The 72,089-nt window shown below is 46.3% G+C and overlaps 1 protein-coding gene and 1 long non-coding RNA gene across 2 annotated transcripts; one reads left to right on the top strand and one right to left on the bottom strand.

The window, feature by feature from the left end:
* Positions 1–11,529: 11,529 nt before the first annotated feature.
* On the top strand, positions 11,530–45,080 carry LOC129810955 (procollagen galactosyltransferase 2-like). The gene is made up of 12 exons (XM_055861987.1): positions 11,530–12,111; positions 22,313–22,423; positions 22,988–23,105; positions 23,612–23,746; positions 24,312–24,516; positions 24,769–24,888; positions 25,019–25,095; positions 25,742–25,848; positions 26,032–26,164; positions 26,383–26,510; positions 41,545–41,748; positions 43,474–45,080. The coding sequence occupies exons 1-12, from the start codon at positions 11,909–11,911 to the stop codon at positions 43,703–43,705; spliced, it is 1,773 nt and encodes a 590-aa protein (XP_055717962.1). The 5' UTR covers positions 11,530–11,908; the 3' UTR covers positions 43,706–45,080.
* A 5,240-nt stretch (positions 45,081–50,320) lies between these two features.
* LOC129810952 (uncharacterized) lies at positions 50,321–57,629 on the bottom strand. Its single transcript, XR_008752819.1, has 4 exons — positions 56,317–57,629; positions 56,195–56,228; positions 55,924–55,988; positions 50,321–52,345 (listed from the first exon to the last, which is right to left on the bottom strand). It is a non-coding gene; the product is annotated as an uncharacterized LOC129810952 (long non-coding RNA).
* Between the last annotated feature and the right edge of the window lie 14,460 nt (positions 57,630–72,089).

Here is a 72,089-nt window from a genome sequence, read left to right as displayed (position 1 = left end):
ACTAGACACCCCCCCAAACACACACATACACACATACGTCATAGGGTACATGCGCGGCATGAGCACGCAGCCAGGGATCGGATTGGGAACCGAATGGCTGGTTATTAAGTTTTACATATTTCTCTATTTAAAAAAAAAAATACAAAAAAATACTTGAGGGGGCTTAACTGGGGCTACGCAGACTAGTGACGTGGCTATAGCCCCCCGTAGCACCGTGCCTGTCCAGCCCCATCCCTCAGCTTTTTACCGTAACAGGGGCCGGGACAATCCTTTGTTATTGTTTAAACTGCTGATTGCTGCTTTAAAGTAAAAACCTTTTCCTGTTTCATCTGTCTCAAGGGGAGGAGTTAAGCGCTCCTGATCAGCTCGGCTGGGTCTCCTCACACACACGCACGCGCACGCACACACACACACACACACACACACACACACACACACACACACACACACACACACACACACACACACACACACACACACACACACACACACACACACACACACACACACACACATTCTCTCTCTCTCTCGTCACACACTCCCACTGCTCTATTCATTGCTCATTTGGATCTTGGAGAGCAATCCCTCTCCACCGCCTTTTTATGTTCTGACTAGAGGGAAGGAATCCTGAGAGGAAGTAGGCAAGCAGTGGAGCCTTCTCATGCGTAGCCTGGTCCCAGATCTGTGTGCTGTCTTCAGTTAGCAAGACAACACAAACAGATCTGGGACCAGGCTACCTCAGGCTTTGTTTATCATAACCATCTATCGATCCTGTTTTAGAGAGTTTGTAGTATATAAATGTGATATTTCCCACAATTCTCTGTTTTTACTGAGAGGATGATTTGGTGGGTGTACTGGTTAACTTTTAATATCCCCAAAAAGATTAAATAAAGTAGGCCGATATGTGGGAGGACAGCTTCTGTCTGCTATGAGGAGGTTAAATACAGAATAACTGTGTTATCTAGGTAATCCTGTTTTAAACATGAGTGTTTCCAGGATTAATTTCCCCCTCTCATTGTTAAGGCCTCAGCAGGCCTCAGTTCGACTGGCGCCTAGCCAAACGGACCCAACGAGTGTGCTCGCATACTCCCTTAAAAGACCTTCACTTGAAAAACAAAACAAAAAAAGTGGCAATAGTACTGTTTTGAGACGAAGTAGCCCAAAAAACGTTCGTTCATTTGGATGTTTTTGCAGAGTCACGCATGTTTGGTGCAGTATTGAATGAAAATGATTTGTCTCTCATTGAATGACAGCAAACACTTAATTCTCGAATCCCTACTGTTGACCAATCATCGACGAAGGGATGTCGACTTTAGCTTCAAACTTTGGCTTGTCTCGAGAATTTTCTTTGTGTGCAGGAACAGCCGAAAAAGTAGACTAAAACATAGACTACGGGCAATCTATTTCATGGTTGTGAATTTCCTTTAGATAATAAAATAAAATACCTTAAGGTGCTAGTTTCCTGTACATAGATTAAGCCTAGTCTTGAACTAAAAAGCACTGTAAGGAGGGTCTCAATTGACCATGGAGTTTGTCTGGGAAATCTGCCTAAAAATGCACAAGAGCCAGTCAAGAATGTGAGTTGTTGAAGCCAGCCAGCCAGCCAGCCAGCCAGCCATTCAGCCAGCCAGCCAGCCTGGACAGCACAGCAGAAGCAGTTAGCTTTTATGTTAGTTGGTGGTTCTACACAGAAACAGTGGAGGGGGGGTGGGGGGGGCATTCTTTCCTCAATGCCATTGTGCTCTTCTCCATTCTGTCTCCATTCACAAATAAATGTTTAACTCACTGGCTAAAAGGAGCAGTGGGGGGGAGGAGCCTGAAGCCACAGGGTGTGGTCAATGAACCCGTCCCTGAAGTAGTTAGAGAAGGAGGAAGTTAACAATCGAGGAGAGGAATCAGAAGAATCCACCAATAAGCCTCCTTAGATGAAAGCATCTCTACCCTGCTGCTAGGGCAATGAGCAGCTAGTGCTATGTAAATAGGGGAGACGGCCGTTTGAAACTGCTCTGCTGTGTTACTGAGCTGGTAGTAACTAGTAGTGGCACCCTTCTCGGCCACTAGTGCAATGTGTCGCTATAGTGCTATGGCCATGGGGGAGAAGGACAGCAGTGCTGTGTTGGTGGAATCCTTATCGGCTGAACAGAAAAACAGAGTCCTAAACATGTTGTGTATGCTTGTATGTGTGAGCGTGTCGGACATATTTGAACTGTCAGTGTCTTTGGACACAGCGTTAGTGTTTGACTGCAAGACTGTCTTGGTTTGGTTTTGCTCTGTGCGCTCTAGAAGGATCTGAAAGACACCCGTAGTCGTGACTTATAAGAATGTTTTGGGGACCCTTCCTGCACTCCTATTGGTCCCCCCCCTAACCATGCCACTGCCTAAATGTCTCTGGCAATTCTTTGACGTGACTGCATAGTTGCCTGGCAACAGGGAGAGAGACAGACAGAAGCAGCAGTGGATGTGGTTAAAGAGCCTGTAGGACGGAATGAGGTAGTATCTATAAGACTATAACCATCACCCACTATAACCACCTCCTATTATAACCACCTCCTATTATAACCACCTCCCATTATAACCACCTCCCATTATAACCACCTCCCACTATAACCATCTCCCATTATAACCACCTTCTATTATAACCACCTCCCACTATAACCACCTCCTTTTATAACCACCTCCCATTATAACCATCTCCTATTATAAGCACCTCCTATTATAACCACCTCCCACAATAACCACCTCCCACTATAACCAACTCCTATTATAACCACCTCCCATTATAACCACCTCCCACTATAACCACCTCCTTTTATAACCACCTCCCATTATAACCACCTCCTATTATAAGCACCTCCTATTATAACCACCTCCCATTATAACCACCTCCCACTATAACCACCTCCCATTATAACCACCTCCCACTATAACCTCCTCCCATTATAACCACCTCCTATTATAACCACCTCCCACTATAACCTCCTCCCATTATAACCACCTCCTATTATAACCACCTCCCACTATAACCACCTCCCATTATAACCACCTCCCATTATAACCACCTCCCACTATAACCACCTCCTATTATAACCAACTCCTATTATAACCACCTCCCACTATAACCACCTCCCACTATAACCTCCTCCTATTATAACCACCTCCTATTATAACCACCTCCCACTATAACCACCTCCTATTATAACCACCTCCCATTATACGCACCTCCCATTATAACCACCTCCTATTATAACCACCTCCTATTATAACCCCCTCCCACTATAACCACCTCCCACTATAACCTCCTCCTATTATAACCACCTCCCACTATAACCATCTCCCATTATAACCACCTCCTATTATAAGCACCTCCCATTATAACCACCTCCTATTATAACCACCTCCCATTATAACCACCTCTTATTATAACCACCTCCCACTATAACCACCTCCCACTATAACCTCCTCCCATTATAACCACCTCCTATTATAACCACCTCCTACTATAACCACCTCCCATTATAACCACCTCCTTTTATAACCACCTCCCATTATAACCACCTCCTATTATAACCACCTCCCATTATAACCACCTCCTATTATAACCACCTCCTATTATAACCACCTCCTATTATAACCACCTCCCATTATAACCACCTCCTATTATAACCACCTCCTATTATAACCGCCTCCTTTTATAACCACCTCCCACTATAACCCTCTCCTATTATAACCACCTCCCACTATAACCACCTCCTATTATAACCACCTCCTATTATAACCACCTCCCACTATAACCACCTCCCACTATAACCTCCTCCTATTATAACCACCTCCCATTATACGCACCTCCCATTATAACCACCTCCTATTATAACCACCTCCCACTATAACCACCTCCCACTATAACCTCCTCCTGTTATAACCACCTCCCACTATAACCATCTCCCATTATAACCACCTCCTATTATAAGCACCTCCCATTATAACCACCTCCCATTATAACCACCTCCTATTATAACCACCTCCCATTATACGCACCTCCCATTATAACCACCTCCTATTATAACCACCTCTTATTATAACCACCTCCCACTATAACCACCTCCCACTATAACCTCCTCCCATTATAACCACCTCCTATTATAACCACCTCCTACTATAACCACCTCCCATTATAACCACCTCCTTTTATAACCACCTCCCATTATAACAACCTCCTATTATAACCACCTCCCATTATAACCACCTCCCACTATAACCATCTCCCATTATAACCACCTCCCATTATAACCACCTCCCATTATAACCGCCTCCTTTTATAACCACCTCCCACTATAACCCTCTCCCATTATAACCGCCTCCTATTATAACCACCTCCCACTATAACCCTCTCCTATTATAACCACCTCCTATTATAACCACCTCCCATTATAACCATCTCCAATTATAACCAACTCCCATTATAACCACCTCTTATTATAACCACCTCCCACTATAACCACCTCCTATTATAACCACCTTCCATTATAACCACCTCCCACTATAACCACCTCCCACTATAACCACCTCCTATTATAGTCACCTTCTACTATTACCGACTCTGACTATAACCAACTCCCACTATAACCACCTCCCATTATAACCACCTCTTATTATAACCACCTCCCATTATAACCACCTCTTATTATAACCACCTCCCATTATAACCACCTCCTATTATAATCACCTCCCATTATAACCACCTCCTATTATAATCACCTCCTATGATAAGCGCCTCCTATTATAACCACCTCCCATTATAACCACCTCCCATTATAACCATCTCCCATTATAACCACCTCCCATTATAACCACCTCCTATTATAATCACCTCCCATTATAACCACCTCCTATTATAATCACCTCCCATTATAACCACCTCCCATTATAACCACCTCCCATTATAACCACCTCATATTATAACCACCTCCCATTATAACCACCTCCTATTATAACCATCTCCCATTATAACCATCTCCTATTATAACCACCTCCTATTATTACCACCTCCCATTATAACCACCTCCCATTATAACCACCTCCCATTATAACCACCTCATATTATAACCACCTCATATTATAACCACCTCCCATTATAACCACCTCCCATTATAACCACCTCCCATTATAACCACCTCATATTTTAACCACCTCCCATTATAACCACCTCCTATTATAACCACCTCCTATTATAACCACCTCCCATTATAACCACCTCCCATTATAACAACCTCCTATTATAACCACCTCCTATTATAACCATCTCCCATTATAACCATCTCCTATTATAACCACCTCCTATTATAACCACCTCCCATTATAACCACCTCCCATTATAACCACCTCCCATTATAACCACCTCCCATTATAACCACCTCATATTATAACCACCTCCCATTATAACCACCTCATATTATAACCACCTCCCATTATAACCACCTCCTATTATAACCACCTCCCATTATAACCACCTCCCATTATAACAACCTCCTATTATATCCATCTCCTATTATAACCACCTCCCATTATAACCACCTCCCATTATAACCACCTCATATAATAACCACCTCCCATTATAACCAACTCCTATTATAACCACCTCCCATTATAACCACCTCCTATTATAACCACCTCCTATTATAACCACCTCCCATTATAACCACCTCCCATTATAACCACCTCCCATTATAACCACCTCCTATTATAACCACCTCCTATTATAACCACCTCCTATTATAACCACCTCCTATTATAACCACCTCCTATTATAACCATCTCCCATTATAACCACCTCCTATTATAACAACCTCCTATTATAACCTTCTCCTATTATTACCACCTCCTATTATATTTACCTCCTATTATAACCACCTCCCACTATAACCGCCTCCTATTATAACCGCCTCCTATTATAACCAACCCCTATTATAACCACCTCCTATTATAACCACCTCCTATTATAACCAACTCCCATTATAACCACCTCCCATTATAACCATCTCCTATTATAATCACCTCCTACTATTACCGACTCCCACTATAACCACCTCCTATTATAACCACCTCCTATTATAACCACCTCCCATTATAACCACCTCCCATTATAACCACCTCCTATTATAACCACCTCCGATTATAACCATCTCCTATTATACAGCAACCTTCCTCATGAGGGGTTTGACCAGTGGAGTCTGAAGAAAAGCAATGAACAATGGAACTGCCTTTGTTTAGTGCAGGTGTTAATGTGTTTTTAGGTGCTTGGGAGGACCAATCAAAACTAGTTAAATCCTCAAATGTCTGAAGTACCACTACTTACATCTTGCAATACACACATGTGGTCTGCTTGGCATTATAAAATCCAATTCTGAATCTGTATAAAACAGTAATTTTATTACTTTTCCTTGTGTAGCCTATACAAAGCCATTCAATAGAAATGTGACTTTGCAAGAGCAGGGCGAGAGCTTCCTTTCTAGGTAAAACATAGTATACTACAATAGATTTACATAATTCTTACAGAGCGAAAACATCCTCAAGCTGACCAAGAAGTGCCATGGCTCGGACTCTGGGCTTGCTTGAGTCATTTTTCACTAAAGCAATTCTGTTTAAGTGCTTTAGTCAAACAGCAGTATTGGCCACTTGGGATAAAACCTTCAAGCTTTTGCTCACCAGTCAATTTATCTATACTGCCACCCAAACATTCCTTCCCACTGCCGATTCCTCCTTCCTGAGCAACCTGGTCTCAGAGCATTTCGTATTAAAATGGTCAGATGAAGCAGATGCTAAACTACGGGAACTGTTTAACTAGCACAGACTGAAATATGTTCTGGGATTCTTCCAATGGCATTGAGGAGTACATCACATCCGTCACTGGCTTCATCAATAAGTGCATTGATGACGTCGTCCACACAGTAACTGTATGTACATACCCCAACCGGAAGCCATGGATTACATGCAACATCCGCACTGAGCTTAATGTTAGAGCTGCCGCTTTCAAGGAGAGGGACTCTAACCCGGAAGCTTATAAGAAATCCCGCTATGCCCTCCGACGAACCATCAAACAGGCAAAGCATCAATACAGGACTAAGATCGAATCGTCCTACACCGGCTCCGACGCTCGTCGAATGTGTCAGGGCTTGCAAACTATGACAGACCACAAAGGGAAGCACATCCGAGTGACACGAGCCTACCGGACAAGCTAAATAACTTATATGCTCGCTTCGAGGCAAGTAACACTGAAACATGCAGGAGAGCATCAGCTGTTCTGGACGACTGTGTGATCATGCTCTCCGCAGCCGATCTGAGAAAGACCTTTAAACAGGTCAACATTCACAAGGCCGCAGGGCCAGACGGACGTGTACTCTGAGCATGAGCTGACAAACTGGCAAGTGTCTTCACTGACATTTTCAACATCTCCATATCTGAGTCTGTAATACCAACATGTTTCAAGCAGACCACCATAGTCCCTGTGCCCATGAACACTAAAGTAACCTGCCTAAATGACTACCGACCCTTAGCACTCACATCTGTAGCCATGAAGTGCTTTGAAAGGCTGGTCATGACTCACATGAACACCATTATCCCATAAACCCTAGAACCACTCCAATTTGCATACCATACCGCCCCAACAGATCCACAGATGATGCAATCTCTATTGCACTCCACACTGCCCTTTCACACCTGGACAAAAGGAACACCTACGTGAGAATGCTATTCATTGACTACAGCTCAGTGTTCAACACCATAGTGCCCTCAAAGCTCATCACTAAGCTAAGGACCCTGGGACTAAACACCTTCCTCTGCAACTGGATCCTGGACTTCCTAACAGGCCACCCACAGGTGGTAAGGGTAGGCAACAAAACATCTGCCACGCTGATCCTCAACACTGGAGCCCCTCAGGGGTGCATGCTCAGTCCCCTCCTGTACTCCCTGTTTACACATAACTGCATGGCCAGGCACGACTCCAACACCATCATTAAGTTTGCCGATGACACAACAGTGGTAGGCCTGATCACCGACAAACACGAGACAACCTATAGGGAGGAGGTCAGAGACCTGGCCGTTTGGTGCCAGGACAACAACCTCTCCCTCAACGTGATCAAGACAAAGGAGACGATTGTGGACAACAGGAAAAGGAGGACCGAGCACTCCCCTATTCTCATCGACGGGGCTGTAGTGGAGCAGGTTGAGAGCTTCAAGTTCCTTGGTGTCCACATCACCAACAAACTAACATGGTCCAAATGCACAGAGACAGTCGTGAATAAGGCACGACAAAACCTATTCCCCCCCCAGGAGACTGAAAAGATTTGGCATGGGTCCTCAGATCCTCAAAAGGTTCCACAACTGCACCTTAGAGAGCATCCTGACGGATTGCATCACCGCCTGGTATGGCAACTGCTCGGCCTCCGACCGCAAGGCACTACAGAGGGTAATGCATACGGCCCAGTACCTCATCGGGGCCAAGCTTCCTGCCATCCACGACGTCTATACCAGGCGGTGTCAGAGGAAGGCCCTAAAAAGTATCAAAGACTCCAGCCACCATAGTCATAGACTGTTCTCTCTGCTACCGCACGTCAAGCGGTACCGGAGAGCCAAGTCTAGGTCCAAGAGGCTTCTAAACAGCTTCTACCCCCAAGCCATAAGACTCCTGAACATCTAATCAAATGGCTACCCAGAATTTTTGCATCCCCCTTCCCTCTTCTACACTGCTGCTACTCTCTGTTATTATCTATGCATAGTCACTTCAATAACTCTACCTACATGTACATATTACCTTATTTACCTCGACTAACCGGTGCCCCCGCACATTGACTCTGTACCAGTACCCCCTCTATTTAGCCTCGCTATTGTTATTTTACTGCTGCTCTTTAATTATTTGTTACTTTTATTACTTACTTTTTAAAATGTATTTTCATAAAACTGCATTGTTGGTTAAGGGCTTGTTAAGGGCTTGCTAGTAAGCATTTCACTATAAGGTTGTACCTGTTGTATTCGGCGCATGTGATGAATAAAATTATATATGATTATTCTGTACATAAATCCCAGACACCCCATTTAGTATGATATGTAGCATTTCATATGGTATGTATTCATTTGTCGATGTCCTTCACCCATTCGTATGATATGTTACAAATTTGTAAACGTACAATACGTTACGTATTTGCAAAACGTTAGCTATCTGGCTTATGTTAGCCTGGCTAGGGGTTAGGGTCAGGGGTCAGGGTTAAGGTTAGGGTTAAGTTTAGGTGTTAGGTTAAAGGGTTACGGTTAGTGTTAGCTAACAGGCTACGTAGTCGCAAAGTAGCTAAGATGCTAAAGTTGTCCGTGATGAGATTCAAACTCGCAACCTTTGGGTTGCTAGATGTTTGCATTATATGCCCACGCATCCACCCCGACCAACCACCCTACGTTTCGTTTTTGCCTTTATTAACCATCTGTCTTACAGCATGTAACCACACCATACGTAACATCATACTAATTAGATTTTCCCAGAATTATGTTTACTATGTTATGTCTAGTCTATGAGACCAGGCTGTCCTGAAGTGTGTGTGTGTGTGTGTGTGTGTGTGTGTGTGTGTGTGTGTGTGTGTGTGTGTGTGTGTGTGTGTGTGTGTGTGTGTGTGTGTGTGTGTGTGTGTGTTTTGCATGTGACTCCTGGGTGTGGTAAAGCATCTTCTCCATTAACTCTTTAGTGACTTCCATTGTTGTGGAGGTAAAGATTGATCTCTATGGTCATGAAGTGGGCAAGCTGTTGTGTGTGCATGTGTGAGAGAGAGGGGGAGAGAGAGAGAGAAACAAAAGAACTAGGTGTTGTCTGGTGTTTGTGTTCTCCAATAAAACCATATGCCTTCCAAATACAACAAGCAAGCAGAGTGGGGGAAAGGTGGAGCTGTGATGGGGAGAGAACTAGACAAATGAGCATTTCTACGCTCTCCTCTCCTCTCTCTCACACACACACACACACACACACACACACACACACACACACACACACACACACACACACACACACACACACACACACACACACACACACACACACACACACACACACACTACTCTGGCCTCTGCTAAAAGGCTGCTGAGTAAGAATGTAAGTGCCAACCGTGGGAGTGTGAGCGACAGTTATTGACCCAGCAGGCTCTGAGACGTCAGTGTGGGAACGCGGTTATTGATTATCGCCACGGCAATAAAGGTTCCGCAGGATTTTCAGAGTGTCACGACTGGGGCCCCCGGAGGGATTGTGACTTGGGGAACAAAAGAGAGAGAAGGAGATTGGTGGTGGTAGATAGATAGACAGTGACCGCTTCCGGGGGAGGGGGGGTATGTGTCAGTGGGGCCCCTGGCTGTCAGACCCCCCACTATGTGTCACGTGTGTGTATGTGTGAGAGAGCACGTTTGTCTGTGTCCATTCACTGAATAAATATTTAGTCTCTCTCTAAAGTCTCCATCTAGCTCGGCTGTGAACCTGTTGGCCCTCTCTGCACACCCTGCCACCCCACCACGCCACTGACCCTTCACCTCTCACCTTTAACCCAGCCTGTAAAAGTTATTGAACTCTCCCAGACCTGCAGCTGCAGAGGGTGCTGGGAAACTGGCCAGCAGGGTCATGGGGGTCAGGGGGTGTGACAGGGTGTCATGAATAGATGTCCCTTTACCCTTCTTGATCCCCTGTCCAGAGAGCAAGGCAAAAACTGATTGTCCCCCTGACATTGCTGTGGCTGGCTCATTGATTGAATCGAGACCCTCCAAAAGCTCCCTGAATTCTGTTTGGATTCCTGTCATATTTATACTTCTCTTCTTCTCCTCTGACCTGTGCCATGCCAATCTCTCTTTCTCTTTCTTTCTGTCTCTCTTTCACTCTCTGGCTCTGTTTTCTTTCCTGATTATACCCTATTTCAGTGCTGCTTGTGGTCTCTCTTCCTGCCCTTGAATAACTAACTGTTCATTGAATAACTGCGTTTGGAATGTAAACTCAATGCCTCCCTCTTCAGGCAATAGGTTGATATTGACGGGAAGCAAATATTGTTTGAAGTTTGTAAACTTAATTTCTCCCTCATAGACTATCAGAAGTGTGTATTGTTTAGGTTATGACCACTATTTGGTTGTTAAATATTTAATTTTCAAACATTGTGTGTTGAGTAGCCGTAGCCAAGCTTTAATACGGTTGTTAGAATCCCAGTAAGCAACGTTGACATCGGGTGCATTTATGTGCTGAATGAAAGGTGAAAATATGTATTTTGCGGATGTTAAAAATACGTTATTTATAGAGGTTCAAAATATATATTTTTCAGTCATTGATTTTATGGCCAAATTTCAGTTGCGCATACATTCTCAATGAAATAAACATTATATCTCAATAATACCTTTTCAAGCCACTTAATATAGGAAAGAGGAGCCAACTGAAGATTGTCCCTAACCAAAAATCTATGTCCTTGGACTTGAAATCAAGGTTGGTCCTGACTGCACACCAAAAAGACAACCGGTCTTGATAGGACCAGAAAAAAATGTCGCCGTCGATAACTGGGATGACACTAATCGCTCATAAACCAAAACTACTTTTTCTACATGTTTAAATGCACACCAGCAAGCAGTAGGTTATCAATTCCTTTAAAGGCCCGTTAAAATGTGCGCAAATAGTAGCCTACTATGAGCAAATAATTACATTGTAACATGCCGGTGATACAATTTTCTCACACGGCTTTTGGTGCGGAAGTTGTAATTTAAAACCTTCCACCGACACTCGTCGGATTTTGCCAAGGAAAGAGATTCATCTTGAGGGGGGTTTAAAATTGAGGAAAACCCCTTTTTCCTTATTGCTGACGCGGACTGGGAGCTGTAGCTACGTGCAGTAGCTTGGACTGCTACATCCACCATGTTTCTTTGGGTTTTAGTTTTAGGGGCCTTCGTTTCTAGATCAGAATGTTACTTTTCGGAGGAGAAATATCCAGAAGAATCGAAAATGCAGTCGCCAACGGTTGTTATTGCGATCATTGCTCGGAACGCGGCGCATTCCTTGCCGTACTACCTCGGAGCATTGGAGAGACTGAACTATCCCAAAGCACGCATTTCTGTTTGGTAGGTGGCAGACGTCCTGCCAGCGCTCTTTCCCTGGCCGCTATTTGTTAAAATGTCATTTTTATCAAACTCGTGGGCGATCAATCGCATTTGGATTAGATTAAGAAAAGCTCTCCTACCCAATCCCGTTAGAACCATTGACCTCCCAACAAAATAAAATCCTTCAGCTTCTATAGGGTACTCTAATTATGCTTTCTTATTTTTTCTCCAATGCAGAGTTAATGAAGTAACATTTTAGGCCATTGTATTATGCAATTATATGATTTTCACAGTAACATGTACTTTACGCCAGGCTTTCCTTGCTGGATATATGTTTTCCAGTTTCTTGAAGTACTTTGGAAATTCAATTTATTTCTATGTTGAAACTGAACTAGTATTTTCATTCCTTTTTCCATAGACGCTCTTATCCAGGGCAATTTTCAGTACTGAGTTCATACTGTACTGGTCCCATGTGGGAATTGAACCCACAACCCTAGCATTGCAAGTACCATGCGCTACCAACTGAGCCACATCATCACATACCACTTGATGTCTCAATGTACTCAATACTGTATTGGTCATTGTTTTTTGTCACGGTGATAGAAAGTCTACAGGTACACACCTAGATGACCAGCCTATGTACAATACAGTCATGTACATTTACATTAAGTGGTTTGTAAGGATGGTAAATTAATACTGCACAAAAAGTGGTTGTTTTCCATGTTATTTGATCAAGAAAAATATTTAATTTGGTGTGGATGTTTTGTGTCTTTGCTGATAAGCTAAATGTTTGAGGACAGGGGTTTGTTCTTTCTGGATTCTATTAGAATGACAGTCACAGAGAAAAGGACAGGGGATTGTTCTTTCTGGATTCCATTAGAATGACAGTCACAGAGAAAAGGACAGGGGTTTGTTCTTTCTGGATTCCATTAGAATGACAGTCACAGAGAAAAGGACAGGGCATTGTTCTTTCTGGATTCCATTAGAATGACAGTCACAGAGAAAAGGACAGGGCATTGTTCTTTCTGGATTCCATTAGAATGACAGTCACAGAGAAATGGACAGGGCATTGTTCTTTCTGGATTCCATTAGAATGACAGTCACAGAGAAATGGACAGGGGATTGTTCTTTCTGGATTCCATTAGAATGACAGTCACAGAGAAAAGGACAGGGCATTGTTTTTTCTGGATTCCATTAGAATGACAGTCACAGAGAAAAGGACAGGGCATTGTTCTTTCTGGATTCCATTAGAATGACAGTCACAGAGAAAAGGACAGGGTATTGTTCTTTCTGGATTCCATTAGAATGACAGTCACAGAGAAAAGGACAGGACATTGTTCTTTCTGGATTCCATTAGAATGACAGTCACAGAGAAATGGACAGGGGATTGTTCTTTCTGGATTCCATTAGAATGACAGTCACAGAGAAAAGGACAGGGGATTGTTCTTTCTGGATTCCATTAGAATGACAGTCACAGAGAAAAGGACAGGGCATTGTTCTTTCTGGATTCCATTAGAATGACAGTCACAGAGAAATGGACAGGGGATTGTTCTTTCTGGATTCCATTAGAATGACAGTCACAGAGAAATGGACAGGGGATTGTTCTTTCTGATTCCATTAGAATGACAGTCACAGAGAAATGGACAGGGGATTGTTCTTTCTGATTCCATTAGAATGACAGTCACAGAGAAATGGACAGGGGATTGTTCTTTCTGGATTCCATTAGAATGACAGTCACAGAGAAATGGACAGGGGATTGTTCTTTCTGGATTCCATTAGAATGACAGTCACAGAGAAATGGACAGGGGATTGTTCTTTCTGGATTCCATTAGAATGACAGTCACAGAGAAATGGACAGGGGATTGTTCTTTCTGATTCCATTAGAATGACAGTCACAGAGAAAAGGTACAGGACAACAACTCTTACAAGATCAACTATTGAATCCTGCCAGATACTGTTCTTAATTATACATCTACCTTTTTGCCAAAGCAGAGATGCTGAAAAAAGTAATTTTTCCCGCTACAAATGTCTCTCGGTCCGCTAATCCTAGTAAAGACTCAGTGCATTACTTTTGTGACTTTTTTATATTTTATAAACAGTACCAGTCAAAAGTTTGGACACACCGACTCATTCAATGTCTTCACTATTATTCTACAATGTAGAAAATAGCCAAAATGAAGAAAAACCTTGGAATGAGTAGGTGTGTCCAAACTTTTGGCAGGTACAGTATATATATATATATATATATATATCTATATATATATATATATACAGTTTGATTTCACAGAAGTGTGATTGACTTGGAGGTACATTGTGTTGTTTAAGTGTTCCCTTTATTTTTTTGAGCAGTATATATATATATATATATATATATATAAATCAAACTGTCCACTTAGGAAGCAACACTGATTGACAATAAATTTCACATGCTGTTGTGCAAATGGAATAGACAAAAGGTGGAAATTATAGGCAATTAGCAAGACACCCCCCAAAACAGGAGTGATTCTGCAGGTGGTGACCACAGACCACTTTTCAGTTCCTATGTTTCCTGGCTGATGTTTTGGTCACTTTTGAATGCTGGCGGTGCTCTCACTCTAGTGGTAGCATGAGATGGAGTCTACAACCCACACAAAGGGCTCTGGTAGTGCAACTCCTTGCACAAAGGCGGAGGTAGCGGTCCTGCTGCTGGGTTGTTGCCCTCCTACGGCCTCCTCCATGTCTCCTGATGTACTGGCCTGTCTCCTGGTAGCTTCTGCATGCTCTGGACACTACGCTGACAGACACAGCAAACCTTTTTGCCACAGTTCGCATTGATGTGCCATCCTGGATGAACTGCACTACCTGAGCCACTTGTGTGGGTTGTAGACTCCGTCTCATGCTACCACTAGAGTGAGAGCACCGCCAGCATTCAAAAGTGACCAAAACATCAGCCAGGAAACATAGGAACTGAGAAGTGGTCTGTGGTCACCACCTGCAGAATCACTCCTGTTTTGCGGGGTGTCTTGCTAATTGCCTATAATTTCCACCTTTTGTCTATTCCATTTGCACAACAGCATGTGAAATTTATTGTCAATCAGTGTTGCTTCCTAAGTGGACAGTTTGATTTCACATAAGTGTGATTGACTTGGAGTTACATTGTGTTGTTGAAGTGTTCCCTTTATTTTTTTGAGCAGTGTATATATATATATATTTTTTTAAACAAAACAAATTTTCAGGGGGTGCTGCAGCAGCCTCAGAACCCCTACCTCCCTTGGCAATGGGCACACCTGATTAAATTAGTCAAAGGCTTGATTATTAGTTGCCTAATTGAATCAGGTATGCCAGTTTAGGGTTAAAACCAAAAAATGTGAAAAGTCCTGGGGCCAAGGAGTGGGTTGGGACACCCTGCTTTATGCTACAGTCTGCATGTTAGGCTACTGGATGCTTTACACAGAGAATAGGCTTATTTCCACGGATTCCACTTGTGATTTCCGGTTCTGCATTTCATAGGGAGTCCTTACTTATTAGGGATCTCCTCTGCATATTGATTATTGTATTATTTTCTCCATTGCATGTGTAACATGTAGGACCAATTTGGTTGGTCTGATTTGCAGTGTCTTGCAAATTATTTCATTTCCTAGTTGTGGTGTGGTTGCCTGCACGTAAGTCAGACCAAGTGGTTCATACGTTATACCGACTATATGCTAGTGCCTGACAGTGTGTCTATGTCCCCATGTCAGACAGTGTGTCTATGTCCCCATGTCAGACAGTGTGTCTATGTCCCCATGTCAGACAGTGTCTCTATGTCCCCATGTCAGACAGTGTCTCTATGTCCCCATGTCAGACAGTGTCTCTATGTCCCCATGTCAGACAGTGTCTATGTCCCCATGTCAGACAGTGTCTCTATGTCCCCATGTCAGACAGTGTCTCTATGTCCCCATGTCAGACAGTGTCTCTATGTCCCCATGTCAGACAGTGTCTCTATGTCCCCATGTCAGACAGTGTCTCTGTCCCCATGTCAGACAGTGTCTCTGTCCCCATGTCAGACAGTGTCTCTGTCCCCATGTCAGACAGTGTCTCTATGTCCCCATGTCAGACAGTGTCTCTATGTCCCCATGTCAGACAGTGTCTCTATGTCCCCATGTCAGACAGTGTCTCTGTCCCCATGTCAGACAGTGTCTCTGTCCCCATGTCAGACAGTGTCTCTATGTCCCCATGTCAGACAGTGTCTCTATGTCCCCATGTCAGACAGTGTCTCTATGTCCCCGTGTCAGACAGTGTGTCTATGTCCCCATGTCAGACAGTGTGTCTATGTCCCCATGTCAGACAGTGTCTCTATGTCCCCATGTCAGACAGTGTCTCTATGTCCCCATGTCAGACAGTGTCTCTGTCCCCATGTCAGACAGTGTCTCTGTCCCCATGTCAGACAGTGTCTCTGTCCCCATGTCAGACAGTGTCTCTATGTCCCCATGTCAGACAGTGTCTCTATGTCCCCATGTCAGACAGTGTCTCTATGTCCCCATGTCAGACAGTGTCTCTATGTCCCCATGTCAGACAGTGTCTCTATGTCCCCATGTCAGACAGTGTCTCTATGTCCCCATGTCAGACAGTGTCTCTGTCCCCATGTCAGACAGTGTCTCTATGTCCCCATGTCAGACAGTGTCTCTATGTCCCCATGTCAGACAGTGTCTCTGTCCCCATGTCAGACAGTGTGTCTATGTCCCCATGTCAGACAGTGTGTCTATGTCCCCATGTCAGACAGTGTGTCTATGTCCCCATGTCAGACAGTGTGTCTATGTCCCCATGTCAGACAGTGTCTCTATGTCCCCATGTCAGACAGTGTCTCTATGTCCCCATGTCAGACAGTGTCTCTATGTCCCCATGTCAGACAGTGTCTCTATGTCCCCATGTCAGACAGTGTCTCTCTGTCCCCATGTCAGACAGTGTCTCTGTCCCCATGTCAGACAGTGTCTCTGTCCCCATGTCAGACAGTGTCTCTGTCCCCATGTCAGACAGTGTGCCTATGTCCCCATGTCAGACAGTGTGCCTATGTCCCCATGTCAGACAGTGTGCCTATGTCCCCATGTCAGACAGTGTGTCTATGTCCCCATGTCAGACAGTGTCTCTGTCCCCATGTCAGACAGTGTCTCTGTCCCCATGTCAGACAGTGTCTCTGTCCCCATGTCAGACAGTGTCTCTGTCCCCATGTCAGACAGTGTGTCTATGTCCCCATGTCAGACAGTGTGTCTATGTCCCCATGTCAGACAGTGTCTCTATGTCCCCATGTCAGACAGTGTCTCTATGTCCCCATGTCAGACAGTGTCTCTATGTCCCCACGTCAGACAGTGTCTCTATGTCCCCACGTCAGACAGTGTCTCTATGTCCCCACGTCAGACAGTGTCTCTATGTCCCCACGTCAGGCAGTGTGTCTATGTCCCCACGTCAGACAGTGTCTCTATGTCCCCATGTCAGACAGTGTCTCTATGTCCCCACGTCAGACAGTGTCTCTATGTCCCCACGTCAGACAGTGTCTCTATGTCCCCACGTCAGACAGTGTCTCTATGTCCCCACGTCAGGCAGTGTGTCTATGTCCCCACATCAGACAGTGTCTCTATGTCCCCATATCAGACAGTGTCTCTATGTCCCCGTGTCAGACAGTGTCTCTATGTCCCCGTGTCAGACAGTGTCTCTGTCCCCGTGTCAGACAGTGTCTCTATGTCCCCGTGTCAGACAGTGTCTCTATGTCCCCGTGTCAGACAGTGTCTCTATGTCCCCGTGTCAGACAGTGTGTCTATGTCCCCGTGTCAGACAGTGTGTCTATGTCCCCGTGTCAGACAGTGTCTCTATGTCCCCGTGTCAGACAGTGTGTCTATGTCCCCGTGTCAGACAGTGTCTCTATGTCCCCGTGTCAGACAGTGTCTCTATGTCCCCGTGTCAGACAGTGTCTCTATGTCCCCGTGTCAGACAGTTTGTCTATGTCCCCGTGTCAGACAGTGTGTCTATGTCCCCGTGTCAGACAGTGTCTCTATGTCCCCGTGTCAGACAGTGTCTCTATGTCCCCGTGTCAGACAGTGTCTCTATGTCCCCATGTCAGACAGTGTCTCTATGTCCCCGTGTCAGACAGTGTCTCTATGTCCCCGTGTCAGACAGTGTCTCTATGTCCCCGTGTCAGACAGTTTGTCTATGTCCCCATGTCAGACAGTGTGTCTATGTCCCCGTGTCAGACAGTGTGTCTATGTCCCCGTGTCAGACAGTGTCTCTATGTCCCCGTGTCAGACAGTGTCTCTATGTCCCCGTGTCAGACAGTGTCTCTATGTCCCCGTGTCAGACAGTGTCTCTATGTCCCCGTGTCAGACAGTGTCTCTATATCCCCGTGTCAGACAGTGTCTCTATGTCCCCATGTCAGACAGTGTGTCTCTATGTCCCCATGTCAGACAGTGTGTCTCTATGTCCCCATGTCAGACAGTGTCTCTATGTCCCCATGTCAGACAGTGTCTCTATGTCCCCATGTCAGACAGTCTGTCAATAACCCCGTGTCAGACAGTGTGTCTATGTCCCCGTGTCAGACAGTGTCTCTATGTCCCCGTGTCAGACAGTGTGTCTATGTCCCCGTGTCAGACAGTGTGTCTATGTCCCCGTGTCAGACAGTGTGTCTATGTCCCCGTGTCAGACAGTGTGTCTATGTCCCCGTGTCAGACAGTGTCTCTATGTCCCCGTGTCAGACAGTGTCTCTATGTCCCTGTGTCAGACAGTGTCTCTATGTCCCCGTGTCAGACAGTGTCTCTATGTCCCCGTGTCAGACAGTGTCTCTATGTCCTCATATCAGACAGTGTCTCTATGTCCCCATGTCAGACAGTGTCTCTATGTCCCCATGTCAGACAGTGTCTCTATGTCCCCATGTCAGACAGTCTGTCAATAACCCCGTGTCAGACAGTGTGTCTGTGTCCCCGTGTCAGACAGTGTCTCTATGTCCCCGTGTCAGACAGTGTCTCTATGTCCCCGTGTCAGACAGTGTCTCTATGTCCCTGTGTCAGACAGTGTCTCTATGTCCCCGTGTCAGACAGTGTGTCTATGTCCCCGTGTCAGACAGTGTCTCTATGTCCCCGTGTCAGACAGTGTCTCTATGTCCCCGTGTCAGACAGTGTCTCTATGTCCCCGTGTCAGACAGTGTCTCTATGTCCCCGTGTCAGACAGTGTGTCTATGTCCCCGTGTCAGACAATGTCTCTATGTCCCCGTGTCAGACAGTGTGTCTATGTCCCCGTGTCAGACAGTGTCTCTATGTCCCTGTGTCAGACAGTGTCTCTATGTCCCCGTGTCAGACAGTGTGTCTATGTCCCCGTGTCAGACAGTGTCTCTATGTCCCCGTGTCAGACAGTGTGTCTATGTCCCCGTGTCAGACAGTGTGTCTATGTCCCCGTGTCAGACAGTGTCTCTATGTCCCCGTGTCAGACAGTGTCTCTATGTCCCCGTGTCAGACAGTGTGTCTATGTCCCCGTGTCAGACAGTGTCTCTATGTCCCCGTGTCAGACAGTGTGTCTATGTCCCCGTGTCAGACAGTGTGTCTATGTCCCCGTGTCAGACAGTGTCTCTATGTCCCCGTGTCAGACAGTGTCTCTATGTCCCCGTGTCAGTGTCTCTATGTCCCAGTGTCAGACAGTGTCTCTATGTCCCCATGTCAGACAGTGTCTCTATGTCCCCATGTCAGACAGTCTGTCAATAACCCCGTGTCAGACAGTGTGTCTGTGTCCCCGTGTCAGACAGTGTCTCTATGTCCCCGTGTCAGACAGTGTCTCTATGTCCCCGTGTCAGACAGTGTCTCTATGTCCCTGTGTCAGACAGTGTCTCTATGTCCCCGTGTCAGACAGTGTGTCTATGTCCCCGTGTCAGACAGTGTGTCTATGTCCCCGTGTCAGACAGTGTCTCTATGTCCCCGTGTCAGACAGTGTCTCTATGTCCCCGTGTCAGACAGTGTCTCTATGTCCCCGTGTCAGACAGTGTCTCTATGTCCCCGTGTCAGACAGTGTGTCTATGTCCCCGTGTCAGACAATGTCTCTATGTCCCCGTGTCAGACAGTGTGTCTATGTCCCCGTGTCAGACAGTGTCTCTATGTCCCTGTGTCAGACAGTGTCTCTATGTCCCTGTGTCAGACAGTGTCTCTATGTCCCCGTGTCAGACAGTGTGTCTATGTCCCCGTGTCAGACAGTGTGTCTATGTCCCCGTGTCAGACAGTGTGTCTATGTCCCCGTGTCAGACAGTGTCTCTATGTCCCCGTGTCAGACAGTGTCTCTATGTCCCTGTGTCAGACAGTGTCTCTATGTCCCCGTGTCAGACAGTGTGTCTATGTCCCCGTGTCAGACAGTGTGTCTATGTCCCCGTGTCAGACAGTGTGTCTATGTCCCCGTGTCAGACAGTGTGTCTATGTCCCCGTGTCAGACAGTGTCTCTATGTCCCCGTGTCAGACAGTGTGTCTATGTCCCCGTGTCAGACAGTGTCTCTATGTCCCCGTGTCAGACAGTGTGTCTATGTCCCCGTGTCAGACAGTGTGTCTATGTCCCCGTGTCAGACAGTGTGTCTATGTCCCCGTGTCAGACAGTGTGTCTATGTCCCCGTGTCAGACAGTGTGTCTATGTCCCCGTGTCAGACAGTGTGTCTATGTCCCGGTGTCAGACAGTGTCTCTGTCCCCGTGTCAGACAGTGTCTCTGTCCCCGTGTCAGACAGTGTGTCTCTGTCCCCGTGTCAGACAGTGTGTCTATGTCCCCGTGTCAGACAGTGTGTCTATGTCCCCGTGTCAGACAGTGTCTCTATGTCCCCGTGTCAGACAGTGTCTCTATGTCCCCGTGTCAGTGTCTCTATGTCCCAGTGTCAGACAGTGTCTCTATGTCCCCGTGTCAGACAGTGTGTCTATGTCCCCGTGTCAGACAGTGTGTCTATGTCCCCGTGTCAGACAGTGTCTCTATGTCCCCGTGTCAGACAGTGTGTCTATGTCCCCGTGTCAGACAGTGTCTCTATGTCCCCGTGTCAGACAGTGTGTCTATGTCCCCGTGTCAGACAGTGTGTCTATGTCCCCGTGTCAGACAGTGTGTCTATGTCCCCGTGTCAGACAGTGTGTCTATGTCCCCGTGTCAGACAGTGTGTCTATGTCCCCGTGTCAGACAGTGTGTCTATGTCCCCGTGTCAGACAGTGTCTCTGTCCCCGTGTCAGACAGTGTCTCTGTCCCCGTGTCAGACAGTGTGTCTCTGTCCCCGTGTCAGACAGTGTGTCTCTGTCCCCGTGTCAGACAGTGTGTCTCTGTCCCCATGTCAGACAGTGTGTCTCTGTCCCCATGTCAGACAGTGTCTCTATGTCCCCATGTCAGACAGTGTCTCTATGTCCCCATGTCAGACAGTGTGTCTCTGTCCCCATGTCAGACAGTGTCTCTATGTCCCCATGTCAGACAGTGTCTCTATGTCCCCATGTCAGACAGTGTCTCTATGTCCCCATGTCAGACAGTGTCTCTATGTCCCCATGTCAGACAGTGTCTCTATGTCCCCATGTCAGACAGTGTGTCTCTGTCCCCATGTCAGACAGTGTGTCTCTGTCCCCATGTCAGACAGTGTCTCTATGTCCCCATGTCAGACAGTGTCTCTATGTCCCCATGTCAGACAGTGTCTCTATGTCCCCATGTCAGACAGTGTCTCTATGTCCCCATGTCAGACAGTGTCTCTATGTCCCCATGTCAGACAGTGTCTCTATGTCCCCATGTCAGACAGTGTGTCTCTGTCCCCATGTCAGACAGTGTGTCTATGTCCCCATGTCAGACAGTGTGTCTATGTTCCCGTGTTAGACAGTGTCTCTATGTCCCCGTGTCAGACAGTGTGTCTATGTTCCCGTGTCAGACAGTGTGTCTATGTTCCCGTGTCAGACAGTGTGTCTATGTCCCCGTGTCAGACAGTGTGTCTATGTCCCCGTGTCAGACAGTGTGTCTATGTCCCCGTGTCAGACAGTGTGTCTATGTCCCCGTGTCAGACAGTGTGTCTCTGTCCCCGTGTCAGACAGTGTCTCTGTCCCCATGTCAGACAGTGTGTCTCTGTCCCCGTGTCAGACAGTGTGTCTATGTCCCCGTGTCAGACAGTGTGTCTATGTCCCCATGTCAGACAGTGTGTCTATGTTCCCGTGTCAGACAGTGTGTCTCTGTCCCCGTGTCAGACAGTGTCTCTATGTCCCCGTGTCAGACAGTGTCTCTATGTCCCCATGTCCGCAGGGCAGCGACAGATCACAATGCTGACAACACTACAGCTGTTCTGAGAGAATGGCTGACAGTCATGCAACAGTTTTATCACTACGTGGAATGGAGGCCCATGGAGCATCCTACGTAAGTTTGAGTTGTGTTCAGAATGATGATGTTTTCTTCTAGAAGTATGCATGCCTGTACGTGTGTGTTGACACAGTTGATTACCTCTGAAAAACCCCTGAACATCAGCTCATTTGTATAAACTCTATTAGCTTACCTGAACATCCAGACAGTAGTAGCAGTAGCCTACAGCTGTGCCTCAACTATTATTTTTGACACAATGTAACTTTAAAGCACATGGTGAATAGAAAAGAGAGCCTTAAATAAATGTTTGGTGTTTACAGACCCTGCTGATACACAGTACTACCGGACCTGAGGTCATTTTCTCTAAGTACCTCAAAGCAATGCAGGAATGATACTGTAGCATGCCTCTGCTTGTGTGTCTGTTGGTCTGTGTCTGTTGGTCTGTGTGTGTGTCGGTTGGTGTGTGTCGGTTGGTGTGTGTCGGTTGGTGTGTGTTGATTGGTGTGTGTGTGTACGTGTCGGTTGGTGTGTGTTGGTTGGTGTGTGTGCTTGTCTGTGTGTGTGTACGTGTCGGTTGGTGTGTGTGTGTGTCTCGTTCTGACTCCCTCCATTGCTCTACAGGTCCTACCCAGGAGAGATGGGGCCTAAATACTGGAGCAACGGCAGATATGAATACCTGATGAAACTTAAACAGGCTGCTCTCAACTTCGCCAAGACACGCTGGGCTGACTACATACTGGTACAGTCACATGTCTACTCTGTCCTCTGGCCTACAAGTAGCATCATGTCTACTCTGGCCTACAAGTAGCATCATGTCTACTCTGTCCTCTGGCCTACAAGTAGCATCATGTCTACTCTGTCCTCTGGCCTACAAGTAGAATCATGTCTACTCTGTCCTCTGGCCTACAAGTAGCATCATATCTACTCTGTCCTCTGGCCTACAAGTAGCATCATATCTACTCTGTCCTCTGGCCTACAAGTAGCATCATGTCTACTCTGTCCTCTGGCCTACAAGTAGCATCATGTCTACTCTGTCCTCTGGCCTACAAGTAGAATCATATCTACTCTGTCCTCTGGCCTACAAGTAACATCAGATCTACCCACTAAACACACCGTGTCATCCGTCGACCATCTCTGTCTGTGCCCTTGATCTCCACTAAACACTCTCAACAATCACACACTCTGTCCAGAGCCATAGCATGAAATATCTAATGAGTAATATTATTACAACTCTGTCTCCTCCAGTATGCTGACACAGACAACATCCTGACCAACCCAGAGACGCTGAACCTTCTGATAGCAGAGAACAAGTCTGTTGTGGCCCCCATGCTGGACTCTCAGGGAGCCTACTCCAACTACTGGTGCGGGATCACTCCCCAAGTAAGACAGTAAAGATCCACGCCAGCACGGTGGCTTTTGGGTAGGCACGATGGGTAGGCCCAGTGGGTTTTGGGTAGGCACGATGGGTAGGCACAGTGGGTAGGTGGGTAGGCACAGTGGGTTTTGGGTAGGCACGATGGGTGGGCACAGTGGGTTTTGGGTAGGCGCGATGGGTAGGCACGATGGGTTTTGGGTAGGCACGATGGGTAGGCACAGTGGGTTTTGGGTAGGCACAGTGGGTTTTGGGTAGGCACGATGGGTTTTGGGTGGCACGATGGGTAGGCACAGTGGGTTTTGGGTAGGCACAGTGGGTTTTGGGTAGGCACGATGGGTTTTGGGTGGCACGATGGGTAGGCACAGTGGGGTTTGGCACGATTGTGTGAAATGGAAAGTTGGTTTGTATAAGTGCGGTAAAATACCATATTGTTTTCATTTCAATCATTCATTTACACGGGGACAGATGCAATTAAAACACTGACACATATAATGTACAAACAGTCAGATACGTTGCGGCATCGCACCTTAGCTTCTGCTAATTTCCAGTACCTTGTGTGTCTGTTCCCAGGGTTACTACCGGCGTACAGCTGAGTATTTCCCCACCAGACAGCGCCACCGGCTGGGCTGCTACCCGGTGCCCATGGTCCACTCTACCTTCCTGCTGGACATGAGGAAGACGGGCATGAAGAAGCTGGCCTTCCACCCCCCTCACCAGGACTACTCCTGGCCCTTCGATGACATCATCGTCTTCGCCTTCTCCTGCCGCGTCTCAGGTAGGGGTCTACAGTACAGCATGTACATTATAATGCACACACATTCAGTCACGTGCACACACATTCAGTCACGTGCACACACACTTAGTCTAATAACGTGTTATCGTAAACATCCACATCCCTAATTGCTGCAGGGGTGCAATCAATGTGTTCCTTGTATAAAAGGCTAGCTGATTACGTTCACATGTTGCTGGCACGTCGAGGCCATGTAGACTGTTTAATAACAGAGTTGATTGTTCTGTGTGTTTCCAGAGGTGCAGATGTACCTGTGTAACAAGGTGAGGTATGGTTACCTGAACGCCCCAGCCAAGCCTCACCACACCATAGAGGACGACAGCATCAGCTTCAGCCATCTCATCCTGGAGGCCACCAGTAAGAAACCTTATTTGGTCGTTTTTTACATAATTCTAAAGTTATTTAAGAGTCGGTGTCTAACAGTAATAGATGTGTAATAACTAGGTAATAACGGTAACAATACCACGTCTCTATGTTCTTCCCCCAGTCGATGGCCCCCCCATGGCCCCCTCCAAATACGTGAGCCTTTTCCCCAAACAGAGAGACCTCATGGGCTTCGATGAGGTGAGACAAAGGCCAGGAGCCCAAACTCCTGATAACATACCTGAATAGATGAAATAAGTAGCAGTGGCTTGGAACACTGCTGTCGGCTATTTAAATCAAATCAAATCACATTTTATTTGTCACATGCGCTGAGAACAGGTGTAGACCTTACCGTGAAGTGATTACTTACAAGCCCTTTACCAATAATGCAGTTCAAAAAATAGAGTTAATAAAATATTTACTAAATAAACTAGTAAAAAATGTAATAAATAGTTAAATAATAAAATAACAATAATGCGGATATATACAGGGTGTACCGGTACCAAGTCAATGTGCGGGGGTACAGATTAGTTGGGGTAAATTGTACATGTACAGTAGGTAGTGGTAAAATTATTATACATAGATGACGCCCGACGGGGTGTGGTATACGGTCTGCTATAACACGGCTGTCAGCCAATCAGCACCCAGGGCTCGAACCACCCAGTTTATAATGGTATTATGATCTCTTACACTCAATATAAGATAAGATATACTTTATTAGTTCATACAGGATAGACATTTGTCTTCTGCTTTTGACCCAACCCCTCTGATATGCATACACAATCTATGGATCACTGTGTCTCTGAGTTGACCCCTGACCTCTGACCCTGGCTGTCCCGTGCTGTAGGTGTACCTGATCAACCTGCGTCGTCGTCAGGACCGTAGAGACAGGATGCTGTATTCTCTCAATGAGCTGGAGATAGATGTCAAGGTGGTGGACGCCATAGATGGAGGGTGAGAATTAGCCTGCGAATCCTGACTCAATTATGCAACGTTTCACTAAACAGAGTTGAATTCAGTCTGGATATCCAGGCTAGGTGAGGATGCAAAGCTTGGCATAGCGATGGCTCTGAGGGAGGTTTAGAGAGAGTTGGCATAAGCGAAAGCTGGAGACTATGATGTCTGTGTGTCCTGCAGAGCTCTGAACAGCAGTGATATAAAGATCCTAGGAGTGGACATTCTGCCTGGTTACTATGACCCGTTCTCTCGCCGTACCCTGACAAAAGGAGAGGTGGGATGCTTCCTGAGTCATTACTACATCTGGAAGGAGGTGAGGAACACACACACACACACACACACACACACACACACACACACACACACACACACACACACACACACACACACACACACACACATCTTGGGACATGGGTCCTGGAGGGCCATGTCAGTAGGAGCCTAATTGGCTCGTTCAGTAAAGTAGAAATTCCTCTGTGGTCTGTAATTAGAGCTTATTTAAACTAGATGTTCTCTCACTCCCCCTCTTAGATGGTAGACCAGCAGATGGACAAGGCGCTGATCTTCGAGGATGACGTGCGGTTCCAGGCCAACTTCAAGCGGCGCGTGCTGCGCCTGATGGAGGAGGTGGAGATGGTGGAACTGGACTGGGACATCATGTGAGTCACTGTACTCTGTGACTCACATAGAGTACAGTACTGTCTGACATGGGGACATAGTACTCTGACTTAACCCTCTCTCTCTCTCTCCCCTGTCCAGTACTCTGACTAACCCTGTCTCTCTCTCCCCCCTGTCCAGTACTCTGACTAACCCTGTCTCTCTCTCCTCTGTCTAGTACTCTGACTAACGCTGTCTCTCTCTCTCCCCTGTCCAGTACTCTGACTAACGCTGTCTCTCTCTCCTCTGTCCAGTACTCTGACTAACGCTGTCTCTCTCTCTCCTCTGTCCAGTACTCTGACTAACGCTGTCTCTCTCTCTCCCCTGTCCAGTACTCTGACTAACCCTGTCTCTCTCTCTCCCCTGTCCAGTACTCTGACTAACCCTGTCTCTCACTCCCCTGTCCAGTACTCTGACTAACACTGTCTCTCTCTCCTCTGTCCAGTACTCTGACTAACCCTGTCTCTCTCTCCTCTGTCCAGTACTCTGACTAACGCTGTCTCTCTCTCCTCTGTCCAGTACTTTGACTAACGCTGTCTCTCTCTCTCCCCTGTCCAGTACTCTGACTAACGCTGTCTCTCTCTCCCCTGTCCAGTACTCTGACTAACCCTGTCTCTCTCTCTCCTCTGTCCAGTACTCTGACTAATGCTGTCTCTCTCTCCCCTGTCCAGTACTCTGACTAATGCTGTCTCTCTCTCCTCTGTCCAGTACTCTGACTAACGCTGTCTCTCTCTCTCCCCTGTCCAGTACTCTGACTAACCCTGTCTCTCTCTCTCCCCTGTCCAGTACTCTGACTAACCCTGTCTCTCTCTCCCCTGTCCAGTACTCTGACTAACGCTGTCTCTCTCTCTCCCCTGTCCAGTACTCTGACTAACCCTGTCTCTCTCTCTCCCCTTTCCAGTACTCTGACTAACCCTGTCTCTCTCTCCCCTGTCCAGTACTCTGACTAACGCTGTCTCTCTCTCCCCTGTCCAGTACTCTGACTAACGCTGTCTCTCTCTCTCCCCTGTCCAGTACTCTGACTAACCCTGTCTCTCTCTCCCCTGTCCAGTACTCTGACTAACCCTGTCTCTCTCTCCCCTGTCCAGTACTCTGACTAACGCTGTCTCTCTCTCTCCCCTGTCCAGTACTCTGACTAACCCTGTCTCTCTCTCCCCTGTCTAGTACTCTGACTAACGCTGTCTCTCTCTCCCCTGTCCAGTACTCTGACTAACGCTGTCTCTCTCTCCTCTGTCCAGTACTCTGACTAACGCTGTCTCTCTCTCCTCTGTCCAGTACTCTGACTAACGCTGTCTCTCTCTCTCCCCTGTCCAGTACTCTGACTAACGCTGTCTCTCTCTCCCCAGTCCAGTACTCTGACTAACGCTGTCTCTCTCTCTCCCCTGTCCAGTACTCTGACTAACCCTGTCTCTCTCTCCCCTGTCCAGTACTCTGACTAATGCTGTCTCTCTCTCCTCTGTCCAGTACTCTGACTAACGCTGTCTCTCTCTCTCCCCTGTCCAGTACTCTGACTAACGCTGTCTCTCTCTCCTCTGTCCAGTACTCTGACTAACCCTGTCTCTCTCTCCTCTGTCCAGTACTCTGACTAACGCTGTCTCTCTCTCTCCCCTGTCCAGTACTCTGACTAACGCTGTCTCTCTCTCCTCTGTCCAGTACTCTGACTAACGCTGTCTCTCTCTCTCCCCTGTCCAGTACTCTGACTAACCCTGTCTCTCTCTCCTCTGTCCAGTACTCTGACTAACGCTGTCTCTCTCTCTCCTCTGTCCAGTACTCTGACTAACCCTGTCTCTCTCTCCCCTGTCCAGTACTCTGACTAACGCTGTCTCTCTCTCCTCTGTCCAGTACTCTGACTAACGCTGTCTCTCTCTCCCCTGTCCAGTACTCTGACTAACGCTGTCTCTCTCTCCTCTGTCCAGTACTCTGACTAACCCTGTCTCTCTCTCCTCTGTCCAGTACTCTGACTAACGCTGTCTCTCTCTCTCCCCTGTCCAGTACTCTGACTAACGCTGTCTCTCTCTCTCCCCTGTCCAGTACTCTGACTAACGCTGTCTCTCTCTCTCCTCTGTCCAGTACTCTGACTAACGCTGTCTCTCTCTCCCCTGTCCAGTACTCTGACTAACCCTGTCTCTCTCTCTCCCCTGTCCAGTACTCTGACTAACGCTGTCTCTCTCTCCCCTGTCCAGTACTCTGACTAACCCTGTCTCTCTCTCCCCTGTCCAGTACTCTGACTAACGCTGTCTCTCTCTCCTCTGTCCAGTACTCTGACTAACGCTGTCTCTCTCTCTCCTCTGTCCAGTACTCTGACTAACCCTGTCTCTCTCTCCCCTGTCCAGTACTCTGACTAACGCTGTCTCTCTCTCCTCTGTCCAGTACTCTGACTAACGCTGTCTCTCTCTCTCCTCTGTCCAGTACTCTGACTAACGCTATCTCTCTCTCCTCTGTCCAGTACTCTGACTAACGCTGTCTCTCTCTCCTCTGTCCAGTACTCTGACTAACGCTGTCTCTCTCTCCTCTGTCCAGTACTCTGACTAACGCTGTCTCTCTCTCTCCCCTGTCCAGTACTCTGACTAACGCTGTCTCTCTCTCCCCAGTCCAGTACTCTGACTAACGCTGTCTCTCTCTCTCCCTTGTCCAGTACTCTGACTAATGCTGTCTCTCTCTCCCCTGTCCAGTACTCTGACTAATGCTGTCTCTCTCTCCCCTGTCCAGTACTCTGACTAACGCTGTCTCTCTCTCCCCAGTCCAGTACTCTGACTAACGCTGTCTCTCTCTCCCCTGTCCAGTACTCTGACTAACCCTGTCTCTCTCTCTCCCCTGTCCAGTACTCTGACTAACCCTGTCTCTCTCTCCCCTGTCCAGTACTCTGACTAACCCTGTCTCTCTCTCCCCTGTCCAGTACTCTGACTAACCCTGTCTCTCTCTCCCCTGTCCAGTACTCTGACTAACGCTGTCTCTCTCTCTCCCCTGTCCAGTACTCTGACTAACGCTGTCTCTCTCTCTCCCCTGTCCAGTACTCTGACTAACCCTGTCTCTCTCTCTCCTGTCCAGTACTCTGACTAACCCTGTCTCTCTCTCTCCTCTGTCCAGTACTCTGACTAACGCTGTCTCTCTCTCTCCCCTGTCCAGTACTCTGACTAACGCTGTCTCTCTCTCTCCCCAGTCCAGTACTCTGACTAACCCTGTCTCTCTCTCCCCTGTCCAGTACTCTGACTAACGCTGTCTCTCTCTCTCCCCTGTCCAGTACTCTGACTAACGCTGTCTCTCTCTCTCCTCTGTCCAGTACTCTGACTAACGCTGTCTCTCTCTCTCCTCTGTCCAGTACTCTGACTAACCCTGTCTCTCTCTCCCCTGTCCAGTAGTCTGACTAACGCTGTCTCTCTCTCTCCCCTGTCCAGTACTCTGACTAACGCTGTCTCTCTCTCTCCTCTGTCCAGTACTCTGACTAACGCTGTCTCTCTCTCTCCTGTCCAGTACTCTGACTAACCCTGTCTCTCTCTCCCCTGTCCAGTACTCTGACTAACGCTGTCTCTCTCTCTCCTCTGTCCAGTACTCTGACTAACCCTGTCTCTCTCTCCCCTTTCCAGTACTCTGACTAACCCTGTCTCTCTCTCCTCTGTCCAGTACTCTGACTAACGCTGTCTCTCTCTCTCCCCTGTCCAGTACTCCGACTAACCCTGTCTCTCTCTCCCCTGTCCAGTACTCTGACTAACGCTGTCTCTCTCTCCTCTGTCCAGTACTCTGACTAACCCTGTCTCTCTCTCTCCCCTGTCCAGTACTCTGACTAACGCTGTCTATCTCTCCCCTGTCCAGTACTCTGACTAACCCTGTCTCTCTCTCTCCCCTGTCCAGTACTCTGACTAACGCTGTCTCTCTCTCCTCTGTCCAGTACTCTGACTAACGCTGTCTGTCTCTCCTCTGTCCAGTACTCTGACTAACGCTGTCTCTCTCTCCTCTGTCCAGTACTCTGACTAACCCTGTCTCTCTCTCTCCCCTGTCCAGTACTCTTACTAACGCTGTCTCTCTCTCCCCTGTCCAGTACTCTGACTAACCCTGTCTCTCTCTCCCCTGTCCAGTACTCTGACTAACCCTGTCTCTCTCTCCTCTGTCCAGTACTCTGACTAACGCTGTCTCTCTCTCCCCTGTCCAGTACTCTGACTAACCCTGTCTCTCTCTCTCCCCTGTCCAGTACTCTAACTAACCCTGTCTCTCTCTCCTCTGTCCAGTACTCTGACTAACCCTGTCTCTCTCTCTCCCCTGTCCAGTACTCTGACTAACGCTGTCTCTCTCTCCTCTGTCCAGTACTCTGACTAACCCTGTCTCTCTCTCCCCTGTCCAGTACTCTGACTAACGCTGTCTCTCTCTCCCCTGTCCAGTACTCTGACTAACGCTGTCTCTCTCTCCCCTGTCCAGTACTCTGACTAACGCTGTCTCTCTCTCCTCTGTCCAGTACTCTGACTAACGCTGTCTCTCTCTCCTCTGTCCAGTACTCTGACTAACGCTGTCTCTCTCTCCCCTGTCCAGTACTCTGGTCTAACGCTGTCTCTCTCTCTCCCCTGTCCAGTACTCTGACTAACGCTGTCTCTCTCTCTCCCCTGTCCAGTACTCTGACTAACGCTGTCTCTCTCTCTCCTCTGTCCAGTACTCTGACTAACGCTGTCTCTCTCTCTCCTCTGTCCAGTACTCTGACTAACGCTGTCTCTCTCTCCTCTGTCCAGTACTCTGACTAACGCTGTCTCTCTCTCCTCTGTCCAGTACTCTGACTAACGCTGTCTCTCTCTCCTCTGTCCAGTACTCTGACTAACGCTGTCTCTCTCTCCTCTGTCCAGTACTCTGACTAACCCTGTCTCTCTCTCCTCTGTCCAGTACTCTGACTAACACTGTCTCTCTCTCTCCCCTGTCCTTTACTCTGACTAACGCTGTCTCTCTCTCCCCTGTCCAGTACTCTGACTAACCCTGTCTCTCTCTCCTCTGTCCAGTACTCTGACTAACGCTGTCTGTCTCTCCTCTGTCCAGTACTCTGACTAACCCTGTCTCTCTCTCCTCTGTCCAGTACTCTGACTAACCCTGTCTCTCTCTCCCCTGTCCAGTACTCTGACTAACCCTGTCTCTCTCTCTCCTCTGTCCAGTACTCTGACTAACGCTGTCTCTCTCTCTCCTGTCCAGTACTCTGACTAACGCTGTCTCTCTCTCTCCCCTGTCCAGTACTCTGACTAACCCTGTCTCTCTCTCTCCTCTGTCCAGTACTCTGACTAACCCTGTCTCTCTCTCTCCTCTGTCCAGTACTCTGACTAACCCTGTCTCTCTCTCCCCTGTCCAGTACTCTGACTAACCCTGTCTCTCTCTCTCCTCTGTCCAGTACTCTGACTAACGCTGTCTCTCTCTCTCCTGTCCAGTACTCTGACTAACGCTGTCTCTCTCTCTCCCCTGTCCAGTACTCTGACTAACCCTGTCTCTCTCTCTCCTCTGTCCAGTACTCTGACTAACCCTGTCTCTCTCTCTCCTCTGTCCAGTACTCTGACTAACCCTGTCTCTCTCTCCCCTGTCCAGTACTCTGACTAACGCTGTCTCTCTCTCTCCCCTGTCCAGTACTCTGACTAACCCTGTCTCTCTCTCTCCTGTCCAGTACTCTGACTAACGCTGTCTCTCTCTCTCCTCTGTCTAGTACTCTGACTAACGCTGTCTCTCTCTCCCCTGTCCAGTACTCTGACTAACGCTGTCTCTCTCTCCTGTCCAGTACTCTGACTAACCCTGTCTCTCTCTCCTCTGTCCAGTACTCTGACTAATCCTGTCTCTCTCTCTCCCCTGTCCAGTACTCTGACTAACCCTGTCTCTCTCTCCTCTGTCTAGTACTCTGACTAACGCTGTCTCTCTCTCTCCTCTGTCTAGTACTCTGACTAACGCTGTCTCTCTCTCTCCCCTGTCCAGTACTCGGACTAACCCTGTCTCTCTCTCCCGGGTCCAGTACTCTGACTAACCCCGTCTCTCTCTCCCCTGTCCAGTACTCTGACTAACCCTGTCTCTCTCTCTCCCCTGTCCAGTACTCTGACTAACCCTGTCTCTCTCTCCCCTGTCCAGTACTCTGACTAACCCCGTCTCTCTCTCCCCTGTCCAGTACTCTGACTAACCCTGTCTCTCTCTCCCCTGTCCAGTACTCTGACTAACCCTGTCTCTCTCTCCCCTGTCCAGTACTCTGACTAACGCTGTCTCTCTCTCTCCCCTGTCCAGTACTCTGACTAACCCTGTCTCTCTCTCCCCTGTCCAGTACTCTGACTAACACTGTCTCTCTCTCTCCCCTGTCCTTTACTCTGACTAACGCTGTCTCTCTCTCCCCTGTCCAGTACTCTGACTAACCCTGTCTCTCTCTCCTCTGTCCAGTACTCTGACTAACGCTGTCTGTCTCTCCTCTGTCCAGTACTCTGACTAACCCTGTCTCTCTCTCCTCTGTCCAGTACTCTGACTAACCCTGTCTCTCTCTCCCCTGTCCAGTACTCTGACTAACCCTGTCTCTCTCTCTCCTCTGTCCAGTACTCTGACTAACGCTGTCTCTCTCTCTCCTGTCCAGTACTCTGACTAACGCTGTCTCTCTCTCTCCCCTGTCCAGTACTCTGACTAACCCTGTCTCTCTCTCTCCTCTGTCCAGTACTCTGACTAACCCTGTCTCTCTCTCTCCTCTGTCCAGTACTCTGACTAACCCTGTCTCTCTCTCCCCTGTCCAGTACTCTGACTAACGCTGTCTCTCTCTCTCCCCTGTCCAGTACTCTGACTAACCCTGTCTCTCTCTCTCCTGTCCAGTACTCTGACTAACGCTGTCTCTCTCTCTCCTCTGTCTAGTACTCTGACTAACGCTGTCTCTCTCTCCCCTGTCCAGTACTCTGACTAACGCTGTCTCTCTCTCCCCTGTCCAGTACTCTGACTAACGCTGTCTCTCTCTCTCCCCTGTCCAGTACTCTGACTAACGCTGTCTCTCTCTCCTCTGTCCAGTACTCTGACTAACGCTGTCTCTCTCTCCTCTGTCCAGTACTCTGACTAACCCTGTCTCTCTCTCCCCTGTCCAGTACTCTGACTAACCCTGTCTCTCTCTCTCCTCTGTCCAGTACTCTGACTAACGCTGTCTCTCTCTCTCCTCTGTCCAGTACTCTGACTAACCCTGTCTCTCCTCTCCTCTGTCCAGTACTCTGACTAACCCTGTCTCTCTCTCCCCTGTCCAGTACTCTGACTAACCCTGTCTCTCTCTCTCCTCTGTCCAGTACTCTGACTAACGCTGTCTCTCTCTCTCCTGTCCAGTACTCTGACTAACGCTGTCTCTCTCTCTCCCCTGTCCAGTACTCTGACTAACCCTGTCTCTCTCTCTCCTCTGTCCAGTACTCTGACTAACCCTGTCTCTCTCTCTCCTCTGTCCAGTACTCTGACTAACCCTGTCTCTCTCTCCCCTGTCCAGTACTCTGACTAACGCTGTCTCTCTCTCTCCCCTGTCCAGTACTCTGACTAACCCTGTCTCTCTCTCTCCTGTCCAGTACTCTGACTAACGCTGTCTCTCTCTCTCCTCTGTCTAGTACTCTGACTAACGCTGTCTCTCTCTCCCCTGTCCAGTACTCTGACTAACGCTGTCTCTCTCTCCTGTCCAGTACTCTGACTAACCCTGTCTCTCTCTCCTCTGTCCAGTACTCTGACTAATCCTGTCTCTCTCTCTCCCCTGTCCAGTACTCTGACTAACGCTGTCTCTCTCTCCTCTGTCCAGTACTCTGACTAACCCTGTCTCTCTCTCCCCTGTCCAGTACTCTGACTAACGCTGTCTCTCTCTCCCCTGTCCAGTACTCTGACTAACCCTGTCTCTCTCTCCCCTGTCCAGTACTCTGACTAACGCTGTCTCTCTCTCCTCTGTCCAGTACTCTGACTAACCCTGTCTCTCTCTCCTCTGTCTAGTACTCTGACTAACGCTGTCTCTCTCTCTCCTCTGTCTAGTACTCTGACTAACGCTGTCTCTCTCTCTCCCCTGTCCAGTACTCGGACTAACCCTGTCTCTCTCTCCCCTGTCCAGTACTCTGACTAACGCTGTCTCTCTCTCCTCTGTCCAGTACTCTGACTAACCCTGTCTCTCTCTCCCCTGTCCAGTACTCTGACTAACGCTGTCTCTCTCTCCCCTGTCCAGTACTCTGACTAACCCTGTCTCTCTCTCCCCTGTCCAGTACTCTGACTAACGCTGTCTCTCTCTCCTCTGTCCAGTACTCTGACTAACCCTGTCTCTCTCTCCCCTGTCTAGTACTCTGACTAACGCTGTCTCTCTCTCTCCCCTGTCCAGTACTCTGACTAACGCTGTCTCTCTCTCTCCTCTGTCCAGTACTCTGACTAACGCTGTCTCTCTCTCTCCCCTGTCCAGTACTCTGACTAACCCTGTCTCTCTCTCCTCTGTCCAGTACTCTGACTAACGCTGTCTCTCTCTCTCCCCTGTCCAGTACTCTGACTAACGCTGTCTCTCTCTCTCCCCTGTCCAGTACTCTGACTAACGCTGTCTCTCTCTCTCCCCTGTCCAGTACTCTGACTAACGCTGTCTCTCTCTCTCCCCTGTCTAGTACTCTGACTAACGCTGTCTCTCTCTCTCCCCTGTCCAGTACTCTGACTAACGCTGTCTCTCTCTCTCCTCTGTCCAGTACTCTGACTAACGCTGTCTCTCTCTCTCCCCTGTCCAGTACTCTGACTAACCCTGTCTCTCTCTCCTCTGTCCAGTACTCTGACTAACGCTGTCTCTCTCTCTCCCCTGTCCAGTACTCTGACTAACGCTGTCTCTCTCTCTCCCCTGTCCAGTACTCTGACTAACGCTGTCTCTCTCTCTCCCCTGTCCAGTACTCTGACTAACGCTGTCTCTCTCTCTCCCCTGTCTAGTACTCTGACTAACGCTGTCTCTCTCTCTGCTCTGTCCAGTACTCTGACTAACGCTGTCTCTCTCTCTCCCCTGTCCAGTACTCTGACTAACGCTGTCTCTCTCTCTCCCCTGTCTAGTACTCTGACTAACCCTGTCTCTCTCTCCTCTGTCCAGTACTCTGACTAACCCTGTCTGTCTCTCTCCTGTCCAGTACTCTGACTAACGCTGTCTCTCTCTCTCCCCTGTCCAGTACTCTGACTAACCCTGTCTCTCTCTCTCCTCTGTCCAGTACTCTGACTAACCCTGTCTCTCTCTCTCCTCTGTCCAGTACTCTGACTAACCCTGTCTCTCTCTCCCCTGTCCAGTACTCTGACTAACACTGTCTCTCTCTCTCCCCTGTCCAGTACTCTGACTAACCCTGTCTCTCTCTCTCCTGTCCAGTACTCTGACTAACGCTGTCTCTCTCTCTCCTCTGTCTAGTACTCTGACTAACGCTGTCTCTCTCTCCCCTGTCCAGTACTCTGACTAACGCTGTCTCTCTCTCCTGTCCAGTACTCTGACTAACCCTGTCTCTCTCTCCTCTGTCCAGTACTCTGACTAATCCTGTCTCTCTCTCTCCCCTGTCCAGTACTCTGACTAACCCTGTCTCTCTCTCCTCTGTCTAGTACTCTGACTAACGCTGTCTCTCTCTCTCCTCTGTCTAGTACTCTGACTAACGCTGTCTCTCTCTCTCCCCTGTCCAGTACTCGGACTAACCCTGTCTCTCTCTCCCCTGTCCAGTACTCTGACTAACGCTGTCTCTCTCTCCTCTGTCCAGTACTCTGACTAACCCTGTCTCTCTCTCCCCTGTCCAGTACTCTGACTAAACGCTGTCTCTCTCTCCCCTGTCCAGTACTCTGACTAACCCTGTCTCTCTCTCCCCTGTCCAGTACTCTGACTAACCCTGTCTCTCTCTCCCGGGTCCAGTACTCTGACTAACCCCGTCTCTCTCTCCCCTGTCCAGTACTCTGACTAACCCTGTCTCTCTCTCTCCCCTGTCCAGTACTCTGACTAACCCCGTCTCTCTCTCCCCTGTCCAGTACTCTGACTAACCCTGTCTCTCTCTCCCCTGTCCAGTACTCTGACTAACCCTGTCTCTCTCTCCCCTGTCCAGTACTCTGACTAATGCTGTCTCTCTCTCTCCCCTGTCCAGTACTCTGACTAACCCTGTCTCTCTCTCCCCTGTCCAGTACTCTGACTAACCCTGTCTCTCTCTCCCCTGTCCAGTACTCTGACTAACCCTGTCTCTCTCTCCCCTGTCCAGTACTCTGACTTAACCCTGTCTCTCTCTCCCCTGTCCAGTACTCTGACTAACCCTGTCTCTCTCTCCCCTGTCCAGTACTCTGACTAACGCTGTCTCTCTCTCTCCCCTGTCCAGTACTCTGACTAACCCTGTCTCTCTCTCTCCCCTGTCCAGTACTCTGACTAACCCTGTCTCTCTCCCCTGTCCAGTACTCTGACTAACCCTGTCTCTCTCCCCTGTCCAGTACTCTGACTAACGCTGTCTCTCTCTCCCCTGTCCAGTACTCTGACTAACCCTGTCTCTCTCTCTCCCCTGTCCAGTACTCTGACTAATGCTGTCTCTCTCTCTCCCCTGTCCAGTACTCTGACTAACCCTGTCTCTCTCTCTCCCCTGTCCAGTACTCTGACTAACGCTGTCTCTCTCTCTCCTCTGTCCAGTACTCTGACTAACGCTGTCTCTCTCTCTCCCCTGTCCAGTACTCTGACTAACCCTGTCTCTCTCTCCCCTGTCCAGTACTCTGACTAACGCTGTCTCTCTCTCCTCTGTCCAGTACTCTGACTAACGCTGTCTCTCTCTCCCCTGTCCAGTACTCTGACTAACCCTGTCTCTCTCTCCCCTGTCCAGTACTCTGACTAACCCTGTCTCTCTCTCCCCTGTCCAGTACTCTGACTAACCCTGTCTCTCTCTCCCCTGTCCAGTACTCTGACTAACGCTGTCTCTCTCTCTCTCCCCTGTCCAGTACTCTGACTAACGCTGTCTCTCTCTCTCCCCTGTCCAGTACTCTGACTAACCCTGTCTCTCTCTCCCCTGTCCAGTACTCTGACTAACGCTGTCTCTCTCTCTCCCCTGTCCAGTACTCTGACTAACCCTGTCTCTCTCTCCCCTGTCCAGTACTCTGACTAACGCTGTCTCTCTCTCCCCTGTCCAGTACTCTGACTAACGCTGTCTCTCTCTCCCCTGTCCAGTACTCTGACTAACCCTGTCTCTCTCTCCCCTGTCCAGTACTCTGACTAACCCTGTCTCTCTCTCCCCTGTCCAGTACTCTGACTAACCCTGTCTCTCTCTCCTCTGTCCAGTACTCTGACTAACGCTGTCTCTCTCTCTCTCCTGTCCAGTACTCTGACTAACGCTGTCTCTCTCTCCTCTGTCCAGTACTCTGACTAACCCTGTCTCTCTCTCTCCCCTGTCCAGTACTCTGACTAACCCTGTCTCTCTCTCTCCCCTGTCCAGTACTCTGACTAACCCTGTCTCTCTCTCCCCTGTCCAGTACTCTTACTAACCCTGTCTCTCTCTCCTCTGTCCAGTACTCTGACTAACCCTGTCTCTCTCTCCCCTGTCCAGTACTCTGACTAACCCTGTCTCTCTCTCCCCTGTCCAGTACTCTGACTAACCCTGTCTCTCTCTCCCCTGTCCAGTACTCTGACTAACCCTGTCTCTCTCTCCTCTGTCCAGTACTCTGACTAACCCTGTCTCTCTCTCCTCTGTCCAGTACTCTGACTAACCCTGTCTCTCTCTCTCCCCTGTCCAGTACTCTGACTAACCCTGTCTCTCTCTCCCCTGTCCAGTACTCTGACTAACCCTGTCTCTCTCTCCTCTGTCCAGTACTCTGACTAACCCTGTCTCTCTCTCCCCTGTCCAGTACTCTGACTAACCCTGTCTCTCTCTCCCCTGTCCAGTACTCTGACTAACCCTGTCTCTCTCTCCCCTGTCCAGTACTCTGACTAACCCTGTCTCTCTCTCTCCCCTGTCCAGTACTCTGACTTAACCCTGTCTCTCTCTCCCCTGTCCAGTACTCTGACTTAACCCTGTCTCTCTCTCCCCTGTCCAGTACTCTGACTAACGCTGTCTCTCTCTCCCCTGTCCAGTACTCTGACTAACCCTGTCTCTCTCTCTCCCCTGTCCAGTACTCTGACTAACCCTGTCTCTCTCTCTCCCCTGTCCAGTACTCTGACTAACGCTGTCTCTCTCTCTCCCCTGTCCAGTACTCTGACTAACCCTGTCTCTCTCTCCCCTGTCCAGTACTCTGACTTAACCCTGTCTCTCTCTCCCCTGTCCAGTACTCTGACTAACCCTGTCTCTTTCTCCCCTGTCCAGTACTCTGACTAACGCTGTCTCTCTCTCTCCTCTGTCCAGTACTCTGACTAACCCTGTCTCTCTCTCCCCTGTCCAGTACTCTGACTAACCCTGTCTCTCTCTCTCCCCTGTCCAGTACTCTGACTAACGCTGTCTCTCTCTCCCCTGTCCAGTACTCTGACTAACCCTGTCTCTCTCTCCCCTGTCTAGTACTCTGACTAACGCTGTCTCTCTCTCCCCTGTCCAGTACTCTGACTAACCCTGTCTCTCTCTCCTCTGTCCAGTACTCTGACTAACGCTGTCTCTCTCTCTCCCCTGTCCAGTACTCTGACTAACGCTGTCTCTCTCTCTCCCCTGTCCAGTACTCTGACTAACGCTGTCTCTCTCTCTCCCCTGTCCAGTACTCTGACTAACCCTGTCTCTCTCTCTCCCCTGTCTAGTACTCTGACTAATGCTGTCTCTCTCTCCTCTGTCCAGTACTCTGACTAACCCTGTCTCTCTCTCCCCTGTCCAGTACTCTGACTAACCCTGTCTCTCTCTCTCCTGTCCAGTACTCTGACTAACGCTGTCTCTCTCTCTCCCCTGTCCAGTACTCTGACTAACGCTGTCTCTCTCTCCTCTGTCCAGTACTCTGACTAACCCTGTCTCTCTCTCCTCTGTCCAGTACTCTGACTTACCCTGTCTCTCTCTCTCCCCTGTCCAGTACTCTGACTAACGCTGTCTCTCTCTCTCCCCTGTCCAGTACTCTGACTTAACCCTGTCTCTCTCTCCCCTGTCCAGTACTCTGACTAACCCTGTCTCTCTCTCCCCTGTCCAGTACTCTGACTAACCCTGTCTCTCTCTCTCCCCTGTCCAGTACTCTGACTAACGCTGTCTCTCTCTCCCCTGTCCAGTACTCTGACTAACCCTGTCTCTCTCTCCCCTGTCTAGTACTCTGACTAACGCTGTCTCTCTCTCCCCTGTCCAGTACTCTGACTAACCCTGTCTCTCTCTCCTCTGTCCAGTACTCTGACTAACGCTGTCTCTCTCTCTCCCCTGTCCAGTACTCTGACTAACGCTGTCTCTCTCTCTCCCCTGTCCAGTACTCTGACTAACCCTGTCTCTCTCTCCCCTGTCCAGTACTCTGACTTAACCCTGTCTCTCTCTCCCCTGTCCAGTACTCTGACTAACCCTGTCTCTTTCTCCCCTGTCCAGTACTCTGACTAACACTGTCTCTCTCTCTCCTCTGTCCAGTACTCTGACTAACCCTGTCTCTCTCTCCCCTGTCCAGTACTCTGACTAACCCTGTCTCTCTCTCTCCCCTGTCCAGTACTCTGACTAACGCTGTCTCTCTCTCCCCTGTCCAGTACTCTGACTAACCCTGTCTCTCTCTCCCCTGTCTAGTACTCTGACTAACGCTGTCTCTCTCTCCCCTGTCCAGTACTCTGACTAACCCTGTCTCTCTCTCCTCTGTCCAGTACTCTGACTAACGCTGTCTCTCTCTCTCCCCTGTCCAGTACTCTGACTAACGCTGTCTCTCTCTCTCCCCTGTCCAGTACTCTGACTAACGCTGTCTCTCTCTCTCCCCTGTCCAGTACTCTGACTAACCCTGTCTCTCTCTCTCCCCTGTCTAGTACTCTGACTAATGCTGTCTCTCTCTCCTCTGTCCAGTACTCTGACTAACCCTGTCTCTCTCTCCCCTGTCCAGTACTCTGACTAACCCTGTCTCTCTCTCTCCTGTCCAGTACTCTGACTAACGCTGTCTCTCTCTCTCCCCTGTCCAGTACTCTGACTAACGCTGTCTCTCTCTCCTCTGTCCAGTACTCTGACTAACCCTGTCTCTCTCTCCTCTGTCCAGTACTCTGACTTACCCTGTCTCTCTCTCTCCCCTGTCCAGTACTCTGACTAACGCTGTCTCTCTCTCTCCCCTGTCCAGTACTCTGACTTAACCCTGTCTCTCTCTCCCCTGTCCAGTACTCTGACTAACCCTGTCTCTCTCTCCCCTGTCCAGTACTCTGACTAACCCTGTCTCTCTCTCTCCCCTGTCCAGTACTCTGACTAACGCTGTCTCTCTCTCCCCTGTCCAGTACTCTGACTAACCCTGTCTCTCTCTCCCCTGTCTAGTACTCTGACTAACGCTGTCTCTCTCTCCCCTGTCCAGTACTCTGACTAACCCTGTCTCTCTCTCCTCTGTCCAGTACTCTGACTAACGCTGTCTCTCTCTCTCCCCTGTCCAGTACTCTGACTAACGCTGTCTCTCTCTCTCCCCTGTCCAGTACTCTGACTAACCCTGTCTCTCTCTCTCCCCTGTCTAGTACTCTGACTAACGCTGTCTCTCTCTCCTCTGTCCAGTACTCTGACTAACCCTGTCTCTCTCTCCCCTGTCCAGTACTCTGACTAACCCTGTCTCTCTCTCTCCTGTCCAGTACTCTGACTAACGCTGTCTCTCTCTCTCCCCTGTCCAGTACTCTGACTAACGCTGTCTCTCTCTCCTCTGTCCAGTACTCTGACTAACCCTGTCTCTCTCTCCTCTGTCCAGTACTCTGACTTACCCTGTCTCTCTCTCTCCCCTGTCCAGTACTCTGACTAACGCTGTCTCTCTCTCTCCCCTGTCCAGTACTCTGACTTAACCCTGTCTCTCTCTCCCCTGTCCAGTACTCTGACTAACCCTGTCTCTCTCTCCCCTGTCCAGTACTCTGACTAACCCTGTCTCTCTCTCTCCTCTGTCCAGTACTCTGACTAACGCTGTCTCTCTCTCTCCCCTGTCCAGTACTCTGACTAACGCTGTCTCTCTCTCCCCTGTCCAGTACTCTGACTAACCCTGTCTGTCCACTGTCCCCAGTTACCTGGGCCGTAAGCAGGTGAAGCCAGGTGATGAGGAGGTGGTGGAGAACGTGAGGAACCTGGTGGTAGCAGACTATTCCTACTGGACCCTGTCCTACGCCATCTCTCTCCAGGGCGCCCAGAAACTGCTCAACGCTGAACCCCTCTCCAAGATGCTGCCCGTCGATGAATTCTTACCCATCATGTACGACAAACACACCAAGTAAGTACCACAACTGTTTTTTTGAAATTCTATTTATTCTTGTATTTATTTAGCCATTCTCAAGATGTTCTCAGATCACTGAGACCAGACACACCAAGTAGGTAGAACTGAAACCTGAAGAATTATGTTAGCTCGCCCTGCGCTACTGCCTATACCCCTCAAACTGCCTATACCCCTCAAACTCAACTCTGGACCTCGAAGCCAGTTCCGCTGCATTTGTTCATTATTGCCCTCTAATCAGGGACTGATTTAGACCTGGGACACCACGTGGGTTAATTATCAAGTAGAACAGAAAACCAGCAGGCTTCGGACCTCGTAGGGTAAGAGTTGAATAGCCCTGGCCCTAGACTTGTGGGGTTAAGACAGGTTTGTAATGTGCAGGAAATCCAGGTTCAAACCCAGTTGGTATGTAAGTTTGACAACACTCCATAAGGGAGAGAGCTGGTGAAACAAAGTAGCCAAATTGTCTTTGAAAAGTAGTGTCATAAGTCCTCAAGAATCAGCTCCAAGATAGTCCAGTACTACCTTGGGATCGTTCTTGAAATATTTGTTTTACTAGGACCATCCTTCATCCATTGCCAATGGAACGTAATATGATTTTAGTGCTACAAAGCTGTTAGGGAACTCTGCTTTGTGCCATTAAAAATTGCTTTTCATCTTGTGTAGCTTGTTCTGACCCTTTGCCAGCATTGAACTGCCAAAGCTATAGCAACAACTCCTAATTAGCTGCAGTTTTGGATACACGTTGTGCATAAATGTAGCTTTGGAATGGACATAGATTTGAAAACCACTGTTACAATCACCAGCCCATGGTTTCACATCTATAGCCTCCCTTTGATGTTCACCTTCTTGTGACCACATTCTTGGCTCAACTTTTAAATGCCTGCTTTTAAAATAGCTTGCCACAATTAAAATGTTCCCTCTAATTCTGAAACGCATTCACATTTTAGTCATGTCAAGAAGGCAAACGGTTTTGTACTTTGCTTCGTTAGTTTTAGTCTCTGCTGACTGACTTGGCTTGTTGTAGCGTTCCAGTTTCATGTGGTCAACTCCCTGGCTCTCTCTCTGGCTGCATGACATGTGTCTGCCAGACTAAACTAATAGAACCCAGAGCCTCTCTGAGCCAATGGGAACCAGGCATGCATCCAGAAGCCTGTTAGAATGCCTTTGCGTTCTGTTGAGAATTCCTGTGTGTTCTGTCATGTGTGGAAACCTGGCCAGCTGCCATCATCCCTAGTCCTTCTCCCCCTTCCCCCGTCCCGTCCTCTTCCCTGTGTGGTTCTGCTTCAATATGCCTGGAGTTGATTCTGGGCCTTCTGACTAACTGATTCATTCTTTCTAAGAGTTGTCCAACCCACAAACTTATTCCCAGGACTTGTATTATAACCTTGTTTCCACAAAATATATTTCATGTCATTTCATCTCTCAATGTTATTTTGTAATGTTTCGAAATTACCAGTACATTTTAAAACTGTTACCTTTCATAGGATTACATTTTAGCTGTGTATTGTTTCCCACCATAACACTGTATCATGTAACTGTATGATGAAGTGTGGCCCTGTTCTGGATATTTACATACACTCTCAAGCTATGTACACACAGTTCTATCTTTGTTATGGACAGGCTAGTTTTTATCTGTTTGGTGGACGTTTTAACATCAGACTTAATATTGTCATCATCCTGTGACCAATATATCTCTAACCTCCCTGTCCTGTTGGTCAACAGTGAGAACTACAAGTCCCACTATCCTAACCGTAACCTGCAGGCGTTCTCCACACGCCCCCTACTGGTGCAACCAGCTCAATATGCCGGGGACCCCAAGTGGGTGAGCGACACAGAGACCTCCACGCTGTGGGACGACGACAACGTGCGAACAGACTGGAGGGGCTCCCACAAAACCCTGAAGGGGGCTCCCCAACCCGACATGCTGCAGACGTCATATAAAGATGAGCTGTAGTTCAACCATATGTATTAATGCCTGATTCACACTGCACGGCCAACCCCACCCTTACGGAGCTGACTTGGATATTGTCTTTTCACATTGTTCTTTTACAGCACAGTTCCAAAAACAACTGTGGATGCATAACCAGGCAGGTACTGTTTGGTTTGACTCGGTAGTGTGAAAAAGGTTACTGGTTATGGTGCCACTGTTGACTGGGCCACTTCATTTCTCACTGTATAATTCGCCATTTTGTATTTGGTACATCGGCCCATAATCACTGGGAGTGACTGGATATACAGACAGTAGTGATGCTGGCGGAGGCTCTATAGACTTGGTCAAGTGCTCCAAGACCTGATTTCAAAGTGTGTGTGTGGGTTTGTTTGTGTGTGTTCAAATCAAATGATGCATGTTAGGAATGCCAGTGTTTATGGAAGGACACTCCTATACTGTCAGACACCTTCAAGGGTTGGGGTCAATTTCAAATTGAAGGCATTCAATTCAGGAAGTAAACTGAAATTACAGTTCAATTATGGATAAAAAATATATGTATATTTTCAATGACGTCTTAATAAACTGAAAAGTAGAAGTTTATTTATTATAATTCATTTTAAATTCAACTCACTATCTGAATTGACTGGCTTCAATAGGAATTGACCCCAACCGTGCTATTGTGCACTGCAGAGAGCACTCCAGGGCCTGGGTGAGTGACCCTCACTGTACATCTAGTCACTGGGTGTCAGATAACAGAAATACTGTAGGAAACCATTCTCTTTTATATCACATTCTACTCATTCTGTGTATTGTGATAACAATCCTAGTAAATGTTTTCTTTACTTTAGTAAAGTAACTCCAAACAAGTTGAACTGTAAGCACTTACACATGGTAAGGATTCTACAGCAGTGGTAATACGTTAGGAGCAGTGTCTCTCTCTAGGCCTGACCTCATGCTAGTCTTAAACCAGATCAACAGTCCAGAGAGAAGCCTGCCAACCATATTCTCCTGACATGGTGTCAGTTGCCACGACAATCAAGTTACATTCTGACTGAGCTCATCTATATTGGTTTGTGTTGATGTATTTTTTCCGTGTACAAATGCTATTATTTGTACAATTCATATTGACAGTTTTCCTAATTTATTTCTAGCATTATATTGTGCTTTTTGAATGCACAGTATTAAACCCAAGTGCATGTCTTAATTGTAGTGAAATTCCCTCTTTGTCAAATAAATGACTATACTGTACCTTGATGTCAAGCAACTATGAAGATCAAATGTTTTTCAAAAGTAGCACATTTGGCAGAAGCTTTGTCAGTGCCAAAACCGTTCAAAAATGGATGTGACACTGATGTAACTAACTTTATACATGATTAAAAATCTACTTTTTCAATTTTTATTGAAATTGTATTTATGAAAATGCACTGACATTTTTAAGATACATGTACTGACATGAAAGCACCACAAGAGGGCAGACAAAGATCGTTTTTAGGCAGTGTATGAAAAAGGCATTTTTAGGGAAGTGTAGTTAGTTACTCTAAAATGAGCAGCTGTGGAAAAAGTACCCAATTGTCATACTTGAGTAAAAGTAAAGATTCCTTAATAGAAAATTACTCAAGTAAAAGTCACACAGTTTTTATTACAAGAGTAAACGTCTACAAGTATTTGGTTAAAAATATAGTCTTGGCCAAAAGTTGAGGTATGACACAAATATTAATTTCCACAAAGTTTGCTGCTTCAGTGTCTTTAGATATTTTTGTCAGATGTTACTATGGAATACTGAAGTATAATTACAAGCATTTCATAAGTGTCAAAGGCTTTTATTGACAATTACATGAAGTTGATGCAAAGAGTCAATATTTGCATTTTTTTTTTTTTTTTTTTTTTTTTACCTTTATTTAACTAGGCAAGTCAGTTAAGAACAAATTCTTATTTTCAATGACGGCCTAGGAACAGTGGGTTAACTGCCTGTTCAGGGGCAGAACGACAGATTTGTACCTTGTCAGCTCGGGGATTTGAACTTGCAACCTTCCGGTTACTAGTCCAACGCTCTAACCACTAGGCTACCCTGCCGCCATTGTTGACCCTTCTTTTTCAAGATCTCTGCAATCCCCCCTGACATGCTGTCAATTAACTTCTGGGCCACATCCTGACTGATGGCAGCCCATTCTTGCACAATCAATGCATGGAGTTTGTCAGAATTTGTGGGTTTTTGTTTGTCCACCCGCCTCTTGAGGATTGACCACAAGTTCTCAATGGGATTAAGGTATGGGGAGTTGCCTGGCCATGGACCCAAAATATTGATGTTTTGTTCCCCGAGGCACTTAGTTATCACTTTTGCCTTATGGCAAGGTGCTCCATCATGCTGGAAAAGGTATTGTTCGTCACCAAACTGTTCCTGGATGGTTGGGAGAAGTTGCTCTCAGAGGATGTGTTGGTACCATTCTTTATTCATTGCTGTGTTCTTAGGCAAAAGTGTGAGTGAGCCCACTCCCTTGGCTGAGAACCAACCCCACACATGAATGGTCTCAGGATGCTTTACTGTTGGCATGACACAGGATTGATGGTAGCGCTGAACTTGTCTTCTCCGGACAAGCTTTTTTCCGGATGCCCCAAACAATCGGAAAGGGGATTCATCAGAGAAAATGACTTTACCCCAGTCCTAGCTTTTGTAGAATATCAGTCTGTCCCTGATGTTTTTCCTGGAGAGAAGTGGCTTCTTTGCTGCCTTTCTTGACACCAGACCATCCTTCAAAAGTCTTCGCCTCACTGTGCGTGCAGATGCACTCACACCTGCCTGCTGCCATTCCTGAGCAAGCTCTGTACTGGTGGTGCCCCGATCCCGCAGCTGAATCAACTTTAGGAGACGGTCCTGGCGCTTGCTGGACTTTCTTGGGCGCCCTGAAGACTTCTTCACAACAATTAAACCGCTCTCCTTGAAGTTCTTGATAATCCGATAAATGGTTGATCTATGTGCAATATTACTGGCAGCAATATCCTTGCATGTGAAGCCCTTTTTGTCCAAAGCAATGATGACGGCACGTGTTTCCTTGCAGATAACCACGGTTGACAGAGGAAGAACAATGATTCCAAGCACCACCCTCCTTTTGAAGCTTCCAGTCTGTTATTTGAACTCAATCAGCATGACAGAGTGATCTCCAGCCTTGTCCTCGTCAACACTCACACCTGTGTTAACGAGAGAATCACTGACATGATGTCAGCTGGTCCTTTTGTGGCAGGGCTGAAATGCAGTGGAAATGTTTTTGGGGGATTCAGTTAAATTGCATAGCAAAGAGGGTCTTTGCAATTAATTGCAATTCATCTGATCACTCTTCATAACATTCTGGAGTATATGCAAATTGCCATCATACAAACTGAGGCAGCAGACTGTGAAAATTAATATTTGTGTAATTCTCAAAACTTTTGGCCACGATTGTACCTAGTATCAAAAGTAAAAGTATAAATCCTTTCAAATTTCTTATATTAAGTAAACCAGACAGCACAATTATTATATGTTGTTTTAATCTACTGATAGCCAGGGGCACACTCCAACACTCAGACATAATTTACAGATAGCCAGGGGCACACTCCAACACTCAGACATCATTTACAGATAGCCAGGGGCACACTCCAACACTCAGACATCATTTACAGATAGCCAGGGGCACACTCCAACACTCAGACATCATTTACAGATAGCACGGGGCACACTCCAACACTCAGACATCATTTACAGATAGCTAAGGACACACTCCAACACTCAAGACATCATTTACAAACAAAGCATTTGTGTTTAGTGAGTCCGCCATATCAGAGGCAGTAGGGATGACCAGGAATGTTATCTTGATAAGTGAGTACATTTTGCCATTTTCCTGTCCTGCTAATCATTCAAAATGTAATGAGTACTTTTGGGTGTCAATGAAAATGTATGTAGTAAAAAGTCTAATATTTTCTTCAGGAATGTAGTGAAGTATAAGTTATCAAAAATGTAATAGTAAAGTATAGATACCCCATAAAACTACTTAAGTAGTACTTTAAAGTATTTTTTACTTAAGTACTTAACACCACTGGAAATGAGTGTGATGTACCCAACACCTGTTGTGTTATAAATGGATGAGAGAGCTTATAAATGGATGAGAGAGTTTCCTACTGCCTGAGCTATGTTGTTGATGTAAATTGAGAAGAGCATGGGGCCTAGGTGCGAGCCTTGGGGTACTCCCTTGGTGACAAGCAGTGGTTGAGACAGCAGATGTTCTGACTTTATACACTGCACTCTTTCCGAGAGCAAACCAGGCCAAAAACCCCTCTGAGACACCAATAGAATGTTCTACCATATCAAAAGCTTTGGCCAAGTCAATAAAAATAGCAACACAACATTGCTTAGAATCAAGGGCAATGGTGAAATTATTTAGAACCTTTAAGGTTACAGTGACACATCCATAACCTGAGCGGAAACCAGATAGCATACCAGAGAGAATACTATAGACATCAAGAAAGCCAGTCAGTTGATTATTGACAAGTTTTTTCCAACACTTTTGATAAACAGGGCAAAATAGAAATTGGCCTATAACAGTTAGGATCAGCTTGATCTCCCGCTTAAATAAAGGACCCACCAAGCAATGGGAACCTCCCCAGATAGGAGAGACAGGTTAAAAAGGTCAGAGATAGGCTTGGTGATGATAGGGGCTGCAACCTTAAAGAAGAAAGGATCTAAACCATCAGAACCTGTGTAGCGGGGAAGAGGAAAAAGAGGGAGGAGCATCGGGGCTAGTCACATTAGAAGGGGTGGGAGATGAGGAAATGTTGGATGGGTAAGGAGGCATGGCTGAGTCAAATAATATTTCTGACTTAATGAAGTGGTGATTAAAGAGCTCAGCCATGCGTTCCTTGTCAGTAACAACCACATCATCAACATTAAGGAACATGGGCAGCTGTGAGGAGGAGGGTTTATTCTCCAGGTATTTAACCGTTCTCCAGAACTTATTGGGGTTAGATCCACAGAGAGAGAACTGCTCCTTAAAGTAACTAACTTTGGCCTTCCGGATAGCCTGAGTGCACTTATTTCTCATTTGCCTGAACGAGAGCCAGTCAGCCTGAGTATGTGTGTGCAGAGCCTTTCACCAAATAGAATTCTTGAGGTAGAGTAACTCAGCAAGATCACGGTCAAACCAGGGGCTGAACCGGTTTTTAATTCTCATTTTCTTTATGGGGGTGTGTTTGTTAACAATACCACTGAAAATATCAAAAAACAAGCGTCTTCAACAGATGGAATCAAGCTGATGCTGTACCAATTTATAGAGGCCAGGTCATAAAGAAAGGCTTTTTCATGAATTTTTTTTAGCAAGTGTCTATGATAAATCAGGACAGGTCGTTTCACTGAGCAGCCATTATGAACACAGGCTGTAAAACAGTGATCACTAAGGTCATTACAGAAAACACCAGACAGATACCTATCAGGATTATTTGTGAGGATAACATCGAGGAGAGCAGCATTTTCTGGGTGTTTGGAGTCATACCTTGTGGGATTGGTAATAATCTGAGACAGATTTAGGGAGTCCCATTGCTTTAAGACTTGGTCAGATGGTTTAAGCATGTCCTTACTCCCTACGTTTTTCTTCTGTCCGTCTCTCTCAAGAACAAGACTTGTCTGTTGAGGCTGAGAAGTGCTGGGTCTGAAATTGGACGAGTACATTCCTTCCCAGACATTCTTCACACACACACACACACACACACATGCATAGTATCCTATATGTCAGGGGTCCTCAACCACATTCAGCCGTGGGAAGATTCTTTTCTTGAACGGATGGTGGTGGGTGGGGTGGGGGGGTTGGAACACAACTACAAATCATTTGTACACTGCAAATTGACCCCAAGAAGCCCAATCAGATATATTTGACTAAAACAATCATTTCAAACCTTGATTACATTTGTATACGATCACGTGTCTGTCTATTATGTGTGGGAATACTTGGGAACAGATTTCCTCAATTAAAATCCCTTGGAGCTGATTTCCTGATGTTTTTGACAGTCTTTTATATCCAACAGTGAAAAAAATAATAATAATCTCTGAAAAAAAAAGAACAAAATCACCTGTGGGCCAAATTCGGGCCTGTGTGCCACCAGTTGGGGAACCCTGCTGTATGTTATAGGGTGAACTGAACAGCACAAATGCATAGTAACATTTACATTAGGGACATTCTGTGAACTGCATGCACTTTTGTGAACTCTGTGACCACGTTTCTCTTTTTCAGAGCCAATAGTCAGCAAGACATTATATAATCTATTTGAAAATAAGTGCGGTTCTTCAGGTGGAATCCCAGAGGAACTTGAATGAACCAGCTCTGAGTTTTTCCCATGGCATGGGTAATGGCCAATACCGACAGAGATTTAGGTATGTGTGTGTGTACCACCCCATATTTCTTTGACCTCTGCATTCCCCTGAGAGCCAATCAGAAGCCATGCTGAGGTCCCCACCCTGAAAGCAGGGTCTCTCCTGTCCAGACAGCCTCTAGCTAGACAAGGAGGAGCAGAGAACTCTGTGCTCTGCACTGGCTGTAACTTAGCAACTGTGCCACGCACACGCACACAAACACGCACTTGAATAACAAACACACGTGCATGCATAAGATAAAGATCAGACAGGATCAATTCTTTATAATGTATAAACCCAGCAGATAAAGATCAGACAGGATCAATTATTTATAATGTATAAACCCAGCAGATAAAGATCAGACAGGATCAATTCTTTATAATGTATAAACCCAGCAGATAAAGATCAGACAGGATCAATTCTTTATAATGTATAAACCCAGCAGATAAAGATCAGACAGGATCAATTCTTTATAATGTATAAACCCAGCAGATAAAGATCAGACAGGATCAATTCTTTATAATGTGTACACCCAGCAGATAAAGATCAGACAGGATCAATTCTTTATAATGTGTACACCCAGCAGATAAAGATCAGACAGGATCAATTCTTTATAATGTATAAACCCAGCAGATAAAGATCAGACAGGATCAATTCTTTATAATGTGTAAACCCAGCAGATAAAGATCAGACAGGATCAATTCTTTATAATGTATAAACCCAGCAGATAAAGATCAGACAGGATCAATTCTTTATAATGTGTAAACCGAGGTGATTAAGATCAGACAGAATCAATTCTTTATAATGTATAAACCCAGCAGATAAAGATCAGACAGGATCAATTCTTTATAATGTGTAAACCCAGCAGATAAAGATCAGACAGGATCAATTCTTTATAATGTGTACACCCAGCAGATAAAGATCAGACAGGATCAATTCTTTATAATGTGTAAACCCAGCAGATTTGCCGTTCTTGATGCACTCAACACGGTGCGTCTGACACCTTACTACCATACCCTGTTCAAAGGCGCAAATCTTTTGTCTTGCTCATTCACCCTCTGATTGGCACACATACTGCACACAATCCCTGTCTCAATTGTCTCAAGGCTTAAAAATCATCAATACTGATAGTAACAGTTAAATGCTTTCTTACTCCCAACTATGCAGACATTTTTTAAAATAGAAAACAACACAAGGAATAAATACACAATGAGTAACGATAACTTGGCTATAAAGACGGGGTAAGTACCGAGTCGATGTGCAGGGGTAAGAGGTAACTGAGATCGATAAGTACATTTGGTTGGGATAGAGTGACTAGGCAGCGGCATAGATAACAAACGGTAACAGCAGCGAATGTGATGAGTCAAAAGAGTTATTGCAGATATTCTGGGTAACTATTGGTTAACTATTTAGGAGTCTTATAGCTTGGGGGGGGTAGAAACCTTTCAGGGTTCTGTTGGTTCCAGACTTGGTGCATCGGTGCCGCCTGCCGTGCGGTAGCAGAGAGAACAGTTATGACTTGGGTGGCTGGAATCTTTGACAATTTTTAGGGACTTCCTCTGGCACCGCCTGGTATAGAGGTCCTGGATGGCAAAGAGCTCGGTGCCAGTAATGTACTGAGCCGTATGCACTACCCTCTGTAGCATCTTGCGGTTGGATGCCAAACAGTTGCTTACCAAGTGGTGATGCAGCCAGTCAAGATGCTCTCAATGGTGCAGCTGTATAACTTTTTGAGGATCTGTCATGGAAAGGGCAGGTGTTCTTAATGTTTTGTACACTCAGTGTACACACATGTATGAGTCTTTATAATCTCTTAGAATAAGGCTGACAATCTCTCTATGTATCAAACGTTCAACTGACTGAGCTAGAGTCATGCCCAAATAACACATCTGAATACTCTACTACATGAGCTCTCGTCACAGGCTACATCGCGTAGCTTGTCTGGTTTCGTAATGTGAGTTAGTGAACTCGCTGTGCTGGAAAGACCCTCCCCGTCCTCTTCTAACCTCTGTCCCGACACACTCCCCTCAGCACAGATTGGGTTAAAAGCTGAGACCACTACACTTTACTCTCTGCCGTATCCACAACTCTGGAGGATGCACACCTTGTTTCAACATCTCCCAGTAACGCCCCCTATTCACTATTTCTATTTGTTCTTTGTTTAATCTACATCCCACAGTCATGTTGTCATGGTTATTCCGTCTCATGATATGAGAGTGAATGAATATCACACATCCAGATGTGACCCGACTGGTGCTTCTGCTGCTCTACTTCAGATTGGTTTGGTCTGAGCTCTGAGGAGGGGAAAGGAGAAGAGGGAGGAGGAGAGCAGACAGCAGGGAAAGGAGAGGAGGAGAGCAGACAGCAGGGAAAGGAGAAGAGGAGAGGAGCAGACAGCAGGGAAAGGAGAAGGGGGAGGAGAGGAGGGGGAAGGAAGGAGACTTTAATTTCCTAAATGAAAATCACTTGGAGCTGATTTCTTGGTGTTTTTACAGTCACACACAAACGCACATACAGGTCTGCTCTGGCTAGGGAGGAAAGAGATGGGTATGGCCCCAAGGGTTACCCCAAACAAGAGATTGTATCAAATGCGCATACAAAATGTATTTTATATTTCACCTTAATTTAACCTGGTAGGCCAGTTGAGAACAAGTTCTCATTTACAACTGCGACCTGGCCAAGATAAAGCAAAGCAGTGCGACAGAAACAACTAAACAGAGTTACACATAAACAAACGTACAGTCAATAACACAAAAGAAAAGAAAAATCGAAAAATCTTTGTACAGTGAGTGCAAATGTAGAAGATCAATACTGTACCTACAAATGCAGTGAAAATATCTCAAAGTAACACCCCGAGCATGGATTTTGTATTTCTCCATTTGGTTTAAAATGTTTTACAATGATTGACACGTATCATAATGTGAAAGATAGTGTGTTTGTTTCATAAGCCTATTTGCACCTATTTTCAAGTCAGTCGGTTTGATGCTGCTGTGGGAGGAGTGTTATGTTTGAGAGCAGCTCTCTCCTCAAAGAAACAAATCATTAGGGCTTAAACCAGGTGGCAGGTAGCCTAGTGGTTAGAGTGTAGAGGGGGCAGGTAGCCTAGTGGTTAGAGTGTAGAGGTGGCAGGTAGCCTAGTGGTTAGAGTGTAGAGGTGGCAGGTAGCCTAGTGGTTAGAGTGTAGAGGTGGCAGGTAGCCTAGTGGTTAGAGTGTAGAGGTGGCAGGTAGCCTAGTGGTTAGAGTGTAGAGGTGGCAGGTAGCCTAGTGGTTAGAGTGTAGAGGTGGCAGGTAGCCTAGTGGTTAGAGTGTAGAGGTGGCAGGTAGCCTAGTGGTTAGAGTGTAGAGGGGGCAGGTAGCCTAGTGGTTAGAGTGTAGAGGGGGCAGGTAGCCTACTGGTTAGAGTGTAGAGGTGGCAGGTAGCCTAGTGGTTAGAGTGTAGAGGGGGCAGGTAGCCTAGTGGTTAGAGCGTTGGACTTGTAACTGAAAGTTTGCAAGATCAAATCCCTCAGCTGACAAGGTAAAAATCTTTCGTTCTGCTCCTGAACAAGGCAGTTAACCCACTGTTCCTACGCCGTCATTGAAAATAAGAATTTGTTCTTAACTGACTTGCCTAGTTAAATAAAAAATGTAGCCTATCTGTAATGGACCCTAAAACGTTGGGTCTAAATATTAGTTCAGAAGCTAGCTATGAACCTGTTGTGTCGACTTCAAAACAGTCAGAATGAAATTAATGAAGCCAATGGATTGAGGATAATACAATAAAACTTTGTGCCAAGGATGCAAGTCCTATATACATGTAGTTATTACCAAGCATGAGATCCCCACATATACATGTACAGTTGAAGTCGGAAGTTTACATACACTTCAGTTGAAGTCATTAAAACTCATTTTTTCAACCACTCCACAAATTTCTTGTTAACAAACTATAGTTTTGGCAAGTCGGTTAGGACATCTACTTTGTGCATGACACAAGTAATTGTTCCAACAATTGTTTACAGACAGATTATTTTACTTATAATTCACTGTATCACAATTCCAGTGGGTCAGAAGTTTACATACACTAAGTTGACTGTGCCTTTAAACAGCTTGGAACATTCCAGAAAAGGATGTCATGGCTTTAGAAGCTTCCGATAGGCTATTTGACACCATTTGAGTCAATTAGGTGTGTACCTGTGAATGCATTTCAAGGCCTACCTTCAAACTCAGTGCCTCTTTGCTTGACATCACGGGAAAATCAAAATAAATAAGCCAAGAACTCAGAAAATAAATTGTAGACCTCCACAAGTCTGGTTCATCCTTGGGAGCAATTTCCAAACGCCTGAAGGTACCACGTTCATCTGTACAAACAATAGTACCCAAGTATAAACACCATGGGACCACGCAGCCATCATACCACTCAGGAAGGAGAATCGTTCTGTCTCCTAGAGATGAATGTACTTTGGTGCGAAAAGTGCAAATCAATCCCAGAACAACGGGAAAGGACCTTGTGAAGATGCTGGAGGAAACAGGTACAAAAGTATCTACAGTAAAATGTGTCCTATATCGACATAACCTGATAGGCCGCTCAGCAAGGAAGAAGCCACTGCTCCAAAACCGGCAATTAAAAAGCCAGACTACAGTTTGCAACTGCACATGGGGACAAGGATCATACTTTTTGGAGAAATGTCCTCTGGTCTGATGAAACAAAAATACTGTTTGGCCATAATGACCATTGTTATGTTTGGAGGAAAAAGGGAGAGGCTTGCAAGCCGAAAAACATTAACCCAACTGTGAAACACGGTGGTGGCAGCATCATGTTCTGGGGGTGCTTTGCTGCAGGAGGGACTAGTGCACTTCACAAAATAGATGGCGTCATGAGGAAGGAAAATGTGGATAAATTGAAGCAACATCTCAAGACATCAGTCAGGAAGTTAAAACTTGGTCGCAAATGTGTCTTCCAAATGGACAATGACCCCAAGCATACTTCCAAAGTTGTGGCAAAATGGCTTAAGGACAACAAAGTAATTGGAGTGGCCATCACAATGCCCTTAGTCAATCTGCTTTCTCTGTGAGAGCTTCCCATGTCTGGAACACATTGCTATCAGACACACAACTGCACCACTTATCACACCTTCACACAAAAAGACATAGCTAAAGACCAATCAGACTTGTGAACTTAATCCCTAGCTGTGTATTGCAGCTTTCCATGTTATCTGTTGTCTGTAGCTTGTGAGGTGTGGAAACACTTTGCTGCTTTTATCTATTTAGTTTTGTTGCCTTTCGTGCTATTGCTCTGAGTGCTAAGTGTTGCTCTGAGTGCTAAGTGTTGCTCTGAGTGCTAAGTGTTGCTCTGAGTGCTAAGTGTTGCTCTGAGTGCTAAGTGTTGCTCTGCCTGCATGCTAAGTGTTGCTCTGCCTGCATGCTAAGTGTTGCTCTGCCTGCATGCTAAGTGTTGCTCTGCCTGCATGCTAAGTGTTGCTCTGCCTGCATGCTAAGTGTTGCTCTGCCTGCATGCTAAGTGTTGCTCTGCCTGCATGCTAAGTGTTGCTCTGCCTGCATGCTAAGTGTTGCTCTGTCTGCATGCTACATGTTGCTTGTCCTATGTTGCTCTCCATGTGCTCACTGCTCATTGTATGTCTGTATTGTTTTTTAAATAACCTGCCCAGGGACTGCGGTTGAAAATTAGCAGTCTGGCTAAAACCGACACTTTTACTGAAATGTTGATTAATGTGCACTGTCCCTGTAAAAATGTAAATAAAGTCAAATTCAATAAAATATGTTTAACATAATCTACTAAACATGTCTCATTGGCTATGTCAAATGTCTCAACTGGTTTTGCTTCACCTAATACATGTTGTAATATAAAAAATAAAAAAACATGTATAAACTCACCGCTCCACAATCCTGAGGACATTGTCCCGGACAGAGGTTCCCCCAATTAAGGACCGCTTGGCAGTCTTAAAAAACAGAAGGTAAATGCAAAAATTACTGTATGTAAACAAACAATAAAATATTTTATTTTTCAAAAGTTGTGTCATATCATTCCTGCAACAAACATTGTTAGAAATGGGTGTAATTGGCAAATCTCTTCCTCTTCTTTGCAACTGCGCACATGTGAGCGACAGGGAGAAGGAACAAGAGAAAGGGGAGAAACTTAACTCACCAAGACTCTGAGTCAGGACAGAAGGGGTTTGCACCTGAAAAAAAGGTGCGTTAAAATAGGTTTTGATTTGCTTTACAAACGTATGTATATTATAAGCTGAGCTGTTTCAATAGACTACTTACACTAAGATCAGGCAATCATGAGCAGCTGTATATTTCTCTTGAGGAATCCAGTCTCAGTGAGACCTGATGCAGAGAAAAAAAATTCATGATCATCATTGTAACGATCGTCGTAATCCTCCTCCTCGGACGAGGAGGAGAGGCGAGAAGGATCAGACCAATATGCAGAGTGGTTAGTGTCCATGGTTATTTAATGAATACAGACTGAACACTTAACATACAAAAACAACAACCGTGACAAACCGCAAACAGTCCCGTATGGTGCGACATACACAGACACACGATACAATCACCCACAAACAAACAGTGAGAACAACCTACCTTAATATGGCTCTCAATCAGAGGAAATGTAAAACACCTGACCTCTAATTGAGAACCATACCAGGCAAACCATTAACCCAACATAGAAAACACATAACATAGACTACCCACCCCAACTCACGCCCTGACCAACTAAACACATACCACACAACAGAAAACAGGTCAGGAACGTGACAATCATAGCTCGTACAAACCTAGCTCTAAATAACCTTGTTAGTAGTAATCAATACACATTGAAGATCCAAGTATTAAAGAACAAAAAAAATTGCCCACAAAACTTATCACTAGCTAGATTTCCATCCAACTGGCGACAGATTTCCATACGAATATTCTATGATCCGCATAAAGAAAAAAAAACAGACTTGTTACGGATAAAAATTAGTTCTGTGATGAGCTAGTGCACACAAAAATGTACTTTGTCACTTAAGTGTTCATGTCCTGAATAAAAATCTAAAGTTCAATGTGTTTCCATCGCATTTTCAACTCTACCGATGGGTTTTGTCACAAAAACTGTTGCAAATAGAAAATGTTTCCACTCTGGTCTTGGCATATGCTCTCCAGCCAACAGCTGGCAGATACTGTGCGGGTAAGATAGTCTACATGATGACATTACTATGTATAAGAGCGAGAATATTTTTGTCAATCGGCAGTCAAGCATCGATCATGTCACCAGAATCAGACACTCAATATTTATTGGAAAGGAGCAACAAGATCACGGTGCACTTTCACCACCAACGTCAAGTTCATGATAATTTATTTCATCTGTAGCCTAATAAACTGCATGGTTTCCCGAGTCGTAGAGGGAGGAACACACACCATATGTGATCCATCTTATCCTGGTGACATGATCATCAATGCTTGGTTGCCGTTTGACAAATCAAAATGATCTTGCTCTTCTGCCCATAATAATATATTCATGTAGGCTATACCTGCACTGTAGACACGAAAGCGCATGTGCCAATACCAGAGTGGGCAAAATCACTATATAACACACATTGTTTAGTGAGAAAACCATCAGTAGAGTTGAAAATGCGATGGAAACCCATTAAACTTAACATTTTTATTCGGTACATAGGAATTTAACCGCAAAAGGTATATGTATATTATAATTTCTGTTGTTGTTGTATTTTACCCCTTTTTCTCCCCAATTTCGTGATGTCCAATTGCAATCTTGTCTCATTGCTCCAACTCCCCAACGGGCTCAGGAGAGGAGAAGGTTGAGTCATGTGTCCTCAGAAACATGACCCACCTAGCCGCGCTTCTTAACACCCGACCACTTAACCCGGGTGTGTCGGAGGAAACACCATTCAACTGACGACCAGCCTGCAGGCGCCCGGCCCGACACAAGGAGTCGCCAAAGCGTGATGAGCCAGTTGTGCGCCGCCCTATGGGACTCCAGGTCACGGCCGGCTGTGACACAGTCTGGGATCAAACCCGGGTCTGTAGTGACGCCTCAAGCACTGCGATTTTTTATTTTAATTATGTTATGTTATTTATTTCACCTTTATTTAACCAGGTAGGCTAGTTGAGAACAAGTTCTCATCTACAACTGCGACCTGGCCAAGATCAAGCAAAGCAGTGCGACACAAACAACAACACAGAGTTACACATGGAATAAACAAACTTACAGTCAATAATACAATATAGCTTTGGGGGTGACCAGTGAAATATACCTGCTGGAGTGCGTGCTACGGGTGGGTGCTGCTATGGTGACCAGTAAGCTGAGATAAGACGGGGATTTACCTAGCAAAGACTTATAGATGACCTGGAGCCAGTGGGTTTGGCGACGAATATGAAGCGAGGGCCAGCCAACGAGAGCATACAGGTTGCAGTGGTGGGTAGTATATGGGGCTTTGGTGACAAAACGGATGGCACTGTGATAGACTGCATCTGATTTGCTGGGTAGAGTGTTGGAAGCTATTTTGTAGATGACATCGCCAAAGTCGAGGATTGGTAGAATAATCCGTTTTACGAGGGTATGTTTGGCAGCATGAGTGAAGGATGCTTTGTTGCGAAATATGAAGCCGATTCTAGATTTAATATTGGATTGGAGATGCTTAATGTGAGTCTGGAAGGAGAGTTTACAGTCTAACCAGACACCTAGATATTTGTAGTTGTCCACATACTCTAAGTCAGAACCGTCCAGAGTAGTGATGCTAGACATGTGGGCAGCGATTGGTTGAAGAGCATGCATTTAGTTTTACTTGCATTTAAGAGCAGTTGGAGGCCACGGGAAGGAGAGTTGTATGGCATTGAAGCTCGTCTGGAGGTTAGTTAACACTGTGTCCAAAGAAGGGCCAGAAGTATACAGAATGGTGTTGTCTGCGTAGAGGTGGATCAGAGAATCATCAGCAGCAAGAGCAACATCATTGATGTATACAGAGAAAAGGGTCGGCCCGAGATTGAACCCTGTGGCCCCATAGAGACTGCCAGAGGTCCGGACGACAGGCCCTCCGATTTGACACACTGAACTCTGTCTGAGAAGTAGTTGGTGAACCAGGCGAGGCAGTCATTTGAGAAACCAAGGCTGTTGAGTATGCCGATAAGAATATGGTGATTGACAGAGTCGAAAGCCTTGGCCAGGTCGATGAATACAGCTGCACAGTAATGTCTCTTATCGATGGCAGTTATGATATCGTTTAGGACCTTGAGCGTGGCTGAGGTGCACCCATGACAAGCTCGGAAACCAGTTTGCATAGCGGAGAAGGTACAGTGGGATTCGAAATGGTCAGTGATCTGTTTGTTAACTTGGCTTTCGAAGACCTTAGAAAGGCAGGGTAGGATAGATATAGGTCTGTAGCAGTTTGGGTCCCTTTGAAGAGGGGGATGATCGCGGCAGCTTTCCAATATTTGGGGATCTCAGACGATATGAAAGAGGTTGAACAGGCTAGTAATAGGGGTTGCAACAATTTCGGCGGATAATTTTAGAAAGAAAGGGTCCAGATTGTCTAGCCCGGCTGACTTGTAATGGTCCATATTTTGCAGCTCTTTCAGAACATCAGCTATCTGAATTTGGGTGAAGGAGAAATGGGGAGGCTTGGCAAGTTGCTGTGGGGTGCGCAGGACTGGATGATTAGCCAGAGAACTAACATTAGCTAGCTAGCAAAACGTTACTTGATCATCTTCTCTCCAACATACCACCGCTTTACTTACAAGAGAAGACTAGAATGCAAGGGAGGAGAGGGACGACCATTTTGCAGTCAAAACATTTAAATTTTTTGTTTGTTTTCCAGCTGCGTTGTGGCCTATCAGGTGCTCTGTCCCAATGGACGTGTAGAATGTTGATGCGTGCAGGCAAGAAGAGATGTTTGTATTTATTATGCATCCCCATTAGCTGCTGCCAAGGCTGCCAAAATGGAGGCAGTTTCCACAATTTAAAAAATATTACAATACATTCACAGATTTCACAACACACTGTGTGCCGTCAGGCCCCTACTCCACCACTACCACATATCTACAGTACAAAATCCATGTGTATGTATGTGTATAGTGAGTATGTTATTGTGTGTGTGTGAGTGTATGTGCATGTGTCTGTGCCAATGTTTGTGTTGCTTCACAGTCCCTGCTGTTCCATAAGGTGTTTTTTAAATCAAATTTTACTGCTTGCATCAGTTACTTGATGTGGAATAGAGTTCCATGTAGTCATGGCTCTATGTAGTACTGTGCGCCTTCTATTGTCTTTTCTGGACTTGGGGACTGTGAAGAGACCTCTTGTGGCATGTCTTGTGGGGGTATACATGGGTGTCCGAGCTGTGCACCAGTTGTTCAAACAGACAGCTTGGTGCATTCAACATGTCAAAACCTCTCATATATACAAGTAGTGATGAAGTCTATCTCTCCTCTACTTTGAGCCAGGAGAGATTAACATGCATATTATTAATTTTAGCTCTCTGTGTACATCCAAGGGCCAGCCGTGCTGCCCAGTTCTGAACCAATTGCAATTTTCCCAGTCCTTTTTTGTGGCACCTGACCACATGACTGAACAGTAGTCCTGGTGTGACAAAACTAGGGCCTGTAGGACCTGCCTTGTTGATAGTGCTGTTAACATTATTATGGACAGACTTCTCCCCATCTCCCCATCTTAGCTACTGTCAAACATATTCAATATGTTTTGACCATGATGGAGCTGAGTTTGCCCTTTTTCCCAAAATGTAATTTAAGGTGCTCCAAAGCTTTTTACTATCATTCTTTATTTCATTTATCTTTGTTTCATAGTGTAGTTTCTTCTTCTTTTTATTCAGTTTAGTCACGTGATTTGTCAATTTGCAATATACGTTTGCCAATCAGTTGTGCTGCCAGACTTATTTGCCATTCCTTTTGACTCAACCCTCTCAACTATACAATTTTTCAATTCCTCATCAATCCACAGGGATTTAACAGTTTTTACAGTCATTTTCTTAATCGGTGCATGGTTATTAGTAACCGGAATAAACAATTTCATAAATGTGTTAAGTGCAGCGTATGCTTGCTCCTCATTACACACCATGGACCAACAAATATTATTTACATCAACACCAACACAAAACTTATTGCATGACCTCTTATACACTGTATTAGGCCCAGCCTTTGGAACTTTGGTTTTCCTAGATATGGCTACTGTGATCACTACATCTGATGGATCTGGATACTGCTTTAAAACACATTCCTGCAGCATTAGTAAAGATGTGATCAATACATGTTGATGATTTCATTCCTGTGCTGTTTGTAACTACCCTGGTAGGTTGACTGATAACCTGAACCAGGTTGCAGGCACTGGTTACAGTTTGAAGCTTTTTCTTGAGTGGGCAGCTTGATGAAAGCCAGTCAATATTTAAATCACCCAGAAAATATACTTCTCTGTTGATATCACATACATTATCAAGCATTTCACACACATTATCCAGATACTGACTGTTAGCACTTGGTGGTCTATAGCAGCTTCCCACCAGAATGGGCTTTAGTTGAGGCAGATGAACCTGTAGTCATATTACTTCAACAGTATTTAACATGAGATCCTCTCTAATCTTTACAGGAATATGACTCTGAATATAAACAGCCGTACCTCCTTTTCGGTAGATGTTATAACCTTGTATTACTACCACTGTATCATCAAAGGTATTATCTAAGTGAGTTTCAGAGATAGTCAGAATATGAATCTCATCTGTTACTAGCAAATTATTGATTTCATGAACCTTGTTCCTTAAGCAACATATGTTAACGTGGGCTGTTTTGAGCACTTTTCTTCTGGGATGCTTACTTGTTGTCATTGCTTTACTGGGAGGCTCAGCAGCAGTAGATGTGCTCATGTTATTTATGCTAGTGCAGGGTGAGCTGCACACAGTGGACTTCCTCCTAGGGCACACCGGCTTAGTGCTAACAGTATAACTATGGTTCACAGGCACATGATTAATGCATACAATAGCTGTAGGATCAGCAGAGGCATCCAGGGCAGTTAGAGGGACATAAATTAGGTTACTGACATTGTGTCTATCAACGCCCCTGGTATAATGTACATTTGCTGAAGCACTATGCCAACTCAGCGACACAATGGTAGGGAGTAACTGAGCTGGGCTTGGGTCATTGCTAAGTCATTGTCTCAACGCAGCCTTATAATGCTGTGAAACGATCCAGGAACCCAAATGATATGGGTGGATCCCGTCTTCCTTATAAAAAGTTATGTTAAGTATTTAAAAGCTTTAAGGGAAAATAAAGTCATATTATCAGGGTCAAATTCAGGTACAATAATTTGTACTAATTACTGATGAAAATAAATGCAAATAAAAATAGGTTAAAGGCCTGCGTGTTATTTTGTTAAATTCTGAAAACATATTTAGTTGTGTCACGGAACCCTCCGGTATTGTTGCTCTTTCTGTGCACCAGATTCAGAGGTCTACGGTCACCGGTCTCTAGGAACTGAACTGTGTCATTACTCACACCTGGTCCCCATATTCTCCCCTGATTAGTAATTGTATAAGTGTGCCCTTTGTTCACCATTGTCTTGTTGATTATTGTTCCAATGTCCATTGGTCGTGTGAGTACTTATGCTTGATTGTTTTGGCTTTCGTGCCGCTCGTATTGTGCACAGATGATTCCGGGTCTCGCCCCGTGTTATTTATTCAATGTAGTCCTCGCTCTTTTGTTTGGGTTTCAACCCTGTGTTTTGTATACGTGTTTGTTTGGTCTTCGTCCCCGTGCCTTTACTGTAATTTGGGTTGTGATTTTAAAAAAATATTACACATTCCTGATCCTTTATACCAACATGACAAGGTGGTCCAAATAGAACATCAAAGTGCATTCAGTGGACCAGAAGAACATTTGCAGCACAATGAACACTGCAATTAGCTAACACAGACAAAGGATTACCGTTAGAAGCCAACACAGCAAACTACCAGATAGCATTAATTAAACAACCATTAGTTTAATGCATTTTAACGGCAGTGAATTTATGTATGGGTATCCTGTATTATTTTGCATGTTTATCTTACATGCTGGCAGCCTAGAACATGTAATGTTATGGAAGTGAATGTGCACTTCTCAATTGGGTGGACAGCAACTACGAAAAACAGTCATAGCCTGTAGTAAAAGCATTATAGCATCGGAGATTCTCTTAGTTAGGGACCATGCCTGATTGCTATAAAACCTCAGACTGTCACAAATTGTAGCTTTTAATGACCTAGCAAATTCAATGACTTGGATGTGAAATACACTGAGTACTTCGAAACATTAGGAACACCTTCCTAATATTGAGTTGCACCCTCCCTTTGTCCTCAACAGCCTCAATTCGTTGGGGCATGGACTCTACAAGGGGTCGAAAGCGTTGAACAGGGATGATAGCCCATGTTGACTCCAACGCTTTCTTCAGTTGTGTCAAGTTGGCTGGATGTCCTTTGGATGGTGGACCATTCTTGATACACATGGGAAACTGTTCAGTGTCAAAAATCCAACAGCATTACAGTTCTTGACACAAACCGGTGCATCTGACTCCTATTGATTATCACACCGCACATTCATGAGTACAACATTTCTGAACCGGCCTCGAAACCATCCTGGACCATCAGAAGCACCAGACCCGACAGTAGGTCCACTTACTACAGGTACATCCATGATCCATCAGTCTGACAGTAGGTCCACTTACTACAGGTATATCCATGTAAGATCCATCAGTCTGACAGTAGGTCCACTTACTACAGGTACATCCATGATCCATCAGTCTGACAGTAGGTCCACTTACTACAGGTACATCCATGATCCATCAGTCTGCACTGTAGTTCTACCAATCTGTTTTCCGGCCTCTGCATATGATACATCATGACTGATCCTGTATCTCTGAGCCTCTCTAGCCTCTCTCTGTAGCTGGCATCCACTAAATGCTCCATTGTGTTTTCCCCCACAATTACAGCACTTAACCTTCACATTGCTTCCACATTCACCATAATCATGTTCCCCTCCACACTTGGCACATCTTTTCTTTCCTTTACTCTGAGCAGCTACATGCCCCATTCTTTAGGCATTTAAAACACCACAGTGCATATAGGACAAATCCTGTAACATTGAAACTAAGGAAGACTTTCTCAACCCTCAGCATCACTGATAAGCTTTCACTTCTTTGACCCTCTTTCCTACTGATTAACCTTCTGGCCTCAATCAATCTGCCTTCCTTCACATTCTCTTTAATATCAACTGTGGATGTAGATATTGGGACCCCAGTGAAGACCCCTCAATCTAGCATAATCACCAGGGACATGGCTTTTAATCTTCTTCCCATTAAGCTTTTCCATTTTCAGAATCTCCTCTTGCTGAGCCTGTCTACCACACAATGTTAACAATCTACCATTTCCAATGAAACAAGCTCATTTCACTTCACCTACCTCTTTCTCTACGGTATTAGTTAGTTGGATAGGGTGTAAGTGAGGCCCTGTGGTCTCATCAAACACCACTTTCCACTCCAACACATCACTATTATTGCTTCCTACCTTGGCCCTCTTTATGCTTTCTTTACTAGACGCTCCACTGCTTTCTGCATCATGATCTCTCTTCTTCCTATGTCTTTCCACTACCGACCATTCTGGTCCTTGACCGTCATCCTCCCGCTCCATACCATCAGAACTGACAAACATATTGTTCTCATTCCAGCACAGCTGTTGCATAACCAGCCATTTCCCATTCCCCAAACTATGGATCAACTCTTACACTGTCACGATCGTGTGGGGGATTGACGGACCAAAACGCAGCATTTGGAAAATAAGCCATCTTCCTTTTATTGAGGAGAAGGAAAAAACGAAACAAAACACTTACAAACTAACCAAAACAATAAACGACCGTGAAGCTAATAAAACGATGTGCACACACACAGGCTACAAACGTTCAGACATAGACAATTACCCACAACAAACTAAAGCCTATGGCTACCTTAAATATGGCTCCCAATCAGAGACAACAGAAACCAGCTGTCTCTAATTGGGAACCCATTCAGGCAACCATAGACTTTCCTAGACAACTACACACAACATAGACACAGCTAGACAACTATACTAAACATAAACCCATACACTACACCCAACACCCCCTTTACCATATAACCACCCAAAACCGACAAAACACAAACATTCCCCATGTCACACCCTGACCTAACTAAAATAATAAAGAAAACAAAGAATACTAAGGCCAGGGCGTGACATAACCCCCCCCTTAAGGTGCGAACTCCGGGCGCACCAGCACATAGTCTAGGGGAGGGTCTGGGTGGGCGTCCGTCCACGGCGGCGGCTCCGGCACTGGTCGTGGTCCCCACCCCACCATAGTCACTACCCGCTTACGTAGCCTCCTCCAAATGACCACCCTCCACGTCAACCCCACTGGATTAAGGGGCAGCACAGGGGTAAGGGGCAGCACAGGGGTAAGGGGCAGCACCAGGGTAAGGGGCAGCACCAGGGTAAGGGGCAGCACCAGGGTAAGGGGCAGCACCAGGGTAAGGGGCAGCACCAGGGTAAGGGGCAGCACCAGGGTAAGGGGCAGCACCAGGGTAAGGGGCAGCACCAGGGTAAGGGGCAGCACCAGGGTAAGGGGCAGCACCAGGGTAAGGGGCAGTACCGGGATAAGGTAGCTCAGGACAGAGATGTAGGTCAGGATAGAGGGGCAACTCCGGACTGAAAGGCAGCTCCGGACAGAGAGACAGCTCTGAACTGAGGGGCAGTTCTGGATTAATGGCCGCTCTGGGCTGAGAGGCAGCTCATGAATGGCTAACAGCTCTGGACGCTCATGGCTGGCTGACGGCTCTGGACGCTCATGGCTGGCCGACGGATCTGGCCGCTCCTGACTGACGAACGGCTCTGACGGCTCGGGACAGACGGGCGGCTCTAATTGCTCGGGGCAGACGGATGGCTCAGATGGCGCTGGGTAGACGGATGGCTCAGATGGCGCTGGGTAGACGGATGGCTCAGATGGCGCTGGGTAGACGGATGGCTCAGATGGCGCTGGGTAGACGGATGGCTCAGATGGCGCTGGGCAGACGGATGGCTCAGATGGCGCTGGGCAGACGGATGGCTCAGATGGCGCTGGGCAGACGGATGGCTCAGATGGCGCTGGGCAGACGGATGGCTCAGATGGCGCTGGGCAGACGGATGGCTCAGATGGCGCTGGGCAGACGGATGGCTCAGATGGCGCTGGGCAGACGGATGGCTCAGATGGCGCTTGGCAGACGGGCAGTTCAGGCATCGCTGTGCAGACGGCAGACTCTGGCCGGCTGAGGCGCACTGTAGGCCTGGTGCGTGGTGCCGGAACAGGTGTTACCGGACTGGGGACACGCATCTCAGGGCTAGTGCGGGGAGCAGCAACAGGACGCACAGGACTCTGGGGACACACAGGAGGCTTGGTGCGTGGTTTAGGCACTGGTGGTAAAGGGCTGGAGACACGCACCATAGGGCTAGTGCGTGGAGGAGGCACTGGTGGTACTGGGCTGGGGACTGTCACAGGAGAGTTAGTACGTGGGGCTAATACAGGAGGTGCAGGACTAGGGAGGCGTACAGGAGGCCTGGTTCGTGGGACTGTCATTCCCAGACGGTTAGCACGCACATCAGGACGAGCATGGAGAGCTGACTCAGGTAACATCACATCCCGCACACGCTCTGTCGGGTGGATCTTGTGCCTCACGCACCAACACAGCAGCTCCCTCATTTCACTCTCTTCCAACCTCCCCAATAAATCCTTAACAGTCTCTGTATCATTCCCATTGCTCACCTCCAATATCAGCCCGACTGGCTCAGGTTCCCTCTTAGAGTCCTCACGGGTAGCACGGGAAGTTGACGCAGATCTCCCATCTGGACTCGCCACACTCCCCATGAGCCCCTCCCCAAGAAATTTTTGGGTATTACTCACGGGTCTCCAGCCTTGCTTCCGTGCTGCCTCCTCATATCGCCTCCTCTCGGCTTTCGCTGCCTCCAGCTCTTCACGAGGGAGGCGATATTCTCCCGGTTGTGCCCAAGGTCCCTTACCATCCAGTATCTCCTCCCATGTCCAAAAATCCTGTGTAGGTGGGTCCTGTTGCCGCTTTACATGCCGCTTGATCCGATGTTGGTGGGTAATTCTATCACGATCGTGTGGAGGAGAGACGGACCAAAACGCAGCATGCGGAAAATAAGCCATCTTCTTTTATTATAGACAAAGGCAAAACGAAACAAAACACTTACAAACTATCAAAACAACAAACGACCGTGAAGCTAATAAAACGATGTGCACACACACAGGCTACAAACGTTCAGACATAGACAATTACCCACAACAAACTAAAGCCTATGGCTACCTTAAATATGGCTCCCAATCAGAGACAACAGAAACCAGCTGTCTCTAATTGGGAACCCATTCAGGCAACCATAGACTTTCCTAGACAACTACACACAACATAGACACAGCTAGACAACTATACTAAACATAAACCCATACACTACACCCAACACCCCCTTTACCATATAACCACCCAAAACCGACAAAACACAAACATTCCCCATGTCACACCCTGACCTAACTAAAATAATAAAGAAAACAAAGAATACTAAGGCCAGGGCGTGACATACACGCTTCACCAATCAAGGAACCTCCCGCGAACAATGTACACAACTTCACCTCGCGCCTACCCCAATACACCGTTCAAAGGCACTTAAATATTTTGTCTAGCCCATTCACCCTCTGAATAGAACACATACACAATCCATGGCTCAGTTGTCTCAAGGCTTAAAACTCCTTCTTTAACATGTCTTCACCCCTTCATCTTCACTGATTGAAGTGGATTTAACAAGTGACATCAATAAGGGATCATAGCTTTCACCTGGATTCACCTGGTCAGTCTGTGTCATGGAAAGAACAGTTCACGTTTTGTACACTCAGTATATCACATTTCTTAGTTTTTTTAAATTGGTATTTCATCACCTGCCGAATAAAAAATCTCCAGAGAAAGTTAATTGGACCGGATAAGCTGAAGTGGACTCCGGTTAAGGGCCCAGTACCCTTAACCGGAGCCCACTTTGATGCACTCTGCCAGCTGTAGTTTGCCAACTGTGCTAAGATGAATCATGCAAACCCTGCTGAAATTGAACAATAATTGTAATGGTTCTAGTGTCTTATATCGAATTGGCCAAGACTGGCCAACAAACACTACGCACATATTTAGTGTTCAATCAGATTTCAACCAAAAAACAAATCAACCAAAATAAGACGTATTTTTCGACGTCATGAAAAATACGTCTAAACCTGGTTGTGATCTGTCCCAACCAGATTTCAACCAGAAAAATACATCTTTATCACGTCGTATGCAGGGGCGAAAATCTGAGATCAACCTTGGAGGGGACAATTACATTAAATTTTCTCAAGAGCAATTCCTGAGGGGGCCACCAAAAGTAGTGCTGTAACACATAGCATACGTTGTTAAATGTATATTGAGGAACCATAATTCCTACAACTGGATAATTGATAGGTACAGTAGTTAACTGAAGGGTTTTCCCAACTTGTTCAAATGTTTAAATCATTATAATTCTACTACTAATAATAGTTATAGCAGTGCTCCTTACCAGTCCAGTATGTATGCAGGTATTCGTACTTACAACCAGCAATATCAAGAAAGGTCAGTAGGTGACAATGGTACTGTACACTGTATGGGTGTAGTTTTCATAAATACAATGAACATGGTGTGATCACATCTAAAAGAATCTCCATTGAGAACCATCACAAAGTTGGTCTCCGTATTGAATTGACCTTTTAATTGGACTTTTTCTGATACATTTATATAGTCATTAAATATGTCCACCTGGCCTGAGTCTACAATATCTTTGCAAGAACAAAAAGCTTAAAATAAGTAGTTCTAAAAGCAAAATAACTACTTCAATGAAAAACCCAAATAAATCAAACAAAATATCCTTCAGTGTCTCAACTCAGCCAGTGTCTCAACTCAGCCAGTGTCTCAACTCAGCCAGTGTCTCAACTCAGCCAGTGTCTCAACTCAGCCAGTGTCTCAACTCAGCCAGTGTCTCAACTCAGCCAGTGTCTCAACTCAGCCAGTGTCTCAACTCAGCCAGTGTCTCAACTCAGCCAGTGTCTCAACTCAGCCAGTGTCTCAACTCAGCCAGTGTCTCAACTCAGCCAGTGTCTCAACTCAGCCAGTGTCTCAACTCAGCCAGTGTCTCAACTCAGCCAGTGTCTCAACTCAGCCAGTGTCTCAACTCAGCCAGTGTCTCAACTCAGCCAGTGTCTCAACTCAGCCAGTGTCTCAACTCAGCCAGTGTCTCAACTCAGCCAGTGTCTCAACTCAGCCAGTGTCTCAACTCAGCCAGTGTCTCAACTCAGCCAGTGTCTCAACTCAGCCAGTGTCTCAACTCAGCCAGTGTCTCAACTCAGCCAGTGTCTCAACTCAGCCAGTGTCTCAACTCAGCCAGTGTCTCAACTCAGCCAGTGTCTCAACTCAGCCAGTGTCTCAACTCAGCCAGTGTCTCAACTCAGCCAGTGTCTCAACTCAGCCAGTGTCTCAACTCAGCCAGTGTCTCAACTCAGCCAGTGTCTCAACTCAGCCAGTGTCTCAACTCAGCCAGTGTCTCAACTCAGCCAGTGTCTCAACTCAGCCAGTGTCTCAACTCAGCCAGTGTCTCAACTCAGCCAGTGTCTCAACTCAGTCAGTGTCTCAACTCAGTCAGTGTCTCAACTCTTCAAACAGCAGCTATGGACAAGTATGTCGCACAAAGTAGGCCATTTTAAATAAAATAACATGAAATAAATCATTTGTAAGTGTCCTGAAAACTACTAAACAAAAGAACAAATATCAATTACACCAGGGGTTCTCAAACAGGGGTCCATGGACTAATTGCAAGGGGTCCGTGAAATAAAAAAGTGTAATGAATGTAGTCAGTACCACAAGGTTTCCAGTAAGTTTACATATAATATAGAGGGGGTGGAGGTCCCTGAGGACTGCTCAAAACCTTGCCTGCCTTGCCTCAAAATATGCAGGGGTTCCAGTACCCCAAAAAGGTTGAGAGCCACTGCTATACACACTACTGAACAAAAGAACCGAGCATATGTTTGCGGGTTTCCTCAACAACACATCAGTTGGCACTTTCGCAATGCCCTCGCCTGTTGTCTCCGACACCCTGTATAGCCCAATAAACTCCTTGTGAGGGACATGGTCATGGTCAACATAACACAGACAGACACTCTCCTGTTCAGCACCAGAGACATCTTGAGTACCATCAACAATTAATGAAAATTGTACAATCGGAAGAGACCTAATCTCAGCTGCAATGCCTCGAATGACTATTGACCATGATGTTCAGAATTTCATTCTGTGCTTTGGGGCCTGTGTACATTGTGGTACGCTCTGTTAACCACTTCAGTAAAATGGGATCATCCTCTTCTGCCCTAAGTTTCAAAATCTGGTATAAATTCCCACTGTCATCCGTATGGCCTCTAAAGGCTTGTCCCTGTCTTACTACATGCCGCACCGAACTAACAATTTTCATCAAGCAATGCCTTGCGTCATCCAGCTGTTTAACCCACGCGCTGGACATAACTGGACACTGATTGGATTTAGCTGGTGTGCTGTTACAATTACAAAGTGGCGGTGGGTTTGGCAATTTTGATGTGCTGTGAATTTTTCAATGCCTTTTCTCCAGTTCCTAAATCCTGCACTAATGAAGGCAGCATCAGCTCTTTGGCCAAAAGATGGCTGGCTTGAAAACCCTTGGCTACAGTGAAAACACAACACTCCTTTTATTGATGGATTATAATGTAGCCAGGGGAAATCGCGAAACCATCTCTCTTGAAACGTCACTCTGTTGGCAAGAGTTTGCGGTTCTATAAATTGTGGGTGTGGCTGATATGGTTTTGTGCCATCACTGTGGTAACTGGACAATGCTGTGCCACTGTCCCCTATACTGGTGCTGCTGGCAACAAGGGTGACACTTGGTCCTGCCGTGGCTGTGACACTGTCCTCTGAAACCTCTCTTCCTGGCTCTTTCCCTTTCACCCCCCCTAACTGACTCAGCCGGTCTCCTAGAAAATAAATAAGGTGTTTGCCGTACTCCTAACTACCGGTACCCAAAACTACACAATTAATCACAACAGCAATACCATTGCCGTAAACAAATCTTAGTTTAGTCACCAGTTTAAGTTGAGAGTGGGGGTATCCATGGCATTTTCCAATTATGTCCCTATTTTACAAGTCAAAAAAATTGAGAACCTTTCATAATGTTGCCAAACAAAGACTCAACAAACTTACCTGAGACTCCCTGTCTCTGCCAGTCTGTCCCCAGCTCTGCTGTCTGTGTGCCATCTGTTGCCTGCTCTGCCTAATGACATCATTGTGAAACATTTCCATTAGCATTTCACTTCTTTCTTATGAACATTTTATCAACTAGTCTTTGAGATATTAGGATACTAGAGTTCTTACTATGCGTTTTGGTGTACTGACAAATACTCTGATGTCCGTCTTCTTACTTTTTTCTGCCATTTTTCTACCTGGCTGGCTGGCTGGCCTAGCTGCACACACACACATTTACACAACACATGCTGCAACCTTTTGTAATTTAAATAGTTTGTTTCATATTGGCTGGCTTCCAACAATAGCTGAATTTGTAAAGCTAGCGAGCACCAATTCTGTTTCTGTGTGTTTGCTATAATCTTTGCTACCTGGTTAAATAAAGGTGAAATAAAATAAAATAAAAAAAGTTCACTAGCGACAATTTATCTTTTGCAACGAGACCATTATATATATTTAAGACAATGGTAGAAGAGAGTGTAGTTCTGTTCTGTTCAGTTTGGACTTCAGTTTATTGCTAACCTTATCACAGGGACGTCGAAGCACTACAGCTGCATGCTGATCTTGGAATAAACTGACGATAGCAAAGATTCCATCTTTGACGACGCCACATAAATGGAATAGGTACTAGCTAGCTTGATAGTTAATGTTTGCTTTAGTTTGCGCGCTAGCTCTGCAAATTCCCCTA

The sequence above is a fragment of the Salvelinus fontinalis genome, chromosome 2 (assembly GCF_029448725.1).
Source record: "Salvelinus fontinalis isolate EN_2023a chromosome 2, ASM2944872v1, whole genome shotgun sequence".
In the NCBI taxonomy this organism is placed as follows: Eukaryota; Metazoa; Chordata; class Actinopteri; order Salmoniformes; family Salmonidae; genus Salvelinus; species Salvelinus fontinalis.
The sequence above is the reverse complement of the archived record's forward strand: the minus strand, read 5'-3'. Positions and strand labels throughout refer to the sequence as shown.

Bases quoted from the DNA above. Each gene is read 5' to 3' on its own strand.
- LOC129810955 (XM_055861987.1), top strand. From the start codon at position 11,909: ATGTTTCTTTGGGTTTTAGTTTTAGGGGCCTTCGTTTCTAGATCAGAA. The intron at 22,424-22,987 runs GTAAGTTTGAGT...ATTGCTCTACAG, and splicing joins AGGCCCATGGAGCATCCTAC to GTCCTACCCAGGAGAGATGG. The intron at 26,511-41,544 runs GTGAGTCACTGT...CACTGTCCCCAG, and splicing joins GAACTGGACTGGGACATCAT to TTACCTGGGCCGTAAGCAGG.